The 72,089-nt window shown below is 41.0% G+C and overlaps 3 protein-coding genes across 4 annotated transcripts; 1 reads left to right on the top strand and 2 right to left on the bottom strand.

Annotated features, from left to right (window-relative positions):
• The first annotated feature begins 15,433 nt into the window (after nucleotides 1-15,433).
• LOC131229364 (calcium uniporter protein 2, mitochondrial-like) lies at nucleotides 15,434-17,391 on the top strand. Its single transcript, XM_058225303.1, has 2 exons — nucleotides 15,434-16,051; nucleotides 16,675-17,391. The coding sequence occupies exons 1-2, from the start codon at nucleotides 15,521-15,523 to the stop codon at nucleotides 17,146-17,148; spliced, it is 1,005 nt and encodes a 334-aa protein (XP_058081286.1). The 5' UTR covers nucleotides 15,434-15,520; the 3' UTR covers nucleotides 17,149-17,391.
• A 21,636-nt stretch (nucleotides 17,392-39,027) lies between these two features.
• Nucleotides 39,028-42,755, bottom strand: LOC131229649 (pathogenesis-related thaumatin-like protein 3.5). The gene is made up of 2 exons (XM_058225638.1): nucleotides 42,632-42,755; nucleotides 39,028-39,805 (listed from the first exon to the last, which is right to left on the bottom strand). The coding sequence occupies exons 1-2, from the start codon at nucleotides 42,738-42,740 to the stop codon at nucleotides 39,117-39,119; spliced, it is 798 nt and encodes a 265-aa protein (XP_058081621.1). The 5' UTR covers nucleotides 42,741-42,755; the 3' UTR covers nucleotides 39,028-39,116.
• A 7,649-nt stretch (nucleotides 42,756-50,404) lies between these two features.
• Nucleotides 50,405-58,895, bottom strand: LOC131228750 (probable 1-acyl-sn-glycerol-3-phosphate acyltransferase 5). Of its 2 annotated transcripts, none has more exons than XM_058224609.1 (4): nucleotides 58,769-58,895; nucleotides 53,252-54,110; nucleotides 52,346-52,476; nucleotides 50,405-50,917 (listed from the first exon to the last, which is right to left on the bottom strand). In XM_058224609.1, exons 2-4 carry the CDS (start codon nucleotides 53,875-53,877, stop codon nucleotides 50,475-50,477), a joined length of 1,200 nt encoding a protein of 399 aa, XP_058080592.1. In that variant the 5' UTR covers nucleotides 53,878-54,110; nucleotides 58,769-58,895; the 3' UTR covers nucleotides 50,405-50,474. The 2 variants fall into 2 exon arrangements, with proteins under 2 accessions (XP_058080592.1, XP_058080593.1); XM_058224610.1 differs by lacking the exon at nucleotides 58,769-58,895 and adding an exon at nucleotides 58,613-58,752.
• Nucleotides 58,896-72,089: the final 13,194 nt, after the last annotated feature.

The raw sequence follows: 72,089 nt of genomic DNA, 5'->3' as shown, positions 1-72,089 counted from the left end.
TTTGGTCTATTAGCTAAGATCCGGGCTTTATTTGACTCAGCTTCGGTTAGATCTTTAATTTGGTTATGATCGTCTTTATTAGTGAGCGATGGTCCGGTTAGATTTGGGTTCTATGTGATTAAATCATGGGGCTACACCTGATGTTCAAGTAATCGGGTGGATTCGTTGGCTTCCTACGGTTGATTAATAGAACTTATACAGTTCTTTACTGGTACTAACCTTGTATAAACTAACATTGAGTGTTAATGGTCATTAAGTGGTATTATAAGTTAATAAAAAAAATTCAAGGATTTTTGGAAATCCAAAACAGTGAAAATCCAGGATGTTACATTTTTTGAGCACGAAAATGAGTTTAAGCTGAGCTCAAGCTAGGCCTAACTCAACTCGACTCAGATCGAACCCAGCTCAAATCGAACTCGGATCGAACCAGTTCGGTGACTCGGTTACTTTGATATTGATGTTGCTCATCAAGTATTTGATGAAATGACTCAAAGAAGTGTGGCGGGTGGCAAGGAAGGTATGTATATGAAACCAACACCTTTTTTTTCTTGATTTTTATGTAGCTTAGAAGGTGTTTGATAAAATACATGTAAACCCATTGCTGTTGTCTCAAATACAGTGAGATTTTGAAGGTGCAGTTAAGGTGTTTGTGAAAATGCTGCAATGGCGAACTCGGCTCGATCTTGGCTCGAACTCGGATCGAACTGGCTTAAGCTGCTAACCGAACCGAGCTGAGCCGGCCAGTCAAGCTCGAGGACCAAGCCGAGCCGAGTTTGAGTTGAGGTCAACTAGTGGCAGAGCCGAGTCGAGCTGAGGCCAGCTCGACTCGGTTCGACTCGATGTACACCCATATTTGTAGTTATATATTTGAAGCCATCTTCTCCATTTAAAATTAAAATTTAGCCCACCCTTTGGATGATCTATTCCGTTCATTTTAATTGGATAGCCTTGAAACCACGAAAGGGTCTTTGTAGTTATATGTTTGAAACTCTTTGTTACCCATAATTATATTAATGTTGTGCATTAATTTTAAACTATTTTCTCATATTTAGTCCATATATGATGAGTTTTGCTCTCAGATTTGGGGTGATGACATGAAATTTAAACCTTATATATGTCAATAGGATGGATTTAGTTTTAGACAACATAGTGAGCTCCACATAAAATGTGAATAGGTTCAAAATATATAACTCTTCAAAAAATCATCCATTACAGTTAGGGGTGTACATTGGGCCGATCCAAGTCGAACTGGGCTCAACCCGGCCCGGCCCGGTCACTAGCCAAACCCAGCCCGGACCCGGCCCGGCCCGGTCATCGGGCCAACATGTCCAGCCCAAACTTGGCCCGGTCAGCAATCAAGTCGGGTCGTGCAGGGTCGGGCTCAACAATATGAATGCTCAACCTCTTTGATTGTTCTAAATGACCTCGAAATCCATGTTGAGAGTTTGGAGAAAGAACTCAAGAAACAGGCAGAAGCATTTGAAGCAGACCTTGCAGCGATGACACGTGCAAGAGTTGAGCAGGAGCAGCGGGCCATCCAAGCAGAGGAGGCATTGAGGAAGACAAGATGACATAATGCTAACATAGCTGAAAGGCTTCAGGAGGAATTCCAAAGACTTTCCATGCAAATGACTTCGACATTCGATGCGAATGAGAAGCTGGCCATGCAAGCATTAACAGAATCTAGTGAATTGCGATTGGGAAAGTGCCATCTAGAGGACTTGTTGGCGAAAGCTAATGAAGAGCTCCGATTGATGAATGATCAATATAAAGTAAAAATGGAAGAGCTTTCAAAAGAGATAGACTTGAAAGCAAAACAAATAGATCAGCTGATATTGGATCTTGCGGAGAAATCAAAGGAGATTGAGAATCAAAAGCAATATGGGGAGGAAAGTGAGAAGGCTTTCTCGAAGGAAACTTTAATGCTTCGGACTGAGATTGAAAAGCTGAAGGGAGAGAAAAATGACCTTTCTGAATAGGTAGAACTAAATGGAAAACTGAGAGCTGAGATTGAATGGATGAAAACATCAATTGATGAGATGGAGATGTTGTTGGAAAGAGGAAACGAGGAAAGAGAAATACTGGAGAGGAAAGTCAAAGAAGCAGAGAAATCGCTGAAAGAATTAAATGATGTGAGACATCTAAAGGATGAAAAGGAGATGGTGGTTGAAAGTCTATAATCGAGTTGGGCCAAGTCGGGCTAGGTCGAGTCGGGTTTCGGACCAAGTCGGGCCGAACTGGGACCTGTTCGAACTCGGCCCGAACTCAGTTTCGAGCTGAAGAAAATGGCCCATCTCGGACCGAACTCAATTCCGGGTCAGGCCAAGTTGAGCTTTTTTGGGCCGAGTCAAGCAAGTTAACCGGGCTAGCCCGGTTCGTATACAGCTCTAATTACAGTAGTTATTCATTCTAATATTCATCATATTCATCCATTACAAAATTTATGCTTTACAACATTCTTGTATTATAAAATTTATTCATTACAACATCTTTCCATTATAAAACATCATATATGATTCCACAACCTATTCTTTTTTTACAAACTCTTATCATTCATACAAATATTTTTTTTTTTTTTAAACAACTATAAAGAAAATAAGGAAGGAAGAAGGAAGAAGGAAGAGAGGTAAAAAAAAATAAATACTATTCTCTCCTTTTATAAAAAAGAAGAAGAAGAAGATGATGGTAATGTACAAATAACTCTTGTGCATGAAGGTCCCATGTTTTAAACCTATATGCATTTTACGTGGGATTTTAATTTCATATTATCAGGTCAAGTTTATGTTGTTGTCAGACGTCTTAAATTTGATTTTCACTGTTTGATGACATTGAGCAGGCTTCGATGTCATCGAAGTCACTCGATGCCATCGAGTATTTTCGGGGTTTTCAGCTCCGGTCATTGGATAGTTTTTTGTCATTCGTCGATAACATTGAAAGTTTACTCAAAATTTTTGTGAAAATGCAGATTCTGCGATTTTTCTTTCTGATATTGTTTAGGTTTCTTTCTAAACCTATATAAAAAGATGTATATGGGACTGAGAAGTTTTCTAAGGGGGCATTTGGTGCATGGGTTTAAATGGGTTTTAAGATCCGATGGATCATCCCAACATCTATTTGGGACTCACATAAGGTATGGGCTATGAAGCCCATTCTTAGAATCAGCACAGGGGTAAGGGTTTCTTTTAACGTCTTGGATTTTTACTGTTTTGGATTTCAAAAAATCCTAAATTTTTTTATGTAATTAACTTATATTATCACTTACTAACTATTAGTACTCAATGTTAGTTTATACATGGGTGGAACCAGTAAAGAATCGCATAAGTCCAATTAATCAACCGTAGGAAGCCAACGAATCCGCCCGATCACTTAAACATCAAGTTTAGCCCCATGATTTACTCACATAAGGCCTAAAATCTATCCAACTCATCGCTAACTAATTAAGACAATCGTAAATAAATTAAAGATCTAACCGAAGCCGAGTTAGATAAGGCCCGGATCTTGACTAATAGACCAAATCAATCCTATTACTCTTTTAGCTTAAAATCGATGGTCTAGAATAATCATGACCAAATCTCCACTTTCACTAGTTATAAATATGTCACACTATGAACATAGTTAATCCAAACACTAATCATTGCCCACGAGAAATCTCAATACCTAATTCATTCCAGAAATGTCCCAATTTTTCGAATAAGCTCTAGACCGCTCGTAGGTGGGCCACTAGTTCTAAAACTATAGAATAATGTCCGTCTTACTGGGCTCGACGTCCATCACGGGAGTCGGACCTAGGTAGTGTTCAGAACCGCTCAACTTGAGTCAAAAGACGAGTGCATGAGAAGTACAAATACTCTAAAGGAAGAAGCTGAAACTTAAGTGAACTGGGTCGTCCACTCTTATGTAAAGTTGAGGATTTTGGACGGTCGGTTTATGACCAAACTTCATATGGAGAGTAAGGATATTTTCCTACTCATATCCGTATAGCCGCGGCCCCGATCGACTACCAGTGACCGTTGAACAGACTTTTAATCATATTTATCGATCGATGCATCCAAATGGCGGACTGATCATATCCATACATAGATCATCATTAGGGCTAACTATCCTACGATGTATATCAATATGTACGCCCCATAGTGGGCCTTAGAAGTTAGAAAGACCCTCCCATAGGACTAGTATAGTAAAAACCTATCCCTTAGAGTCATTTACACCAAATCTGGCCCATTATAAGGGCTTCATTTGGGTACCCCTCTCCCCATACGAATTTACCGTAGAAGAAAGAAAGGAAAAAATGGATAAAAGAAAGAGGAGAAAGGAGGAGAAAGAGAGAGGGAGAGCTTGGAAGCATGAGGGTTTGTGCACCTTCACCCTCTCATCTCCTCTATAACAACATTGTCCTTTATTGGTGTCTATTCAGCGATGATTGAAGGTAAGTATGAAGTATGTTTGTAGGTTTAGGTCTTGCGTTAAATTCCTTCCAAGTCTTACAAGCTTGTATGCTTATTTAGGCATTTCAACGTTGATTTCCTAACCCCATAACCTTACGGGCGCCGTGAATCGAGCGGTTCGTCACAAGGTGCAGATTATTATCCTTAAGTAGCCTAACACCAATTTTACTATGAGTTTAATGATTATGAATGTTAGGATGAGATGCTCTTGTAATCTAGAGAGAACCTAGCAAAGACCCTACATGATAGGTCCCCCTAAATTTCATGAAATGAATGAGTATTATTTATTTATTCTTCAATATGATTGGGTTTGATTTTGGTGTGGCATGTTCATCCCATGTATGATTTTACTAAATTCTATTCCATGTATGTTCATCTTATATGCGATCCTAGTATAACCTTTCTTGTGGCATGTATGATTGCATAATACTTGTTGTATGAATGATGTGTAACTCTTGTTCTCTTCGTTAACCCCACACAACACACATACATATTTATTTCATATTTTTGTTAGTAGTTGCAATTGTAGAAAAATTTAAGTTTTTATGTTTGATGTGTGAATGCATGACTTCACTTGGGTTAAAAGACAAATCTTGAATTATTGGAATATTATTGAACATCGTCAAATCCTTGGGTTGGTCAGGAAACTAAGGTGGGAGAGGGTGGTCCCGTTGGTAAGACCATCCTGCAGCTAAACCAGTAGATTTGAGCGGATGTGAATGGGGGATAGTAGTTGGACTACATGGGTCACTTGTACTCGATGTCGTCCGTCACGTGCTCACCTGAACTTGTACGGTTTAGTTCGCATACTGACCAACCATATTTGTTAGCCATGTCTGCTTACGCCTATATGGAACCTGAGATACCCTTCAACCACTGAAGCCTATTGATAACCATTTGAAATTGATCTACTGACTCGAGAGCCGAGCATGGTGGAATGGGACACTGTGTCTGAGCTGTCGGCCTACGCTGGGGTGATGAGCCTCCCCGTAGTGACCCCGAGTGATCCCTCTTTTCAACACTTCTCATGTACTTGAAATCGGGGATGGGGAACCCGATGGGATTAAGGATCGCGGGATCCTGGCCTCGTACGTTGAAGGGTCTTGGCCTCGCAACTAGTTGAGGGCAATGATACGTGGGGTGTACAAGTGTTCCCAATTTGTTGGATGAACGGAATCAACTAAAGACTCAGCTAACATTATCCATGCATTGCATTAGCTAGGATTTGACGACTCGACAGTTGAGGTTGCAATGAGGGAATGTTGGTCATGCGTGATCGTTAGACGGAGTCGCTCAAGGGAGTGTTGTTGTGAGGTCATGCATCATATCATAATACATGCATATGTATTAACAAGACTATTTAGGGATGTGTGAATGTATGCCTTTCATTAAATTCATCATATAATTGATACTTGTTGTAACTTAAGGCTAATAGTAATCACTGAGTTAGCTACTCACTCCCACTTTGGGATGGTGTTTTAAAACACCAACCAGACTCTTTAGTAGTTGCAGGTGACGCTGAGTATGAGGAGCATTGCGGCGCGAGTTTTGATGAGGAGGACGGGCTGTCATATTTCCAGTTGATGGGCGGTTCGCCGTAGATTTCGTGAGCGGACTTGGATCGTTGAGTAGGGAACTCAGCGCATCATTCTTTTGAACATATCATTTTCGTATTTTTGTTAGACAATGCCTTGTGTGACCCCTTGTTATGTTTTTTGGACTTGTATACAATTAGCCATTTCCATTTCAGTAGGCTAGTTGTGATTGTGATTCATGTTTCATGTAATTCCATACTGCTCCTTAAACCGGATTAAATACAAAACAGTAAAATTGGTTATAAGTGATACCCGGGAACTTGAGAGTCGAGTGTATGTACGACCCCCAATTTTCAGGGCGTTATATTTCTGCAATCTTATTTTGGGTTTTGTGTAGCTAGTGGTCGGTGTTATGTGAACCCCACCATGATATATGCATTTTATCCATGCCGTTCATCCATTTTAAAATATAATTTTAGGGCTTGATTCCAAAAATGAGGTATATATAAATCTCAAGTGGACCACACCATGGGAAAACAGTAGTGATTGAATTATACTATTAAAAACCTCCCGGGGCCAATTGTGCGGTCCACTTAAGATTTGGATCAAATTCATTTTTGGGCTTCTACCATAAAATGACATGGAAGAATGGGTGGATGGTATGGATGAAACACATACATCATGGTGGGGCCCACAGAACACTGACCGGTAGTGGCAAGATGAGTAGCCAATCCGTTTCCCAAACATGAAGTGGGATGGCCTCCAAGCCATGGGATTAGACGACAATCCCTGACACGGTGTAATCATTACATTTTGGTAATTTCATCCCACTTAAACCCATCTCATCCCACGTTCTAAACACCCCCTAAGGTATTTTATGGGGATTTGAAGGTTTTAGAAACTATTCTTAGGGTTTCTAAAAGGGTTCTACGGTTTCAAAAGGGAGGAGCAAGGTGAGATTCGAGGATTATTCAAGTATGGTAAATTTTTTCTCTTTATAGGTTCTACTTTCTTAATGAAGATATATCACTTTGTGCTGTAGTTTTTTCCTGAAAGTGTTTTCCACGTTAAATCTTTGTGTTTTTTTGTATTTACTTGCTGCTCTTGGGTTGCTATCCTAAATTCATCTCTATGTGATTCTGCTGTCGAATCCCCAACAATTTAAGGATAAACTCATCACATATGACCTACTTAGGAAAAAATATTTTAGAATTAACCTACAATATTAATATAGTTGTGTAGCACAAATAGCTTCAAAGATAAAAATAAAAAGAATATTCTATAAATATACAGCTAAATGAAAGGATCAAATCCACCAATAGGTAGGCCAAATTTTAATTTTGGACAGAAAGAACATTTTAGTCCTCGGAATGGAGCAGTACGGACAGTTGTGACAGAAGGGTATTTCTGTCATATAAAAAATAAAAAAGTGGATTCAATTCTTACAATTCGGGAACGGATTGGCTGCTCCCCCTGACACCGGCCAATGGTGGGTGGTCGGTGCTCTATGGGCCCCTCCATGATGTATGTGTTTCATCCATGCTGTCTATCTATTTTTAAATATCATTTTACAACATTATACCAAAATGAGGTATATCCCAATATTAAATGGACCACATAACAGGAAACAGTATTGAATAAGCTTTAATCATTAAAAACATTTTGGTGGCCATAAAAGTTTTGGATCGGGATGATTTTTGTTTTTCTGCTTCATCTGGCCTGTATGACATAATAAACAGATTGGATGTCAAATAAACCGTACAGTGGGCCTTAGGAGGATTTTAATGATGGATATTCAATCACTATTGTTTTCATGTGGTGTGGTCCACCTGAGATTTAAATAACTCTCATTTTCGGAATAAATCCCTAAAATGATCTTTAAAAATGGATGAACCTCATGGATGAAATACATACATCATAGTGGGGCCCACAGAGCACCGACCATCAACCACGGGGCTGGTGTCAGGGGGAGTAGCCAATCCGTTTCCTTAGAATTCCTTGTTCTCATAACTAGGGCTCCTGCTAGACCAAAAACCGCAGGTTTCCTTTGCAATCTGAGCCGTTCATTAACATATACAACCTATGCTCTTATAGTCATATTGTTTCATTGATAGATCCTAGCCCTTGGCTCTTAGATTTGAATACGACTCATTAAAAGACACTCTTCGTTGTTTCAAATTCAAGCTCATAAACAATCATCTATTCAACAAATGTTTCTTACAGATAGTCATGTACGTTACAATCAAACAGATCGTAAGCTAAGATGCAATTCAACGGTGAAAATACCTCACCGTATGGTAGTGTGAAAGGTCCCAAATGAACTCACAACATGGCTGCCAGCCTGCCACGGCAAAAAACAACCGTCCATTGAGAAAGATGGCCGACACTATGATAATAACGCAGAATGAAAATCACGCAGGCCTTCTCATTGGGTGGGCCCACACCATCTCAAACAAACGGCTGTCCATCGACACTGACAATGTGTCCTGATGTACCAATGGATCGGTCTCATTTTCTAATGGTAGGCAATCAGCATTGTGGCCGACCTTTTGTACGGTTAGAATATTTGGATCGATCTCATTTTCTCAGAGCGGGTGATCAGCATTGTATGGCCGACCTTTTGTACGGGAATATTTTACACATGCCACGCCGAGGTACGAAAGTAATAGCTTGTATCATGGCTTGCTTTGCGGAAAAAGAGGCCTTTTTTTTTTTTTTTTTTTTTTTTTTTTAAAATCGTTTTTTAAACTTTAAGTTTGTTTGATTAATCGATTAATTAATTTTAGAAAAATAATTTTCTAAATTTAATTATTTCTTCGGCGTGTCATCATAGCATATAAGTCTAAGATCAAATCCATTTACTGGTTGTTCTAAGTATGTTTGAAAATTAATTTAGTCCACTCATAAGGTGGGCCCCAATGGGTTTGAAAATTTTAGCCGTTTATTTGTTTTGCAAACTATGGTTTATCTGATCATTGGATTAACCTAACTCTTGAGACAGGACTTTAATACAGTGGTCCTTTCTAATGGATGAATTGCATGGACCTGCATGCCATGATCCAAGGCTAGTTATGGATGCCACTTGTCTGTGACTCGGAGCCAGCCATTTGGGTGGGACCTTGACTGTGGGGTCCACCTGGATGTTTGTGTTTTATATGTATGCGTGTTCATCCTTTAGCAGCTCATTTTAGAGCATGGGCGAAAAATGAAGCAACTGAAAATCTCAGGTGGACCGTAGCATAGGAAACCATGATCATTGAACGCCCACCGTTAAAAACTTTATAGGGTTCACCGTATTTGCCATACAATCTGTTGATAAGGTCACAAGGACATGGATGAAGGGAAAACACAAATATCAGTTTGATCACAAACAGTTTTTAATGATCATTCATCACTGTTTCTTGTAGTGTGGTCCATCTGAGACTTGGGTGTGATTCATTTTTAGACCCATGTCATAAAATGATCTGCAAAAACGGATAAACGGCATAGATATAAAACGTACAATCGAGGTGGGCCTCACAGTCAGGATCTCACCCACATCACTGGATCCGGGGTCGCAGCCAAGTCGCGTCCTCTGGTCATATTATACCAGCAACGCCAAACAGGGCCTCATGATACAACCGATGCGTCGGATCATCTCTGTATAAAAGGTACGCGCAGCCCACGTGTGTAAAGTTCTACCCATCCACATGCAAGTACACGTGCCAAAGTCTTTCGGACTGCAGACTGCATAGCAAGTACGTGTGCTGATATCTTACAAACCTGTGGCTTTCTAGTTTCTCCATCAAGTGGGCCACACTGTTTAGATCCTGTGTAGTTCACGAAACAAAATTTTCTAGTCCACTTGTACCGTGCATTGTGGTCCACGTGAGAGGTGAGGGATGATGTCGTGAAAAATGTATGAAATACTGAAAATTTTAAAAAAAATAAAAAAAAATTATTTTTTTTGTTTCACTGTTCTTAAAGCCAATATACGGTGTAAGGTGGTGAAGGAACGACCTTTGCGACACGATGTCTATATACGCCCTCGCCCACATAGGCGCCTTCTTCGAAACTTCAAAAAAGAATATACACCCACATTCAAATATAAACCACAAATTTTAATTTTTTATTTTTGATGCGGGATAATCACAAAACCTGTACTTTTCTATTTAATTTTTCAAATCATTTTGACAGCCAAACAACAAAATTCAAAATTTTAATTTTTCATGAACTAAATTTCAACCGATTGATTGTCCCTAGTGGTAGACCAGAAGATCTAAACATCGTGCCCACCAGAGGAGTGGGGTGTCCTGATTGGTAGACTACGAGATCTAAACATCGTGGCCCGCCTGAGGGGTGAAGCGTAATGACTGGTAGACTAGGAGATCTAAACATCATGGCCCACCTAATAGAAAGGTTGGATCCAGTTCAATTCTATGGACCCGGGCTTTTTATAATCCAGTCCAACTGCAGGGTTTGTTTTTATAATTTAACTCAATGCGTGTTTTGTTTTTTGGTTTTTAATCCAATCCAAGCTCCTCTTCTAAAAATTTTCATTGAGAGTAATCTTGTTATTTTTTATCTTTTTTACCCTTCCAGGTTCCCAGAATGATATTGCTGTAATGTCTGTTCATATACTGTGATCCAAATGAATGGTCTAATCTTTTATGTTAAAAAAAATAAAACTTAAATATTTATTAACCAAGACTTTGCTTCCAGGATTCAGTTCTATGGTTCGATTCAATTCAACAAATTCCCGAATTGAAAACTGAACCGATCTAACTGATTTTGTTATTTTTGGAACCAAGATCAAACAGGTGCACTTCAGAAATAGACCAAACCATGCGGTCTGATCGGTTCTACCGTTCTGCATGCACCCCTACATAATAGCACACGTGCCGCGAATAGATAATTACGTGGAGGTGAGCAACTCATGAGAGAAGCTTATTCCATGGACACGAAGCCAGCAGGGTTATGGTCCACCTATCAGATAACTTCCAAACTTTCAAGCCAGTGAGACATCCAATCCGTCCAATAGGTTGGAACCCACCATCAATCATCAGAAAAATCCACTCATTCAGTGGACCACACTTATATTTCGCTATTTACCAATGGCTATACAACGTTTTCTATGGTTTGGCCCACCTGATAAATACATGGGACTGATTTTTGAATAGGTGATCCTTGTAGTGGGTCCAATTCTAATAATAGGTCTGGATCTTGCATTGATTTAACAGGTAAGGAGTTATCCACTGGAACTGAGAGACCTTCTCCTTCTTAAAAGTAGCAACGGTGGGTGACTTTATCAAAAGATTGGGTGGAAATAGAGAACCGGTCACATACAGGAAACGGGGCCACACGTTTCTGTGGTTTCCTGCCAAAACGCCACTTGCGTAGGATATAGGTACCGTGAAAAAACGGTAGGACCCACCATGAAAATCGCTTCTTGAACATAAGGCCGTTCCACTTACTAGGTGGGTCATACCTGTATGTTGAATCAGACCTTTGGTTTTCTACTACGGGACGCCAGTTGCCAACGTGGGGCCCACCGAGATGTTCTTAGAATTCCACAGTCTATCAGTTTCTCCAGCTCTATGTTAGGACAGGATCCCGGAAATGAACCACATACAGGAAATAGTAGGGATGGAAATGGCCACAATCGAAACCGTTCCAAGGCCCACTATGATGCTTACATACCATCTAAACCGTTCATATGGTTATTTTAACCAGGATGACTTGAAAAAAAAAATAAAAAAAAATACATATTAGCCTCATCCAAAACTTCTGTCCTCATGAAGGTTTTGACGGCGATCGTTCCATCCCCGCTGTTTCGTGTAGTGTGGTCAACTTGACTCTTTGAGATTATTACCTAACATGAGCTGGAGAAACTGATGAACGGAGTAGATTTCTCACACACATCTCGATGAGCCCCACGGAGCTTCTAATTGTGAACTGTTCCCGCTATCTGGGGCCAAAGAGTTGCTCGTAATAAATCCGCTCCGTCCATCAGTTTATGAAGACCACAGTAGAATATACATCAAAAAAATAAGCAGATTTAGAACTCAGTGGGCCACACCACACGAAACAGCTAGAAAGGAAACGTCTGCCCTTAAAACCTTCCTCGAGCAGAGCATGATGTTTATATGCCATCCAAACCTTTCATAGGGTTATTTCTACTCAGATAAACTCCAAGAAAAAAAAGTATCATCCGGATACAATAATTCTTTGAACCCCACTAAATTTCCAATGGTTGGCATTCAAACCCCACTGTTTCGTGGTGTGTGGTCCACCTTAGTTTTGGATCTTCCAGATTTTTCTACTTCTTTCCTATTGTCGTCTTTCGAAAGGGATGGACAGAGTGGATTTGTCACGGACATCTTTGCGTGTCCAACATACCTTCCCACTAAGTGCTTCCAAATCACCGTCACGACGGGCTACATTTTCACGGCGAGCGGATTAAGTGCCGCTCCGGCTTCACCCAGCACGGTGCGGCCGTGACGGTGTGGCTCATATTGCTATATATATATTATATCCACGCCGTCCATCCGTTTTTTCAGCGTACTATAGGATGTGAACCAACAAAATGAAGCAGATTTAAATATCAGATGGACCTCAATCAGGAGATAGTGGCGACTGAGCATTAAAAATTTTATGTATGCCATAAAAGTTTTGGATCAAGCTGATATTTGTTTTATCACTTCGTCCAGGTATGTGTGACCTTATCAACAGGTTGGATGGAAAATAAGCATTACAGTGCTCATTACGATGCCTTTGGAAGATTTTAATGGTGGGAGTCCAATCGCCACTTTTTCCTACGATATGGTCCACCTGAGATTTTAATATGCTTTATTTTTTGGATCCTACCTAAAATAATCTGAAAAAACAGATGGACGGTTTGGATATAAAAAAAATTCATTAAGATGGGCCCCGAGGTCAGGGCCGCACCGTGATGGGTTAGTCCGCGGGCCGCACCTAATCCGCTCCCGTTTTCACGGAACCGGTGTCACGTGTTAGCAAAGATGACACGCTTCCAAAGGTAGGTTTTGAAATTATACTGTGTCCACAGGATCACAACTACCGTATGGCGGTGGATTTTCACCACCGGATTGTATCTTAGACGATGATCTTAACCGTTAATATTGTGGATTCTTATAATAAATGGGCCATCGTTGAAAAATCGAGGATTCGTGTATGAAGATGAGTTTGAAAAGTTGAAATGTAAAATTTTAATTTCTCATAATCAAATGAGTAAACGGTCAGAATTGTCATTGAAGCATATGGTTATAAGATCGTAGCTTATCCAACCATTAAAGAGAACATGAACGGTTCAGATGATGTAATCTGAGAGAAAAGCCTTCCCCATGCGGTACTATACTAAGCGGCTCAGTATTCTGTCAGGAACCTCCCCCCTGTGGCACCTTGCCTTAATGCCTACCTATGAGCACTGAGCAGTACCCTTTCCCATGTGATTATAGAGTATTGTGATAGTTAACCACCATTTAAAAATGGCGGGAACAGCTTCTGCCTTGCAAGTAGCATAGTTATACGGTGATCCAGACCGTTCATATGGCTTTACAACTCCAGATTAAGATTAAGCATAATCCAAAAATACATTCACTGATTCACTTCTCGCAATCCATTTGATACCCATTAATCTAACGGCTAGAATTTCTTGCTTAATGTGATTTTGAAAATACTCTCCTTTCCTAACGTGCACTCGTTTTAGATGGTCTGCGTAGGAAAACGCTTGTACCTCGCCCGGGATTACTTTATGGTGGGAAGGACAAATCCCAGCCATCCATCGGCTACACCACCCTTGTTTGTCCTCTATCACAAAAATGAGGCAGATTTGCCACTCAGGTGGGCCACACCACAAACGTATACCAAAACCAAAAAATTCCGTAGTATGGCCCACCTGACTTTTTGTGTAGTTATTTCATCTTGATGAAGCACATTGAATGACTGGATTGCACGTCGTATAAACACCACGGTGGGCGCTATTTAAATCTAATGGTGGTCGTTCCATCCTAACTGTTTCCTCGGGTGTGGTCTACCTAAGAGTTTTATTGTTATTATTTAATATATTAATGGATAAAAATGGGTATATTACATGATGGACAGTGTGGATCTTATGAAAATCCTGACCACATGGCTCTCAGTTTGCGAAAGTTACCCCGGTAGGTATGGCGCGAGGTACACGAGCGCAGACCGTCTGGTTATCGTATATGGATGCCACGTCTGTGCAGCGAGTCCCCGAAACGTTACATCAATGCAGAGGAGGAGATATGGTGGAGACACAAGAACCGTAATATCGTAGAGCGATTTCTCTACATTACATTTGGAAATATTATTTGAAGATCAGGTCCGTTCATATGCAGGGTCCGAACATAGATGTTTTGTATCTCAAAAATTACTACTATTGAACTATTCTTTCATCCTGAATCACTGCCATTATATTGACGGTTGAAACAGGTAGATTTGAGGGTCGATTATACAGTGGGTTGCTGAAAAAAAAGTGGGCCATATTTGTAGAATGTAAGCCATCCGTTCTCTTGGCCGTAGGTGGACACGATGAATGTATCACCTTGCAACGTGTCATGTGGAGAGTGGACGCGAGTTTCCCGTAATCTCAGCGAGAGATTCCCTGTACGTGGTAGCTCTGTGGGGCCCACGATAACTTCCGTGCGACATCCAGTTGGTCCATCAGTTTCTCCAGCTCATCTTAGGGCATGAGCCCAAAACGGATGCAGATGAAAATCTCAAGTGGGCCACCCCTTAGGAGCCAGTAGCGATTAAACTCCTACCGTTGAAGCCGTGGTGGGGGCACGCGCGTTTTTGGATCGGAACGAAAACCGTGTTGGGGCCTACTTCAATGTATACGAGAAATCCATTCTGTCCATTCGTTTTGTGAGCTCATTTTAGTACATCTGACGAAAAATGAGTTGGATACAATACTCAAGTGGGTCACACGAGAGGGAAAATTGGGGAAAGAAATTAGTACCGTTGAAACCTTCCTGGGCTCCACATTGATGTTTATATGCTATCCAAACCGTTTACAAGGCCATTCCCAAAGTGAAAACCCTAAAAATATAGCCTGATACAAAACTTTTATTGCCATAAGAATGTTTCAACGGTGCTCACTAAATTCCCACTATATCCTCTTGTATGGCCTACGTGAGTGTTCGATACACCTAATTTTTGGTTGCACGCCCTAATATGATCTCGTAAAACGGATGAACGGACTGGATTTCTCAAAAACATAAATGTGGGCCCCACCCAGCATCCTTGCGCGAGAACTTCCTGCAAAAGGCTTTCGCAGGAAATCGGCGTCCCTCAACCATATAGTTTCCCTCTTATATCGTGATTCTATTTCTCAATTTCTCGCGATACGAACGAGATTTTGCAGGCCATACGTGTACGTATGACCCCCTCTTCTCTCTTGAAACCCTATAAAAGGTCCCCAACATCTCCTTTTTTCCTGTAATTCAAACGATTTTAGCCCTTTAATCTCGGAGCTCCCAAGGAAAAGCTCTCTCTCCACCTCTCTCTCTGAAATCAATGGCGTTCCGGAGAGCGCTGGCTCACCGTCTCTTCAACAAAACAAAGATCTCCACCACCCAAACCCTACCATCCCCAAACGCCTTCTTCCGCAAATTCCTCAACCCTCCCGACGATTCCGGATTCTTCCGTCGCCTTCTCCAGAATCGAGCCATCTTCCAATCAGCCGTCCCGCCCGAATGCCTCTCCCTCCCCGTCGGCGACAAGCTCATCGAACGCCTCCGGGGCCTCAACGGCGGTGACCGCCTCCGCCTCGAAGGTCTTATCCATCCGACCCCGGGACCCGATCCCGCGGACCCGATCTCCGTCGAGGACGCGCGAAAGTTGCTGAGGATTTCCCAGCTGGAGGCTCTGAAATCCTCGCTGAAGCAGATTCCGAAGAATTGCATATCCTACTCCGAGTTTATGCAGATATGCGCTGATCGACTACGTGGAACGAGTCCCGATCAGGTATCGGAGCTCGTTAAGATGCTCGATCAGTCCGGCGTCGTCATAGTTCTTGGAAACGTCGTGTTCCTGCATCCAGAGCAGGTGATTATTTTTACCGGATCGATCTTGATTTAAATTAAAAATCGAAAGTCTAATCAATTAGATCATAGATTACGGTCCACTTGAAATTCACCTACTATAAAATTCATTCCTAAAATACCCATGGAATGGGCCACGTCATGGAAACAATGTATGAACATTGGTAATTTTTAAAGTGTGTGAATGGTCTACTTGGTAAGCGGATATGGTTGAATTTTTAGTATGGTGGTTATTTTAGTGGTGGGGCCGGACTATTGGACGGGTCGGATGCCGCACATACATAACAGGTTGGAAGTTATCTGTAGCGATTGGACTTGAGACCTTCCCATTAAAATTAAAGGAGGTTTTTGAGAGGAGGATGATTTTGATCTATTACCATTAGATTAAGTTAAGGTTAACAATGTTTATTAATTAGTCTGTGTGATCTAATGTTTTTTCTTTTTTGTAAATGTTTAATCAATGGAAGATATTTTAATTTTTAAATGTGCTAAGTTGTATTAATTTTCTTTTAAAAGTTAATTCTCTCTCTCTCTCTCTCTCTCTCTCTCTCTCTCTCTCTCTCTAACTTTTTCTTCCAAGTGTTTGTTAAAATGTTCACGGGCTTACCTAATTTGTTCTTCTTTCAGGTTGTGAAGGCGATTGAAAGTGTTATCCCACTATCTATGGCCCACCCAAATGACCCCAGAAGGGAAGAGCTTGCAAAGATGGAGAAATTGAAGGTGGAGATCGATATGAAAGCAGAGAGTCTTGTTCGGAGGGAGCTATGGGGTGGCTTATGCTTCTTAGTCCTCCAGACGGCTGCCTTCATGAGGCTAACCTTCTGGGAACTTTCATGGGATGTCATGGAGCCCATTTGCTTCTACTTCACGTCGGTCTATTTCATGGCCGGCTACGCCTTCTTCCTCAGGACCTCCAAGGACCCATCTTTTGAAGGGTTATTCGAGAGCCGGTTTAGCACGAAGCAGAGGCGGCTCATGAAGCTCAAGAACTTCGACATTACGAGGTTTAACGAGCTTCGAAAGGCATTGGATCAACCTGAATTTTCTCCATTGCCATCTTGCAGTAGTCCCAGAAGAACACTGCTTGGAGCCATGCATTAGTGGAACTGGATAAACATTTTGGAGAGTTAGAGAGAGAGTGGGAGAGGGAGAGAGGTATACATGGAAAAGAAAATGTACGGTTATGGTTTTAGAGTGAGATGATGCATTTCACCGGGCCTGACACAGTAGCAGAGTAGGAAACACACTAAAATCAGGAAATACATGACAGAAATACACACCCAAATTACTAATACATGACAATATCCTTAATTAATTTAACTAGATTCCCTTGAGCTTGACATCTTCTAGGCATCGACACCATTAAAAGATGGGACCCCAATATCTTCTTTTTTATAGCCTAGCTCTAAAAATTGCAATTTATATCAAAAGCCACAGCTTCTCCTCTCTCAAACCCAAGTGACGCCCTTTGATTTTGACATGGAACTATAACAGCTGATCAATTAGCTCTCCTTGTGGAAAAAGAAAAAGAAAAAGAGGGGCGTATTGAAAATAGCAGTTTAGAAATGGAATCCACAAGTACATGCAAATTGTTGTATTTGGGCCCATTGAAATACTTGGAATCAGTTTCCTATTGTAATCCATTTTTAACTAAAAATACGTTTGGAAATTCCTTGTGAGGGGCTAGCTTGCAAATTCCAGGTACTGAATGAATTCCCAGCCAAAGGTCATATTTTTAATCTATTTCCAGGAGAGTTTATTTCCTATTAGAAACAAATCCTTTGAGCCTTTTAAATTCCTCCCATCCAAACAAACAACCCTTGAGAAGAAACCCCGAGAAAATTTCCACTATCAAATAGGGTTGGGCATCGAGCCGAGTCGAGTCGAGGTGGGCTCGGCTTGTCCATGCTGTACTTGAGTTCAAGCTTGAGCTCAACATTGAAGCTTGGCTTGTTTGCCAAAGCTGTCGAGTCGAGCTAGTCGTTTGAATCGAGTCGAGTTTACCTCGAGTCGAGCTCGAGCTTGTTGGGAGAGAGAGTAATAGATTCTGTTCTTGATCCTCCTCCATTGATTCGGAAGAGAAGCTAAATAAAAAAATGTTAAAGATGCATTTTACATGATGCTCCACTAAGCGAAATTCATTTTTGGTTTGGCTGGGCAACTAAAACAGGGTGTAGTCCATCTTTCAGCAGTCCAGAAAATCCATCTGTGTAGGCCTTATGATAGAAAAACCATGGGCCAAAAGCATCCTCAATTGTATGTTCTAAATTACCCATCATCAAGGCCATACTTTCCAATGGATAGGATTTTGAACAGAAAAGTGAGACCTACCTGTATTGTTGCTGCTCAGACAAAAGCGCAGTTTCCGTTACCTTACAGATAATTTAACGACTTGTAGCTCACAACATATGTAGGAAGGTTATGTCTATTCATGTGGGTGCTGTATGCAATATACCATTTTGGATTCAAGAGATCGTCAACACCAATTCGCTATTGGGATGAAAGCAAAGAGATCTCACTTCAACTTTTTCCGTGTTCCCCACAACTTTAATGTATTTATTAATCGAGCCGAGTCGAGCTCGAGTTCGAACTAAGTCAAGTTGAAATGCCCCCTGGTCGAACTCGGCTCGAACTCAACTTGAGCTTCAAATAATTAGCTTCACTCGGCCCAAATCGGCCATTCAAGCCAAGTCAATCTGAGCTGACTCGAACCGAGTCGAGCGAGTTTTTCGAGCTAGCTTGACTCGTGAACAGCCCTACTATCAATTGAATGATTCTTGCACTCGTAAGATCATTGACAAAAATAGTTGGTCTTTCACCAAATAGTTCAAATTTCTAAAGAAACTAGCCTTTCATTTGACATAAGTGGGACTTGAAGTGTGCCCCCAAAAGCTGGGTTGAGTATCGTCACCAACGGGTCCACCCAGATAATGAAAAAGAACATAAATAATCTTAAATTTTTTGTTGTTTTTTTCTTAGCCTTGATTGATTTCTGTGAATGAACCTTTTCCAACTAGGATTGGCCCTCCCATCCAAAAAAAAAGAAGAGAGACTGTTTGAGATCTTTTGATGAAAATGACTTGAGTGGTATTTGTTAATATGCAAATAAACTCTGGTGTTTGAATGACCCCATGGTTGCCCTCGTATAAGTGGGTCCATGGTGACCACCCAAATTCCACCTTAGATAAATTTTTAATTGGATATGCTGACCCATTGGCAATGATGGGGTTCACCTTGACTTGGAATTGCTTCATCTCACCAGCAATCATAATCTCTAATATATAATCACAATTAATTAAAATGAGAAGGGACTTATTTTTAAGTGGCATCTAAATAGTGCCAAATTTATGTGAGTGGTGGATGGACTCACAAGCGGGGGGCTCCTCAAAATGTCACCACATATAGATATTTATAGTCCATTTGGATGAAGGGTGAATCCTACTTGTTCTATCTAGAGGTGTACACGAGTCGAACCGAGTCGAGCTTGGCACAGCTCGGCTCGGCCACTAGCTAACCCCAGCTTGAACTTGGCTCAGCTCGATCCAGGAGCCTGATTGGCTAGCTTGGGCTAGTTCGAGCCGAGTTTGAGCCAAGTTCGAGCTGAGTTCGAGCCAAGATCGAGCCGAGTAATGTTGCACAAATGCATGGACTGCACCTTGTAGGCAACATCAAAATCAAGAAAAAAAAAAGGGTATTTATTTCATATACATACCTTCCTTGCCACCAGCCGACACTTCATGAAGTCATTTCATCAACTACTTTGTGAGCAACATCAATATCAAAGTAACTGAGTCACTGAACTGGTTCGATCCGAGTTCGATTCGAGTTGGGATTCGATCCAAGTAGAGTCGAGCTCGGGCAAGCTTGAATGTGGTTCGAAATTTTTTCAAGCTAAAAAAAAAACTTGACTCGGCTTGAACTCAATTTCGAATCGAGCCTTTTCAAGTCGAGTCGAGTGAGCAAACCGCGCTAACTCGGTTCATGTACAGCGCAAGTTCTATCTAGAACATCCCCCGTTGAAGCAGAACAACATAGAAGCACCGATCATTTTTCAATGTGTTTCGTTTAGTGTCCAACCTGAATTTTTTTATTTTTATTTTTTGATTGCCCATGATTACCCAAATGCGAATTAGTCATTGACACGAGATAGGGACCCCAGATTTACCTTCTTTATAGTTCCTCATGCTAGAACTGCCTTTCTCTTGGTATAGAACTCCTAAAATTTAAGAAAACTTTGAAAGTAGAGAAGCACATACATATTCCTCTCTCCTACCCATGACCAAGAACAGAGCAAGTGGCCTTTTTTTTTAAATTTCTTTTTGTAAGAGAGGCCCTGAGATCACAAAGACACAGCAATGCTCGCTTCGTCGGCCTTCCTACTATTGTGCGTCTAAGTTGGATCCTTGAGGAAAAAGATCCTAAAATCAAAATGGGGAGATCGTGTGCTTAGGGCCTGTTTGGACACACCCTTAGGAAGGGCGTTTGAGGCCTAAATGCTCCAAACATCAGTTGATATCGTGTTTGGATGCACTTTTCAAACCTACTTCCCATCTCCTACCAGAAACCCACCTCATTTCCTGTTTGATTTTGGAGTATAATTTTTCATGAAAATGTTAAATGGTAACATTCGGCTAGAGCTCTCTCTTATCCCTTGAAATCGATATCTGACATATCTTTTTGAAATAAATTGATGTCCACATTTTTAAGTAAAACCTTGGAAATGGAATTGAATCCCACAACTAATTTTTACACAAACAGTGGCAAACACAAGTCCCATGGAAATCAAATTCCTTTCGGAATATTCTACCACTCTAAACTTTCGTGGAAAAAGCACCTTTTGCAAATTGGATTTTGACCAAAATGGCAACGTGGTATGGCCAAACGTACCAAAAGGAAGCCATTTTAAAATAATCTTTGCATAGCCCTGAATACCTTTTTTAATTTTTAAAGGGACGAAACTTCTCCTGCGTAAGGAGTGTGGCGCCCTTTAGACCATTCAAACGATAGGGAAGCGGCTTGTGCATACCTAGTAAACTCGAGGGGACCACTATGGTGTTTGTGAGAAATTCACTCTATCTACATGTTTTGGTATATCATTTTATGGCATGAGCCCAAAAATGAAGTAAATCCAAAGCTCAAGTGGGCCGCACTATAGAAAATAATGAATATTGTATGCCCACGGTTGAAATATTCATGGCAATGACCTTATGAACATTTGGGCCACTTTATGATCAGTTTAAATTGTATATAAAAATCTGGGTGAATCCGAAAAATGTTCGAATGGTAGGAAACTTGTGTTTCGAATTTGCCTGATTTTTTGTCTTATGACTTAACATGATTTGACAAAACAGGTGAACAAAGTGGATTCCTCGTAAACATCACAGTGGGCCCAACATAGCTTACAGAAACTTCCTACGAAAGGCATTTGCCCGTGTTCATGTGATGAGACATGGTGCAGCTTTGATACCACCCCAGCAAGACGTGTCAAGTACTCTTTAAGGGCGTGTTTGGCCGGGCGCTAGATGTGGGCTATCCTAGGATTAGGAGGGTTATCCTACTAGATCTCATCCCATCCCCCGTTTGGGATGGCGGGATATACCTCGCCTCATAAACACCGCCCTTTAGCAAACATGGATAACATGGATTTTGTCAATCCCAGGATGTGATTTTTCACCTCTATGTGGGGCCCACCAAGATATCAATGAGATATCCACTCCGTCCATCATTTTCACGGGCCTACATTTAGCAATAAATCTGTTTTAAGGCAATATAAAACAGTGAGTGGGGCACACCACAAGAAATAGTGTAGATGCAAACCCATCCATTTGGGATGGTCCAAACAGGCTACTGTATATCCCATGGGCTATCCCAAACCCATGGGATCAAGGGACAAACACTGACACCACCATCATTACCTTAAAATTCATTCCATCCCACCTAATCCCATGGAATTAGTCCAGCCAAACAGGCCCTAAGGTCCATTATAGTGTGTGTGTGTGAAGGTCCGTTATGGTGTGTGTGTGTGTGTGTGTGTGTGTGTGTACCACTGTGATGTGTATCGAACATCGACACCTTGCATTTGATGGGTACCCTTTAGGTTATGGGTTATTCCAAAAATCAGTCATATATAGAACTCAAGTGGGCCATATCATCTAAAACCACGTGAAGACATGCCTAAAACATATAAAAGCACTTGGTGGGGTCCTCCTTAGTTTTGAATGTGGCTGAAACTTGGTTTGACCCCTCATCCAAATGGGACACACAATGAATGGGCTGGATTTGTGAACAACATCTCGATAGGCCCAATAAATGATTATGAATGTTTTAATCGGAAGGTAACCCCTCTCAACTGTTGTATGTGGTGTGGCCCAAGTCATGGATTGACTTGATTTTTAAGCTAGTGTTTTACCATGGAATGTTGCATTTGATCGATGGGGTAGATGTTTGACACACATCACGGTGGGGGCCACAAAGCTCGACCTCATGGGAGCCTCATACTACCATTACCCTACCACACCCCACACACATGGGATTGCTCAGCTACGCAATAGTTCTTACGGTTCCCGTGATAATGCTTTGAGAATTCATTTACGGTGATATGAGCTCAAAATATGAATTGTATACCTAACGGAGCACCCATGAAATCCTTGAGGCTCAACTTTTACCTTGATCTAAAATTTTGGTGGGAAGGAGGCAAATTAATGGAGGAAACTATTTCCTTTTAATTACCACGTTCCACTAGAATTTTGAATCAGGGTAAAAGTTGGGCCCTAAGGGTTTTATGGGGTGCTACATCAAGTTGATGGTTCAGATTTTGAGCTCATATTACCATAAATGAGCTCAAAATCCACGTTGTGCAAACATTTTGAAAGATCATTTTAGGACGTGAGCTAAAAAATGAGGTATATTAAAGGCTTAAGTGGACCACGCCATAGAAAGCGAAATTAAAAACCTACCATTGAAAAAATTTTAAGGGCCACGAAATTTTTTTTTGGATGTAACTCATTATTTGGCCCATGACATTAAATTAAAATCTAAATCCAATATATGAAGTAGATTCGACATATTTCGTACAATGGGCCTCATAACCCTTAACACATGACAACCATAACTAGTACCCTTAAAACATTACAACCTCGACTTGTGACATATAATCCATGATGGTCCCCCGCATACAACATCCTTGTAGTGTTAATGGTCAAGGTTGACAACGGTGTACATTGTTAGGGTTGAGGTTGTCATGTGTTAAGGATTGAGGTTGTCATATATTAAGAGTTGAGGTTGTTAGGTATTAAGGGTCTAGGTCAAGGTTGTCTAGGTTAAGGTTATCATTATTAAGGGTTGTGGGGTTTGGACACCATCTGTGGGGCCTATCATGGGGTATGTGTCAAATCCACTTTATCTATTCTCGTTGAAACTTTATAAAAGGCCATGATCTAAAGATCGAGATACATCCGCCGATCATTGGACCACACCACAAGGAAATAGTTGATAGTAAATGGTTACCATTATTTTTTGTCAAGTTTTGGGTCTTGGATACATCTAATTTTTTATCTCATGTCCTAAAATGAGCTTTCAAAATGGATGAACAGATTAGATTTCTCACAAACATCGCAATAGGCCCCACCTAGTTTCCCCATGAAGTTCCTGCGGAAAGCTTTCCCTCAACAATTGCATACGCAGGAGGGAAGGGGAGGGGATTAGGTGAAACCTCAGCCTCATCCAAGACTGTGCGGCCCTTACCATGGGCCCCACCTTGATGTGTATTATATATCCATGTTGTCCATCCGTTTTTCCATATCAATTTAGGGCATTATGTAAAAAAAAAAATGAAGCAGGTCCAATTATCAAGTAGACCATACCATAGGAAACAATGGTAATTGACCATTAATGGGCCACGAAAGTTTTGGATCAAAGCTTATATTTATTTCTTCCCTTCATCCCAGCTTATGTGACCTTATCAATTGATTGGATGACAAATAAACACTTTCAAAACATTAAGGTGCTCCCTAAGATGTTTTTAATTGTAGGGCGTTCCATAACCACCGTTGCTTATGGTATGGTTCACCTAATTATTGGATCTGATTCGTTTTTGGGATACTGCCTTAAAATGATATGTAAAAACGGATGGATATAGAATACATATATCAAGATGGGCCCCACGGTAAGGGCCGCACCGTCTTGGGTGAGGCCAGCCTCACCTAATCTGCTCCCCTTCCCTCCTGCTGACGAAGAGGATTGTGTCCTATCCCCGCCCCACTGTCAACTTAGGTAGGGCGCACGGTGATGTTTGTGAGAAAACCACCCGGTACATCCCCTTTTGTAAAGCTCATTTTATGATAAGAGATAGAAAATGAGACGGATCCAAGAGTTAAGTGGGCCCACTTCGTTTTCCCAGTTTCAATAGTAGTCATTTCTTTTCCTAGTTTTCCTCTCCTATGTCCCCACTTGGGTATCACATCTCCTAAAATGAGGAAAACATATAGATAGGGTGGACTTCTCACACACTCTGATCCATAGCTCAAGTGACAGACTGAGTGAAAATACCTCGTTTCAACACTGAGGTCTTGGTATCGATTCCCTTGTGGGGGTGGCTAACACTGAAGTGTGAACCGACAGTGGGGTGTACTGGCAAGCGAACATGAAAGAAAAGGAAAAAAAAAAAGGGTGGATTTCTCACAAATATCAGTATGCGCCCCACTTAGGTCACCAGGGCAGGAACCTTGTGCCAAGGAATCCACATCCCCTGCCTCACTTATTACGTTACTGGCGTGGTCCTCAAGGCAGGAACAGTTTCATTCCAATTTTATCTAAAACATTTGTTTAAACCTTTTCATTTTTAGAGCGTTTAGCAATACCACAAGGCTACTTTGATCAAAATTCTAAATTTTATTCCAACTTGACGAGCTTTGACTCCTGGGCGCAGATTAGTCAGAACATAACATCCTTAGAGAATGGATCTATCAGCTCCCCGGTCAGGAAAACGAAGGGCACTTGATAATAAAAACAGAGTACTAAAGAGACAAATCTTCTATAAATTCCACATTTTTCTGGGGTCCATGACATTGGACACTCAACGTATGTGTCATGATCCAATGGACCCATACCCCTTAGTTTCCGCCGGCATCCAGCTTCAACCCATGACTTTTCTTCCACTCTTTAAAATAGCTTCTTCTTGGATGTCGCTCCTGCAGTTTCTCCTTCTGTTCCTTCCCATTTGGGTTTTGTTTGTGGACCACCATCAACAGTAAAAAGTCAAGACCCTGCTGTATGATTGGGATGGCAATGGTCTGGGTCTAGGTCGGTTTGCATTCTCATTTATTACGTCACATCTATATCAATAAATCCAACTTGCTTGACGTGGCCATTATTTGAAAGTGATTGGGTCTAATACCAGACGTTGTACATGGACAATGCGTGTCTAAGCATGTTTATGTGCATTTAAATGCTTACAACGGCAATCACCCTTACCGTTACGGTACGGGCCATAATGGCACCTATATTGGCCGCTAAAGTTTTAAGTATATGAAAGGTGTTTCATATGAAATTCAGTTTCCTAAGCAAGGTGTTCCGTAACAGTAACTGTGGTCATAACGGCACCTATATTGGTCGCTAAAGTTTTTTTTTTTATTTTTAATTTTTAATTTTTATTTTTAAAAATCTGTTATAGATTGGTTATTTAAACTGTTACAGACCATTATAGAATCATTACTATTACAGGACAATTACGACCTGTTTTCTACAACGGCCATTACAGTCATTTCGGCCTCATAAAGCATAACAGTTATGACTTTTACCGATATAGAATAGCTGTCATGCAACTGATTTAGAATACCATGCATCTAAGTGCATTTGTAAGTGTGTTTAATTTCATCTAAGTTCAATATATTTCTAGGCACTTAGATACAGTTAGATGCACTTAAATGCACATAGACACACTTAGTGGCACATTGTTTGTCTACAAAGCTATGTATTAGTCAGTCCTTTGAAACAGAATTGTTGAAGATTGGAGCTTGTTTGGATAGACGCTCCGCCCCAAGTGCATCATTGGCATACACCCAATTCATTTATGAGTTATGACAGAATCGCGAGCCAAACGGCCGTTTTTATGTGTTTGGCCACTCTCTTTCATAAATCCAATTCAATTACTAATATTTCCCAATCTAAACTCAGCAAAGCGCGACACTAGATGCAGATGCACCTGTGCATTTACAATTAGTACTCATCGCCAGGACTACAATGCCCCTTTTACAACGCAGATCAAACAGCTAGAACAATTCCTTTTTGTTGGACCCCTTCTCATCTAGGCATGGATCAAAGAGCTGCATCAATCATCAAGATATACGGTCTTCATCCTGCCATGCGGTCCATGCATAGTTTAAAAACTCAAGAACTTGACTCAATTTGATGTCGAGCCGGGCGAGTCTACACTTCACTCAACTCCATACTTAATACAAGAAAATTTGGATATTTAAAATAGATAATATCATCATCTAAATAAAATGAAATCACGAAAACATAAATAATGAAGTCCTGGTCCACCGGTAGAGCCTCTTGGCTGCTAGACTCAGGCCGTGTCACTACGAGTCATGTGAGTTGGGTCTGAGTCAATCCAAAGAGTAAGTTTCACATAGACTCAGCTCGAAATCCTGCGGAATTAACTCAGCTGCATTTTGAGTGGAGTAAGAAAGTTTAGAAATATGGTTCCATGTTAATACGTCATTCGTATTCCCCACACTCCATCAATCTTCTGAGGAACGAATTGCTTGAACGGCTCGTTTCGACGACCATATTCCACATAAATCACAACTTTGGTAGGATCGAATCGGTTGCACGGTATACATCCAAGCCTATCGTTCATGCAACATGTTTGCATGTGCCCTCTATCATTTGGGTCATTGTAAAAATTCCATCTATGAGTAGGAATCAGATTCCAGGATTTGGAAAGCTAGCAGCTATCTCATCTTTTCTAGCTTAGGATTTTCTTGTACACTGCAATCTTGCGTTTGGGGATGTGTATTCGTCCTGTATTCTTCACAACCACATGTATTATAGGGGTTGGGTTGTTTGATATCAAGCATCAATTCATTGAGACATGAGAGCACTACTCTGTTTACTTGCAAAGGTGGGCCACACATGAAGGAAGATGTAAACCGTCCAGGGAACAATGTCCTTTTTATTTTTTATTTTTGGCATGAAAATGGAATAAAACGAGACATGTGACCGTCCATCGTACTGAAAATATTGGGGGGGTACAAAGGGATCAATGATCATATCCATGACATGGCCCACATGGCTTTGTATCCCTTTTTGTCGCCTTTGTTTTGTAGTGGGCCGAGTGTATGGGAACCTTAGGATGCACATGGTTGTTGCATTTGGTTTTGCTTGACATCCACATCACCTATCTGGACCGTCCACTATGCTTGGTCCACTGTTCATCCGTTGCCTTAAAATATCATACTCCTTAGATGATCCAAACCGTCCATTCAGTGGCATGCAAAAATGGATTTACAAGATTTTTGATAGACGATAGGTTCAGTCATGGGTGTCTAGGTCCTTTCAATTGCTGGATTTTTATATAATAGCAAAGAAGAGGAAACCGAATTTGATGGACGGTTCAGATATGTCATATGATTGTCATGAAGTACAAATGCAATTATGTACATAGTAAGATATCCCTACATTTATACATTTACATTTAAGATATCCCATTCCTCTTTTTGATAATTCTGAAACGGGGGAGGTGCTACCATTTAAAATGGTGATGACTCATCTTCCACACATGTGGTACCGATTTACAGCTATCCAGACCATTCAAAACGTGAATCCCATCGTGGATGGGCCTATAGCTAAGATAGAAGTGTCCGAGTAATCCTAACTATGGCCGTTAAATTAGAGACAAGGCTACACATGTTAACAAACTACTTGTATTTATTTAATATGTGCGATTAAGATAGTGTTAGAATCTTACTCAACTCAAGTTCGATTGAACACTTATGATCCCCGGCACTAAATAAGTTATAGGATCGAGCCTATGAAGGCTGACCTAATTGTCTAACAACTAACATTGCAGCGACCAGATGAATTGGAAGGAGAGGGTTAGTCCTTTAATGTGATCTTTTGGCCTTAGATTGAGGATTTTCCTTCCAACGGTGATTGTAGTTATTGAAAATTTCAATAATGCAATGATGGATGAATAAAATTAAAAATAAAGACTAATTAACAATTTTATCAATTTATAACATGTAATTACAATTGATAATAATATAAAGCAGATAAAATGAAAAAAATTATCTACGACCATCTATGTGCACAAACAATCAAGGCATGTGGCCTGCAGGATGTCATATAGACTAAGTTGATCAAGCGGTCCTTGCTCTTGCTCGGGTGGTAGACTCTTAGGAGTTTCAACACCGGGTCAAGGGTTCGAGAACCCATGTGGTGAAATTCCACTAAGGCGTGAGTGTGTGGGGGTGTGTGTGCGTGCGTTAAAAAAAAAAAAAAAAAAAGACTTAGTTGATCAAAGATCCAACAATGGTGGTCATAAATAATTACACTACTCTTAAAGGCGTACAACATTGATGGCGTTAGACAACAATAGACCAAGCTATGTTAAACTACAAATATACTAAAGACAAACTAAAATTAGAAGTAAGACAGCATTATGTTGCTCAAAGAGGTCGTATGTGTGTTGGCGATGGCCTATGTTCTTTGTCATGCATGTGTTGTTTATATAGACTTGGAGAAGGTGATGATCGAGTCAATATTTCCTCTTTTATTCTTGAAGGTTATGTGGCCGTATCTAACCGGATTCAAATTCTTCGTCATGATCTCCATCTAATTCTATAAGAACTCAGTTGTTAAAGCACTAATCGTTTATAAAAAAAATTCTTTTCGCCATAATTGTGTGGGACGGACTTACTGTGCGTATACTGGATTGTGAGAGATTTGACATCAGCAAAGCTTTATCGGTATGTTGTTGGATCATACATGTCACTCGTGGGATGACCATATGTCTTTCTTGCAGTGTTTCTCTTTTCTTGACCGCAAACCTACATATGGCTCTTAACGGTTTCGATTTTGGCAAGTCACGTGTCACAAAAGGAAATGACCTGAAAAATATCTTCAGGGCGTGAGCAAAATTTTATTTGTCAGTTATACAAAGTACTGTTACATGGCGGTATTTAATTGAGCAACTTGGACCCCACCAATAATTGTAAACACCAATCACCTAATTAATGAAATTTAAATAGATAGTTGAATGTAAAATAGTGAGTGGTCTAAGTTAAAAATGAAAGACAATAGGGCTAAACTTAGCCGCTGGGTTCTTTTTTTTTCATACTCCATTCGCAGTTGGGTCAACAATTTGAATAGCCTGGATTTCTTTACAGCTATGCCATATGTAGGACTGAAGAGTCGTCATTATTTTTCAAATGGTGCAAAGTTAAAATGAGAGTTTTCTGTTTCATGGGCTCACATTCCAAGATTCCTCTCTGAGAAGATCTAGGCCGTCCATCACATGGGCTCACATTCTAAGATGACGTGACCCAAACTCGGCCTGTCGGCTCATCAACTGTCACACAATGTCATGGGTGTTCCAGTGCGTCCATAGTTCACGGACTAGGTAGGTAAATATTATAATAGTCCACATCTTTCATATAAACCACAGTTTTTTCTTTTCTCTTTTTCATGTGGGACTATTCCTAAAAACCCACAGAAAAGTGTTTTTCAAAACAACTTTTTATATTATATATTATTTTATTATTAAAATATATTTTATTAAAATCAATATTTTTTGCAACATTGGATCCTAATGATTTGTGTTGTGGCCCATTAAGAGTGGGTTGGACATAATAGACGGTCCAGATGGATTGATTGGACTGTTCATAGCGTCCATTTGCAACCATAAGCACTACAACTTGCTCCACAAGCTGGCAACGGATCATTTCTCACTAATATCGTATAATAGGAAGTTTCATACGGAAATTCTGAAAGCGGATTGCCTGCGACCTGAAAGCTAGGTGGGGCTCACAGTGATGTTTTAAGGAATTCATTCTGTCCATCCATTTTTTTCAGTTCATATTATGTCATGAGCCCAAAAACGAAGCAGATCCGAGACGAAAGTGGGCCACACGGCAGGAAAAAGTGGATAGGGAAATGCCTGATCCAAAAAATCGATGCCCCCTCAACGGTAGGCAACTCCCTCCCTACTTTTCCTTTGGTGTGGCCCATTTGGGTTTCGTATCATCCTCATTTTTGAGGTTTTTGCCTTAATATGAGCTAAAAAAACGGATAGACGAGATGGATTTCTCAAAAAATCATGGTGGGCCTTCCTGCGGTCGGGGTCGCGTATAGAATTTCTGCATTGCCACGTATCCAAGTTTGGATGCCTTCCCCACTACCTATCTCGAAAGAAAGAAAGAAATCTCTTGGTTTTATTTATGAATTTAAAGAGAGAGAGAGAGAGAGAGAGAGAGAGAGAGAGAGATGGGATCAACGGATAACATTCGGTGGGTAAAATGTCTATGAAATGATTGAATGGTAAAACAAAGTTGACCAACGGATAACATTCAATATACACACGTGTGGTCCACACGAAGACTGCAGCGGCCCGATTTCCAGGTCACGTTCTATACCAAATGGGACCCACCTGATGAATGACGTGGATCTCACATTTTCAAGGACCGAAATGGTCTGCGCAAAACACCCAAGCTCTGTAGGACTCAACATGTTGTGTAGATTATCCATTCCGTCCAACAGGTGGGAACCTCTATTTAAACCGTACATAATAAATATAATCCTGATAGAAAACTTCGATGGGCCATAACATTGGTAAAAATCTAAAATCGCACCTAAAACGTCTAAGCTCACGCGTTGGGGCATGCCTGAGCTTGCATCAATCTGATTTTAGCTTATTCACTTCATCCAGATGATTTAAACCCGATTAACGGGTTTGATGAAAGATAGACACACCATGGTGACCCCACATGCAACCTTATGGTTGCTGTCCTATTCTCATTTTAATGTGGCCCTCCTGAATTTCGAATCTGACCATTTTTATCCCCAGAACCTAGAATCGAGGATAGAACTTGATAGATGGAGTGGATTTTAAAAAATACAGCTGGTGTGCCTGACAGAGCTTGGGTGTTTTAAAAGCTACATATACCCGTGCGTATTGGGTACTGCCACCACCTAGCTAGTGGTATTGACGTCAGCAAGTTCTGTGGGTCTGATCATGAGGCGTGTGTTATATTCAAACCGTCCATCCATTTGGCGAGCTCGTATTAAAGCTTGAGACTAAAAATAAGACAGATATAACTATCAATGGACCACACTGAAAAAAGCAGCGGGGGATTGAACGTGTACCATTGAAACCCTTTTTGGGTTCGCAGAAGTTTTGGATAAATATAAAATTTGTTTTTCCTCTTCATTCAGGTCTTTGTGACCTTATGTACAGATTGGATGGAAAATAAACATTATGGTGGGTCTACGAATGTTTTAGCGGTGGAAATCATTATCCCGCTGCTATTTGTGGTATGGTCCATATGATCTTTGGATGTAATTCATTTTTTAAATAATTCTTTAAAATTATCCCTAAAAATAGATGAACGGTGTAGATATAATAAATACATCACTGTGGGCCCATGTAACTTCGATCTCCTTTGAACCGTTCGTACAATTCGGAGCTCGAGGAGCGTCAGTGCTCGTCTTCGCACGACACGTACCAACAGAAGCTATATAGCTGGTGTGTGGTACACCAGCCAATCCGCTTCTCTAGCTAGAGAGGGACAGTCATGTCTGGGGCTCCGTAGGGCCACCGTGAATAATATATTTTATTCATACCGACCATCTATTTTAACGTATCATTTCAGGCCATGAGAGTAAAAGGAAGGCAGATGGAAAGCCCACCGTTGAAATTTTCTTGAGGGCCATATAATTTTTGGGTATATGTGACCTTATGAACAGTTCGGAAAATAAACATCATGGTGGGCCATAGGAGGTTTTCAACAGTAACAGAGCCTTCGATCCGCCTCCATTTTCAGTTCATGCCATAAAATGATCCGTCAAAATAAATGGACGGCTTAGATAAAATATATTGATCACAGTAGGCCCCACAGAGCCCCTGATATGAGCGTCCGTCTCTAACTAGGCAGTAGTACCCAATCCGCGCCCGAGGATTCCGGTCTCATTTTCAAAACCTAGGTGGGCCACATATGAAGAAAGTTGTAAACCGTCCAGGGAACAATTTCCTTTTTATTTTTTATTTTTGGCATGAAAATGGAATAAAACGAGACATGTGACCGTCCATCGTACTGAAAATATTGGCGGGTACAAAGGGATCAATGATCATATCCATGACATGGCCCACATAGCTTTGTACCCCTTTTTGTTGCCTTTGTTTTGTAGTGGGCTGAGTGTATGGGAACCTTAGGATGCACATGGTTGTTGCATTTGGTTTTGCTTGACATCCACATCACCTATCTGGACCGTCCACTATGCTTAGTCCACTGTTCATCCGTTGCCTTAAAATATCATACTCATTAGATGATCCAAACCATCCATTCAGTGGCATGCAAAAATGGATTTACAAGATTTTTGATAGACGATAGGTTTAGTCATGGGTGTCTAGGTCCTTCCAATTGCTGGATTTTTACATAATAGCAAAGAAGAGGGAACCGAAGTTGATGGACGGTTCAGATATGTCATATGATTGTCATGAAGTACAAATGCAATTATGTACATAGTAAGATATCCCTACATTTGTACATTTACATTTAAGATATCCCATTCCTCTTTTTGATAATTCTGAAACGGGGGAGGTGCTACCATTTAAAATGGTGATGACTCATCTTCCACACATGTGGTACCGATTTACAGCTATCCAGACCATTCAAAACGTGAATCCCATCGTGGATGGGCCTATAGCTAAGATAGAAGTGTCCGAGTAATCCTAACTATGGCCGTTAAATTAGAGACAAGGCTACACATGTTAACAAACTACTTGTATTCATTTAATATGTGCGATTAAGATAGTGTTAGAATCTTACTCAACCCGAGTTCGATTGAACACTTGTGATCCCCGGCACTAAATAAGTTATAGGATCGAGCCTATGAAGGCTGACCTAATTGTCTAACAACTAACATTGCAGCGACCAGATGAATTGGAAGGAGAGGGTTAGTCCTTTAATGTGATATTTTTGCCTTAGATTGGGGATTTTTCTTCCAACGGTGATTGTAGTTATTGAAAATTTCAATAATGCAATGATGGATGAATAAAATTAAAAATAAAGACTAATTAACAATTTTATCAATTTATAACATGTAATTACAATTGATAATAATATAAAGCAGATAAAATGAAAAAAATTATCTACGACCATCCATGTGCACAAACAATCAATGCATGTGGCCTGCAGGATGTCATATAGACTAAGTTGATCAAGGGGTCCTTGCTCTTGCTCGGGTGGTAGACTCTCAGGAGTTTCAACACCGGGTCAAGGGTTCGAGAACCCATGTGGTGAAATTCCACTAAGGCGTGAGTGTGTGGGGGTGTGTGTGCGTGCGTTAAAAAAAAAAAAAAAAAGACTTAGTTGATCAAAGATCCAACAATGGTGGTCATAAATAATTACACTACTCTTAAAGGCGTACAACATTGATGGCGTTAGACAACAATAGACCAAGCTATGTTAAACTACAAATATACTGCAGACAAACTAAAATTAGAAGTAAGACAGCATTATGTTGCTCAAAGAGGTCGTATGTGTGTTGGCGATGGCCTATGTTCTTTGTCATGCATGTGTTGTTTACATAGACTTGGAGAAGGTGACGATCGAGTCAATGTTTCCTCTTTTATTCTTGAAGGTTATGTGGCCGTATCTAACCGGATTCAAATTCTTCGTCATGATCTCCATCTAATTCTATAAGAACTCAGTTGTTAAAGCATTAATCGTTTATAAAAAAATTTCTTTTCACCATAATTGTGTGGGACGGACTTACTGTGCGTATACTAGATTGTGAGAGATTTGACATCAGCAAAGCTTTATCGGTATGTTGCTGGATCATACATGTCACTCGTGGGATGACCATATGTCTTTCTTGCAGTGTTTCTCTTTTCTTGACAGCAAACCTACATATGGCTCTTAACCGTTTCGATTTTGGCAAGTTACGTGTCACAAAAGGAAATGACCTGAAAAATATCTTCAGGGCATGAGCAAAATTTTATTTGTCAGTTATACATAGTACCGTTACATGGCGGTATTTAATTGAGCAACTTGGACCGCACCAATAATTGTAAACACCAATCACCTAATTAATGAAATTTAAATAGATAGTTGAATGTAAAATAGTGAGTGGTCTAAGTTAAAATTGAAAGACAATAGGGCTAAACTTAGCCGCTGGGTTCTTTTTTTTTCATACTCCATTCGCAGTTGGGTCAACAATTTGAATAACCTGGATTTCTTTACAGCTATGCCATATGTAGGACTGAAGAGTCGTCATTATTTTTCAAATGGTGCAAAGTTAAAATGAGAGTTTTCTGTTTCATGGGCTCACATTCCAAGATTCCTCTCTGAGAAGATCTAGGCCGTCCATCACATGGGCTCACATTCTAAGATGACGTGACCCAAACTCGGCCTGTCGGCTCATCAGGTGCAAAGTTAAAATGAGAGTTTTCTGTTTCATGGGCTCACATTCCAAGATTCCTCTCTGAGAAGATCTAGGCCGTCCATCACATGGGCTCACATTCTAAGATGACGTGACCCAAACTCGGCCTGTCGGCTCATCAACTGTCACACAATGTCATGGAAAATAAACAGCTTAGAAAAATCATGACTGAGACCACTACTTTTGAACCAAAACAAATTTTGACTTCTTAAGTAGAATGATCACGCATTCAAACTGCATGCTGTGTGGGGCCCACTTGTGATTTGCATGTTGGAGTCCAACCCAACTATCAGGTAAGTGGGGCCCAACTACCATATATAGTGACAAATCTTATTAGCCGTAAATTTCGGGAGAGACTTTTATAAGATGGATATTAATATTGGCGAAAGAGGTATGATACCCCCAACATTTGTCTCTTATGCAAGAAAGATGAGTAATTGGTGGCGCATCTTTTCCTTAACCGTCCTTACTCGTTAGCCTCATGATGGGACTTCCTCGTGGCTGCCTTCAAGCTGCCCCGCACAATGACCAGTTCCATGAAGGACTTATTTATTTATTTATTTATATTTCTTTTGGTCGGATTATAATACAGCTAGGAAAACCTTTTACTTGATTAGGCAGTGGGATTTGTAATTTCTTGAGGTTTCTCTTCTTATTTTTATTTATCTGTTTCTCTTATTTTAGACTTTAGCTACTGCAATAAAATTCTCAATTCAAAAAAATAAAATAAAATTTGAGAATGTTTTTTTTCAGATATTATTGGAAAATATTGCTGAAATTATAATCATTTAATTTTTTTATTAAATAAATAAATTTAAGATTTATTTGTATAAAAAAATTAATTAGACATTATTTAGTTAAAGTTTTGCCGTAAACACTTTATACCTAAAAATAGTTTTAGATATAAGCTGTTTATATGCTACTTGATGTAGAGCTGGTCGCAAACACTTTCATGATAAAGATGGATAAGAGAAGGCTCAATTGGAAGCAAAAATGATCCGGACCTTCACAACCTTAAAAATAATCGTATCTTGCAAATTGGGATGAGTTTTTCAACTTATCATAAATGATTTTGGCAGGAGAAGTTACTTTAGCCAACCAACCTTGTCATGCCAAGTTGCCCACACTGGATTTGAGAGATTCCATCATATCGACGGTTAAAAGTTTTTTTTATTTTCGTTCGATGATAACTTTTGATCCTTTGAGTTGTAGGAGTCGTTCCCGACATGAAAAGACCTTAGAAAAATTAGGAGAATAATATCGTTTGGCCAAATTAGACACTTATTATTTTTTAGCCGAAAACTATGAAGTCTAGTAGGAATGGAGACTATCCGTAAATAGTAAGTTTACTATTTATAGTAAGTCACATTTTTAGTGAGTTTAAGTGTAAAACCGCGTCTTAGGTTTGAGCTCATTATTTAAAATATTATAATTTCATTTTTTATTATCAATGAATTTATTTTGAATTTATTAGAAACTATTTTAAATTTTACCCCTCCTGAATACAAGCTCTTGAGGAGTTTAGAGAATTTTGTGGATTCAGAGCAATTATTCCTTGAGGAAGACAATGATCGACCTCATCATGTCCTTTCCTGCGTAACTATTCTTTGAGGTTTTTAGTCGTAATTATAAACAAATTATGTAAAGTGTTTGCAATGTATAAAGTAAATATTAACGCCTTATAGAACTTGGGACTGTAACTAAATTCCACCATAACTAGCAAATCAAATCATATAAAAAGGACTTGATTTTAAATGGATTGGATGTCTTTCACTCATCACAGCGAGCCCCGGATGCAATTTGGAAGTTTTTAATTATATCTGAGTGTCCCTCTCTTTTCTCTAGTGGGGTCCATTTGATGACCGATGAAGTTTCTTTTTTTTCTTTTTCTTTTTAGCCGAGCCATAAGAGAGCATCAAGGAAAACACGTGATAGATAGATTAAACACGTTACAGTGGGCCCCACACATCACGAGTGTATTTCACCCATTGTGTTTTATTATTTTTAATGTCTTTTTTAACTGCAAAAACTCTACCTATAATTTAAAACATAGACAGCTAAAATTTATAATATATCCCTTGCCATTCAATTACCTGTGACCCCTTTATAATTAAGGAAATATATAAGCATCCAAACGACCCATTAATATTTTTAATATCTGCCAACAAGGAGAACAATGGGAGACATTAGGGACAGGTGATGCCTACCATAGAAACTTTCAAATAAAATGTTAGGTTGACCATGACGTTTATATGCCATTCAATCCATTCATGCGGCAAGCCCCACCAGGTTGAAGGAAATCATAAGAAAACTCAGGCCATTCCGAACTTGGGTGGGCCAGACCATGTGAATTATATAGGTTCTATGCATGACTGTAGATTGGGCAGTGTAGTCTATCTCACCTAAGTTTGTATCAGTGGTGAACTGCATCACCTAACTAATACAAGTAGGGGCGCCATTGGGTTGGGTCAGGTTGGGCGCAACCAGCTTCTGAGTCTGAATGGGGCCATGCTAAATGGGTAGTGGGTCGAACCCGGTTTAGAAAAGGTGGTCTGTTTAAGTAAATGGGTTGGGGCTCCGGTTGAACCCTACCCAACTCGATCCACCCATATACCTTATCACACTGGGTTGGCCCAGATTATCTAACCCGACCTAGCCTAAAAAATGGCAAGAAATTAATAGATGATTAGTGTAGAAGGACACACCTAATATGGATCCAATACGCGCCTGAAGCTAGCATACCTTTAGACACATATTCCATATTTATAACCAAGTGTAGTCCTACTTGACCAGGGTCGGGTGGGTCCTGACCTGATTACAATTAAATGGGCGGGTCGGTCAGGCTTGGGCTTGATGAATGTTATGTGGGTCAGGTTGGACCACAGGGTAATGTGTCGTGGATCGGTTTCAAGCTGGATTTCTTGACTGCTGTAGTTATCGAATTGGGGCTTGTTTGACCCCAACCTGACCCATTGCCACCTTTAAATCCAAGGGCTCTCAATCAATCAGGCTAGTCCAGTTCGCAGGCTCTTGGGAGAAGCAAGCCTTGGGCTGGCTTGGGTTTATTTATACAAAAATGACCCAGCTTTCATTTAAGGAAACAGTCCATTCAAGGCGCCATCTGAACCCAAATCTAGGATCCTTTACAAGAAGAATGGCAATGGGCTGCAACTGGGTGGGTCCAGGGTTAGTCCTCGTCTCCTATGCCCTGGCTACTAGCAAGATAGGGCCGTCATTGGAAGGAAAAGAGCTAAATGATCAAATGTTTGAAATAGTTCAATCTAAGAATTTTCATATAAACAGTTAGGAAGATTGAAACACAACCCCACATCCAACAAATGAGTAAGCTAAATGGACTTGGCTCACTTGGTATCTTTAAACCGTCCATTCTTTTTAGATAACAGAGGCCCAGACCCACTTTGTAATTAGATAGGTTAACAAGATGGGCTGGGCCATTCATCATTGGCCAGGAATCGGCCTTCGGGCCAGTTTAGGAGCTCAGGTTTTGACCCTATAGGGTCGAGCTACCGGGCCCATTTCCACCCTTCACATCGCCATGGGCCAGGGTGGGCCAACTTTCACACCTGCACCACAGAGCTGGCCCTAGTTCTGCCCAATATTTCAATGGCCTGGGAGCAGGCCCGTTGATAGCCATAGACAGGCACTTTTGCACGTGTAATCAGATACAAGTGTTTGAGAATTAGACCATTCATCTAGTGGACTTGTTGTGGATGAGTGGCACCCAGAAATCATACTAATTATCCTACACCATCATATTGGAGTACCTTAGGCCATCATGGCTGACAAGATGAATGGTCAGGATTTCGTAGGTTTGTGTAGTTAGATCTCTCTTCCTGTTTCAAAGGATGGGAAACGATGATGATGAGAGTGGTCTGATAGAGCCATCTTCCACCATCCACGTCGAAGAGTAGACGGCCACCAATCGAGTGTGACTTCTAACCCATGGGCCATCCATGGTAATGGTCCACTACATGTACAGTCACAAACAACACCCGCACGAGGTTTTCTAATCCCACTCGTGTGTCCAGCACATGTACCGGGCTGCAATCATGTGAGATATCTGGGCCGTCCGTCTCTGCTCCAAAAATCAAACTGCCCCCTTATGAGGTGGGTCTAAGTAAAAAAACAAATGGACAACTAAATGAAATCGTTTCAACCGTCCATTTTGTTTCTTGCATTGTGGCCCATATGGGTATCAAACCAGCCTAATTTTTGCATTGTAATGCCCACTTGATGGACAGCTCCCATATACCACGCATGTTCCACCTTAACATGTGTGGTGGCCTACAGATGGACTGTGCCATACACACGTGTGAGATTAGCAAACATCACACTCACATTCCCACCAAAAAAACAAAAAGGGAAAATGCATCAAAGGTCGAGAATCACTGTCCAGTGGGGCAGAAGGTGATCAGATAATCCGATCCGGCACACGTGCACGTGCTCGACGCATCATCATATGCATAGCTGTAAGCCGTCGGACATGAATTCTTGAAGAGCTCCGAGTATCGGGTGGGCCCGCAGGTGGACGGTGACGAATGTGCGCCCGTGCAGCAGTACTCGGGCGTGCCAAACGCTGCACACGCACTTTTACACGCGACCACTGAGCCTGACTCGACTATCTGTAGTTCCGCGGGGCAGCTGCCGTTCAGGTCGGCGTGGCAACCGGCATACTGGCAGTCGCCGGTCCCGCCACCGGACGGTTTCACTCCAACACCAATGTTGAAGCCGTCAACGAGGCTGACATCGTAGAAGTCCTTTGCACTGGAACTGCCGCCGAGGGTGAATTCGGCGAGGGTGACGGGAGGTACGCCGCCACCGGTGCATTTTAGCATGCCGCCACAGTTGCCGGTGGTGCAGTTACCATGGCCGGATGCATCGAAGGTGCAGCCCGTGCGGGCCCAGAAACGGCCAGACCAGTTGGGTGGGGCTGGGAAGGACGTCGATGCGCCAGCTGGCAGAGAGAAGCCGCCGCCACCGAGGACGGTGGCACCGTTGCCGGTGAGTGTGCCCGGCCAGATGGTGTAGTTGCAGTGATTTTGGAGCGTGAAGATGGTGGCCCAAGCTGGGCTACCTGCGGTTGAAATAACGGCTTGGGTTAGTTTTGCCGGGAAAATAACGAACTAACGGTACTTTGAAATTTGACCAAAATGTCCTTGAAAATGGTAACGTTGCTTCCCTCGAGCTACGGGTAGTATGGGCCCGTCAGTGGGTTGACCCGACCCGTGACCAACCCCACATTGCGTTGGGCTCTGGCAGGATGTATCGGGTCGATTTTGGGCTTGGAGTGTACAAATAACAACATGATAAAACTTGGGTCGGACTCGGGTTGAAGTCTAGGGTTGTTCAACCCAACTCAAACCCGATCCATATATAAGTAATAAATTATAATTGAATGCGTATAGCTTGCGTTGAAGGCACAGTGAATTCTAGTGCCATCGGGACTCATTGGTCGCATTATTTTCAATGACTCAAGCTAATAACATACACCGGAGTTCTCTCTCTTGGATGGATTGCGCTACATAACATGACTTTTAAAGGATTAATTAATTGTATTATATTTTATTTCCTTTGTTTAGAAAAAAATGAAGTTCTGTAAGATCAATAACTACATATATAATTAATAAAAACATAGATACAAAATAAGATGTGTATTGAAATAATAAACTAATATAATAACAAAAATATTAACATGTATCCACCCAACAAACCCGATCAAGCCTGCTTGAGTTGAGAATTCCCGAATTGAGGTTGGGTTGGGGTTGGAGTACAGAAACCTTGGGTTGGGCCAGGGTTGAGCACCAACCCGACCCAACCTATCTGACTTTCAGCCCTAGTAACATGTCCCAACCTGACGTCTGGTTCCATTTGCTGGACCCGTTCATTAATCGGGTTTGATTCGGGTGTCATCTTTTGGACCCGTTAAATTCTGGTCTACTTGGTGAAGATCGGGTCCCGGATCTGAAAGGACCCAGAACCAGCGAGACCTAAACTGGGTTAGGCCATGTATGGATACTATTCCATACAGGACCCGACCCAAAGCCGTCCATGAGGTGCACTACGGAAGGTTTTCTGTACCACCAAACTAACTGAGATATCATGGGACTCACGTGATGTGTTGGTCAGATCCACCCTGGCACAGTTGGTGGAGGCTCCTCACCAATAAAACCTTCTGGAATGTTTGTGGGCCCATCTTGTTGTATATACTCCGTACAATTAATTCGTCAGATACGACCCAATATGAATAAAGGAACACAGAAAAATTCGGCTATTCCAAAACTCAGGTGGGCCACACCATGTGAATTGAAAAGTTTTAGGCAAGACCTGACATTGTTCCATTGTGTGGCCCACTTGAGTTTTGGATTAGCCTAATTTTTGGATCTATGCTGTGAAATGTGATGGCTAACACGATGGACGGATTGGATCTGATGCAAACATGATGTACAACCATAATAGGTAGGTAGCATGTGAGAGCACCTTACGGTTCATTACCATACAAGAGAGGTACAAGCAGACGCGTCTGTACTGAATATTCCATGCAACCCTCTTTGATGTCATGCAGAGTTGTTGGAAGTGTCAGTTTGGAAAGGTGGGACCCATGATTCAGTGATCCGAACAGTTGATATTTCGGGCCCTACTGTGGATTGACCAACCGTGCACCAAAATAATCCCCAAATGGAAAAATCCTAACCATTCGTTAAGTTGGTCAGTAAAAGGACCGGCTCTTGGCGAAGAAAGAAAATACATCAAAAATGTCATTTGACCAAAATAAAACGAATATTCTACAGGTATGATTGTCCAATTTAGGGTTTTTCTTTTCTGGCTAAGGTGCATCATATCAACGGTTTGGATCACTAAACCGTGGGCCTTAGTCCTTTAAAAAAAAAAAAAAAAAAAAGAAAAAAGAAAAAAAGGAAAGGGTACCGCACCGTATACGTTTACTTCTGACAAGTAGGGCCCATAGTTCCCCAATCTAGTTTGGGTCCCACCGTGGATGGACGATGCTCCAGAAACCTTTAGATTGAAAGATCCTAGTGGCCAATCCTGGAAATTTCCTCACAAGGACGTTGCTTTTTTCTTTTTTATTTTACCGTCTAGCTGTAAGCCACGAATTGAAAGGCTGGGATTGTCCCATCAACGAGATTGTACGGACACATCGAGGCGCAACAGACCAATGATCTGGATTACCTGACCCTAGACCCCAATTGTCAGAACCGAACGTCAGTTATCAAAAGACGCGAGCAGCCTATCACATGATTCCTCATCTACGGTATCATGGGCCCACAAAAGAAAAGGAGTCGAAGTTCTGACAAGGGTTGTCGTAGGGCCCAAATTCGACGTCTTTGTAACATCAGGTCCGTCCATCAGTTACGTCGGGTCATGTTAGGTTGTTGACCAAGTAATCAGGCAGACCCAAAACTCAAGTGGGCCATAGCACAAGAAAGAGTGGGATGGAACGTCCCCCGTTGAAACCTTCCTGAACAGACCGTGATGTTTATATGCCATCCAACCCGTTCAGAAGGTGATTGCCTATAGTAACAATGAAAAAACAAATGCTTCATGATCAAAAACTTCTGTGGACCCCAACAAGTTTCAATCATGTGTCCCATCCCCACTGTTTCCTGTGGTGTAGCCCACTTGAGTTTTGGGTCTTCGTTATTTTTGGGCTCACGTCCTAACATGATGTGGTGAAACTGATGGACGGAGTGGATGCCGCGAAGACTCCATAGTGGGCCCAGAGAGCCTTTTGTTACCCGGATTCTCTCTGGGAGGAAATTCGCGTCGCCAAAAAAAAATAATAATTTTTTAAAAAGTTGGGTGTGTCATATTTTCCGGCTAGAGAGCGGTCGCAGAGAGGAAGTGTGTCAGATTGGCGGGAAAAAAGAGGGACATGACTTACCAACAAGGAGGAGAGTTAGAAGGAGAGACAGCCTTTTCAGAATCGCCATTACGATTGTAGACAGACGGGGTGCACAGAAGCTTTGTATTTTTATATTGCGGTTCTTCATTTTTCAGAGGTATTTTGGTAAATTTAAAATCTTACTAAGTGGCTAGTCATAGTTTGATACTCTGGCAGAGTGTGATGGATGATACGCATGTAGTTAGAAAGTGCTTACGTGGAATAAAAATAATATTCAAATTAAACAGTCCAAATTATTTGTACCAATTTAGATGTATCATGAACCAAAAATTAATCTTATTTGTTAGTCGAACTATTGGATTTATACACATTTATTGGACGGTTGATATTGAATAATATCCAATGGTCTTATTTTAAAAACAAGTGTCCACAAATCAGAGGTTAGCATCCTTAAAACAATCTAATTTTTATACTTGGACTCAAAGACATTGGCTTACACAATTTAGTCGGTTTAATTTGTGTTAGTCTATTCCACATATACCATTTCTAAGTGACTGCGTATCAAGCTTCATGCGCAGCCGGAGTATCAATTTTCCCAAAAATACGATGTGCGTCTTTACGGCTATCTAAATTATAGCAACTCATCCACCGTACACGTGGATTAAATGGACCTCAATCTGGACCCTTCAGATCATGTGAATGTGGACTGATCTTTAGCATGATATAACTTATTGTGATTATTCTTACTGTTTAATTTATGAGGCTTCAAATACATTTTTTAGAAGAAAAAGTTCGTGGTCCAAATTCAGTGACAAGATTAAGACGGTTTTGATATTCCAATCTCTATCAATGAATCCCATGATCTGAACGGTTCAGATTGGAATACGTATGCGTCACCTGAACGTTGGATGAGTTGCCACAATTTAGTGACTTGTCCCAACCGCATATTATAGTAGAGCGTCCCATTAATCAGGTGGATCGCGTCTTCCTCAAAACTGCCACGTTAAGAGCCTTGGTCCCAACTCTCGCACGTTGAAGACGGTTGAGGCCACCTCTCAACCTCTCTCATTCGCGTGTTATCGTCCGCACGTGAACTTATCATGCAGCGTCTTTTTTCCAGCCAACATGGCACATGTGTGGGGAATTCCATCCATGCAAAATGGGGGAACGTCCATGAAGATCAGCTGGGGCGAAAATCGGGCTAATTCACTCATCAGTTGGGCCACATAGACAAAATCAATGGGTGGATTGTGTGGCCTGTATGAAGAGTGGATTGACTTTATTCTTCTGCTACGTGATTTTCGTGGTGAGGTCCACCATTTAAAGGGCTCAGATGTCCTGCTAGGTGATCTACGAACGTGAATTTGCACACAGCCCTTCTCTTTCCCACCAACGTGTCACGATTAGGATATCCGAGCCGTTCAAATTGTGGCCACACCATGTTGATCAATGGTGGTATTCTCGGGCCGATCTACTCGTCAGATGGGACACGATGTCAAAATCAATCTCAATCTACAGTTACGGTCCACTAAATGAGTGGAGTAACATGATTTTCATATTGATAACCACCTTTTTCAAGGGCGCGACTTCAATGAATCCCTGACTTTGGGGCCCACCGTGATGTATCTGCCTTTCATCCCCGCCGTCCATCCGTTTTGACATCTCATTTTAGGGCATGATCCCAAAAATGAATCAGATCCAAATCTCAAGTGGACGACACATTCATCAAGGTGGGCGCACACATTAAGGGTAACACACACTAAGGTGGGCCCAACGGTCAGGACGGATGTTAAAGTTCATGTGGAGGAGCGTAGATTGTTCCTAGAAAGGTTTCAACGGTGGGTGTCATTATCACCGATGCTTCCTGTGGTGTGGTCCAATTGAGCCTTGGATCTGCCTCATTTTTTGGCTCATACCCTAAAACAATCTGGAAAATTGGATGGACAGCATGGATAAAACTCACGGGCCCCACAGAGAGAGGAGGCAATACGCTTCGTGAGGGGCTTGATGGAATCCTTAATAGCAGGAAAACCGGTTTTGCAACTGAAGGTCGAGGCAGGTGGTAAGCGGTTGGTTTGAGAAGGGATGTTATGAAGTTGGTGAGAAGGTAGTTGACCCATCAAAGCCAATAACCGTTGATATAAACAAAAGCAGCAATCACACAAGCATTTGTACACGTAACTCTCCTCCTCTCCATCCCTCTTACGCCTTTCTATTTTCATACTCTTTCACACCAAACGCGTTGATTTCCTGGATAGACCCCACAACCCTATCGGTCGGCCGGCCTCATGTCTGTCCATCCCTGGTCCACCTACTGAATCCTAACTCCAAGCCTGGCCCATGATGATTATGGCTGTTACAAAACAAGTTTTCTTTAAATACAATAATAATAATAATAAATAACAATATAGCTAGCATTGTTACAATATCGGTGGTAGTCATTATGGCTACAGTTACTGTTATAGAATACCTTGTTGGTGAGCATTGATGGTGACGCAGGGGATGACGTGAGGTCGAGCACATCTTCCTCAAGAGGATAACTATTCTGAATCCGCGGAACTTCTCTAGACCCCTCACATAGACTTCTCGAATCCACGAGGAAAGAAAGCAAGAAAATATAAATAAATTTTAATAAATTCGTAAATTGATTGATAATTGAAATAAACGAGTTCACAACCCTTAAAATAGGAATACCAAGCTAAAACTCCTAGAATTTGCAATTTACTATAAATGGTAAAGACGGTCACGATGTCTACTAGTGCGTAAGGTTTTCGGCCAAAAAGAGTAAGTATCTTATTTGGCTTCACCAAGTTGTTCTCCTAATTATTGTAAATAAGCACTTTTCACGTTGGGCACAACTCTTAAAGCATAAAGAGTTATAATCAAAGTAAAACTTACTATCTATAGTAAAAACAGAATTAAAATAGGGTAACTATAGTCGATCTAGAAGTATTTCGCAAATCTAGCTTGCGCAACCTGGCGTAGCAGGTTGGGTAGCTAAAGCAACTCATTCCACCCCAAAATTATATATTTTATGTCCGATGACTCATTTTAGATTGTGAGATAGGCCTGATTAAGGTCAGGCAGTCCGGATCACTTTTGTCGTTGATCAGGCCTTTTCTGATCTATCTTGGCCATGAAACTGTCCGCGACCCTCTCTACATCAGATGGGATAAACATGCCTTAGTTTCAGACAAAATAGTTGAAATCCCCTACAGAATGGAATGAATCTTTTTAATAAACATTTTTGTATACATCTCCTTCGCATATGATTTTTTGAAGGGTGTATTATGTTAGGCCCTTTCATATCGTTGGGGACAAAAATGGATAACGATCGAATGATGCTTGAGTCATTTAGATGCTTATAACTTTTAAGGCTTGTTTGGATTGCAAATTACCAGAGTAAAATAATGTAATGTAAAAGTAAAATGACTCGTTGATAGCATTGTATTTAACCGGCAATTCATGTGTTTGGTTTAGCCATGATAAAATTAGAATAAAGACACTTTTACATTACATAAATAAATTGCAATCCAAACAAGCCTTTAAATTGTAAACGAGTTACACCTGATGTGGGTTACAGGTATACATTAGCAACTGAAATTTCCTGGCCAAATGCCACTTGTAAGTGAACGAGCCATAATAAATCCTTTATAACCGATAAAACTTACAGGCTCCCAATGATCCAACGGTCGTTTTGGTTTTGGATGAGGCTCCAAAGATTGGACCCCACAAACCTACCAAACCCTAATAAAGTTTGTAACAATTCGGATGTCATGTGTTTCCATTGTACTTAAGTTGGTCCGGCATTCTATGTTTCTATGTTTTTTTTCTTTCATTAGGTTGAGTTAGGTTTGACCTAAGAGGGAGATCCCATGAAATCTGTTTGTTTGGTCATCCAAAAAACGGTGGAGAGAATAAAATCAAAACACAAATCATCCATATGACACAATGTTGGAGACAATGAAATCAAAACAAGACCATTGATGCGTGTTATGAGTATACACGTGAGAAACGATTCGTGAAAATGTTTCATGTGGGACCCACCATGATGGATCTATGACATGCGAACTATCCCTGGCTGGTTTGGCAAGGGACCCAAAAAAATCAATCAAAACTCAAGTGGGCTGCATTCGACATCCGACCCATTCAATTGATGTGGCTAAGATGAAGTGATCCTGCTGCCATTAGGCCTTTTTTGACATTCAGGTGTACCCCATTTGAAATCAATGAGGTGAGCCCCCTTTTCACTGTTCTTCCCTGTCATGTAGCCCACCTAGCTCACGGATGCCTTGATTTTTTAGACAATGCCCCCAAACATGGGACAATACATATGATGGTTGGGGTGAATGCTATCAATACATCAGAATGGAGCCCACCTCTCTCTCTCTCTCTCTCTCTCTGGGCTAACCAGTTACAGATCTTGTTGGGTTCAGGTCTTGTTCTTGAAGACCCAGATGCAGATTTGATTGCATTCAGGTATCCATACGGTCTTTAGATCTACACAGCATCAATCGCTCAAGTGGTAGACTGAGTGAAGATAACCTTGTATAAACAATGAGGTCTTGGTATCGATTCCCAAGTGGGGTGTGCGTATTAACATGCTAACCAATAATAATAATAATAATAATAATAAAAGGTCAAATTGGAGCATTTACATAGAAGGGCACACTCGATGGATAGCCTTAGATCACATGGCATGGTGTAAACGGGCTCCCTTGCATGCCTGTGACTTCCGAAGCATTATTCCATTGCTAGAATAAACAATTTACAACAGCACATGCTTTAGGCCCCAATTAAATAGAAAATTTATCATGTATATTTCTTTTTGCAAATTTTTTATTACCAAATATATAAATGTGTATTGTAGCATCTCCTGAAGTTCCACTGAAAAATTCCACCTTTTTCCCCTTGTTCCCCTAAGTTTCCCTCAGTCAACAATACATTTCCTAGTATCTGTGGTATTGATACATGTTTCTATATCCTGGTCAGTGATACAAGTAAAGATACTAATACTAAGAATAGTGATTGCACATAGAATTCAGGTTGGGTAGAGGAAATGGAGATTTACCTTCGGAGTCCTATGTGATTTGTTGTGTAGCACTCAAACTAAAAGGCAAATTTTAGGATTACTATAAGACCAGCCATGCTTTAATGGGCAGAATGTTGGGTAGTTAAGGAACGAACATATTCATAAGATGAGTGTTAGCTGAAATGAGGAGCTGAGATGGATGACTGGCAAGATGAGAATAGATAGAATGAGAACCAAATACATAAAAGGGAACTTCGGAGTAACACCAATTGGTAATAAGATGAGGAAAAGTAGACTTTGATGGTTAGTTCATGTGCAACGGAGACCAAGAACTGCACTTCTTAGGAGTGAACCGATACAAGTTGAAGGCTCTAAAAGGGCAAGGGAAAGAGCTAAAAAGACGTGGATAAAGGTAACAAGAAAAGACATGATGACATGTGGTCTAAATGTAGGTTTGGACTAGATAACAGAGTGGAATGGCAAAACATGATTCATCTAGGTGAACCCAAATATTTGGGGTAAGGCTTGGATGATAATGATGATGATTATGGTTGGTCCCACAAAGGATAGGTGTTTTATGCACTACAACAAGTGTTGAAGATCATTTGGGTCCAATGATTTCAGTCTTTGATGGAGGAACAAGGGAGTAACTTTCCCTTTTCTTTTTGTCTTACCAGTTTTATCAACTGCTAGAATCAGTTGATCTGAAATGACTTAATCAATGCCTCTTAATTGGTGACTGAAGCATGAGTTTAAGTGGTGACTGAGGTGAGACTTCCCTCAATGGTTTAAAGAACGACTCCAAATGTTCTGGTCGAAAGACAAAAATGAGGGGCAAACATGATAGTTTCTCATGGAATTTCAAAATCTTTCATAATTGATGAAGACATGGGTGTTTGGCTATCTATATAGGATGTTTCTTTCATGTAAAATACAATAAGATATTACCTTTTTAAGAGCATTTCCACCATGATTAGTTTTTTCTTTAGAAAGGCCAAAAGCATTGTTTAAGGAAGAGGGGGAAGAAATACACGTACTTCCAAGAACTCAATTCCACTGTACTGAACTCCTGACATTTCATTTGAATATGCTGGTGGGATGACTTCATCTTCAATTTGCCATGAATTTGGGAGTGGCAGCAGAAAACAAAACCCAAATGGTCATATTATCAGTTTTCCCCATTTCCAATTTCCACCATGAAATTACAAAATTCCAGACATTGCGAAACCCTGGGTTTTTTTTTCTTTGAAAGATACTAGAAACCCTGGTTAGAAAACTCCGAACCTAAGAAACTGTTCAATGGGATTTTTTTTTCCCTCTCAGGTTAGTCAAAAGGTAAATGGAGTGGCTTCTGTAGATGATGACCAGATATAAAAAAATAATTTAAATAGAAAAATAAGAAGGATATGATATGAAGTATTTATGATAAAATTTAAAGAAATGCTCCTGTAGTTGCATTGGGACACACACAGTCTAATGCATTGGTCTAGACTGTCCAGAAAGTTCAATGCACATTTCATGGGCTATGATCCAAGCATCAAACCAATGTGACAAGTATTAACCATTTCAGCAATGACCTTTAATATTAACGGTTAAGATCATTTACACAAAAATAGTCCAATCAACATTCTGATCCATCTATTTGTTTGGATCCAACATGGATTGCTTATAATTCTAAATAATCACTTTTGTTAGGAAACTGCAAGTATCCCATCCATGGCTTGGAAAAAGAATGGATATAGAAACTAAGGCCAAATTAAGGATGGATTGGATTGGAACATTCGATGAGTGTTAAGTTTTGCATGCCAGCCCATTCAATGTGCTCTGATTTCTGAATTTAATGGACAGTTCAGATTGATCGATTATACTCTCCAGTGAACTGATGCAACTAGGAGCACTATACCACACAGCTCTGAAAGCACTGAAACCTCTTTCAAATTTAAATATCTTACATAAAAATTTAATTACGTAAACATTAATTAATTATAAATTAAAAGGGTTTGCAAAAACGTTTGTTTGTATACAAATTTGTCAATGCTTTGAGCAATCTGTTTTAAAGAATTAAGATTCCACATTGCTAATATAACTTATAATTTTCGCGGAGCTTCATTATACATTTGTTTCATCTCTATTGTACGTGTTGAGCATGATACAAGGATCTGAACCTCTGATCTCGTAACCGACCAAATGGATGAGCTATAGCCCAAAAATCATGGCGGCCAGATTATCTTAGCTATTTTATCAGTCTAACAAATGGATGGATAACAGATTGGGCAAAACTATGTGTATTGAGTAAATACTCATGCTCTATGGACAAAAATCACACCCATTGGATGGTTAGGATCACTTGACAGTTTAAGGGATGGGGATCAGAACAATGACACGCTGTGTTTGTTTTGTAGGTGGACAAAAATTAATTAATTCATTCATTATGTGTGTGTGAGCATGCGAGCGTGTGTATTACAAGATGATCTATCAACAGTACACAATCATAAATGCAATAGTGGCTCAACTTTCTTTTCTAAAGAATATTGCATTACCTCTAGCCTTTATAGGTTTTACTCCCAAAGTATCTTTTGGGACTAGACAGATCCACTGACTCAATAGAAAACTGGGGCAATTCTTGTATGGATCGATCCTTACTAGAAATAGGCCAGGTTTGGGACTTATCCAAGTTGACGGGGCCAATACACTAGTTGTCGACTTACTGAATTTGCCAACAATGCTTTAAACAACCAAAATTTCAATTTGCAGAAAAGATATGCAACAACTAAGCAATCTAGCACCTGAGCAAGAATAATCCGTGCTTAAATTGGGGAAATTTTGATAGCGTGTTACACGATCTAACCACTAATTGAATTTCTTGCCGCAAAACAAGGATTTCACTGAGCCTAGAATAGGAGATGGACGAAGATTGAAGTAGGTTGCAGTTGCAAGATAGACACAGCTCAAAGCTACATATATTTTGAACCAGACGGATGAGAAAATTGTGACATAAGTGCATATGCTGGTTAATGCAATAACCACCACAACATTTACCAGGCATTTCAATGTAGAAAGATCTCCTTCTGTTCCTTGATCAGGGAAATGGCCTTTGGTGGTAAAATTGGAGAGCAGCTGATCCTTGAGCCGGAACGCCTCCATCAACCAAGCGGCAGCCTCATTTTCGGATGTAGGGATGTCTTTGAGCGGGATACGCCGAATGTGGAGGTGAACTTCAGAAGGATCCACGCCAAAGACATTGTCCATGAAATGTGGGCAGCGGTGCTTGTATCCAATAGTAACATCATAAACTGCAGTAATTTCATGACAAAGAGGCATGTCAGAAATACATGGAATGTTCAAAGGGTGAAGTGAAGAAAACTAAAAAGGGATGTCGTTCTATGGTAATATTAACAATATACATGGATCCCTTTCATTCACAATAGTAGATGTGACTCAGTCAAACGGCATGCATGATATGATCATTGTTACAAGCAGGCATGCTTTTATGGGGTACACCACTTCTAACTAGATAACATGTTCATTCGACAGTTGTAATCCTAATATCTTGAAGTTATCTTAGATTGTTTTGTATTCATTCATTCTTCTTCTTCTTCTTCTTCTTAAATTTCTTTCCTGTCTTTTGTTATGCAAGTCAAGCAAGAACCATAATCAACATCCAAGAGATGATGTTCTAGAATTCCCTTCAATAATCAATTTACAAGTGCAGAATCAAGAGAAAACCCTCAGTTCTCTCAAAGAGCTCTCACTTCTGCTTCCTTGGAGTCCCTTCACCAAGTTTGAGCAAATCGATTCGTGAAATATTAAGAACGAAGCCCTTTATCAGCTGATATTCAAAGAAGATCACAACCATTGAGATTTTTTTTCCTTCATTAGACAAACTGCATCACTGGAAACTTTGCTGTAAGCACAGTTACAAGCTTACAAACTGTTTAGCACAGATTTCATGTCCTTATCTAGTGGCACCCTTTAGAGCAACGAGAAATTTCTATAAATTTCCATGACCTCCTAGAGGATTAATAAGAAAATATTAAAAATACTTATCATAACAGTCCAATTAAACCACTCATATTAACTTTTTCTTAAATGATATTCATATAATTTTTTTATTGAGTTTTGTAGGATAGCTATAAGACCAGCCATGCTTTATGAGACAGAATGTTGGGCAGTTAAGGAACAACATACTCATAGGTTGAGCACAGCTGAAGGATGTTTGGATGGATGAGTGGCAAGATAAGGAATGATAGAAATAGAAATGAATGCATTTGAGGGAACTTGCGAGTAACACCAATAGGTAATAAGATGAGGGAAAGTAGACTCGGATGGTTTGGCCATGTGCAACAAAGACCAAGAACTACACAGGTTAGGAGTGAGTTCGTTCAAGTTGAAGGCTCTAAAAGGGAAAGGGGAAGGCCAAAAAGATGTGGGTGCAGGTCATAAGAAACAACTTGATGATCCATAGCCCAACTGAGGATATGGTCAGTGATAGAGTGGAATGGCATAACAGGGTTCCTGTAGCTGATCCCAATTAGTTGGAATCAGGCTTAACCTTTTAATATCCATAGTTACCATCTGCTACTTCCAAGCATAATTTTGGGTTTTAGGAGACGCCGAGGAGGCACCCCAAAAAGGTGGGTACATTACCAACCAAATGCGACAATTCATTAGCAATGAAGACAAGCATATCCTAAACACAAAGAAAGGTCGAAAAAGATGACCTGCATCTAAGGAGTTCCTAAGAGCTTCCACACAGGCATGGAAACCTTTCGTCTTCGGACAAAGCACATTCTTTAGGATGGGCAAGCCATTCTCAGCTTGAAACTTTTGACTACGAATGCACTTCTCTTCGCTGCCAATAAAAGGAAACAGAAGCTGAAATTAGTATTAAATGACTATGAAATGTGAAATAAAGAGCATGTGTTTACATACAGGTCAATTGAGAGATAACCAACATAGTACAGACTACAGACCGTGCATTTTCTCTCTTGTCAATCAATAAGGGATGACTCCACTCTGCACAGCATATAATGGGGGTGCACCTAAATTTATTTATTTTTTAAATGATAACTTGAATTTTGTTAGAGAAAGGAAAGAAACATATCAGGAGAGACCAAGTAGCCTATTTTGCGGTGACCCTGACCCTCTCATCATTTTCCTCTTTCGCAAGAGAATTAGTCACCTGGTTTGCATCCCTAAGAACATTGCTAAAATCTGCCAATTCAGTAAAGATCTAATCTCAGAAATACAGAAAGCACCACACATCTCTCACCATTTAATGATGGTAGACAAGAATCTAGAAATCATTTCGTAGTGCCAATTTTCAAAAACCCATTTTGAAACCATGTTAAAGATTCCCGCCTAACATAATTGCATGGTGGGAGATGTGTGCACATGGACCCTCAGTGCACACTGTTTGCACACACAAACTTCTCTCCAAACAAAATTGTCAAAAAGAGACAGAAAAGTGGTAAAAGAAAAGTCTTCTAAGGTCGCCTGAGAACGAAATAAATTATGGACGCTTTATTATTAAAACCATTCTTAAAAGAAAGTAAACATAGAGAGAGAGAAGATCGAATCTGCATGTGCGAAGTGCCAAAGAAGATAAAGAGAATAAGAGTAATTACGTAAAGTCGGTGCCTTCGGGGAAAACAGCAAGCCAAAGGGGATCTCGAGGATCCACAAAAGTCGAAAGCATCCGATGCATCATTGGCTCATCGATTTTCCACTTCCTCTCCACTGATATGAACTCGAGAATGTGAAAGCCCCAACCAAAGATGGGTAATTTCATCAGGCTGCTCTTAAGGATGTACTTAATATACCCCAAACGACCTTTTCGCAGTGCAAGGTCCCACAAATACATCCAGTCAACCTCAGTTCTATGGTTCGCAAGAAGCAAGACTCGTTCCCTCTCAGGAACAGTTTCTCCAGCAAAAACCACTTTTGTCTGGTTTATCTTCTCAAATAGAAAGGGCCACAAAGCTAACCATGTGCCAAACAGGATGGATGTTGCTCTCCTGCTATAACGAATACTGAAAAGCCGCAACATGACAGCTGTCATGGGAGCCCAGTAGACTAAAGTCATAAATGCTGTTGAAAGTAGTACTACAAGACATAACACACCCCGTAAAACCCTTAACGGAGTTAAAGGGCGGTGTCGTGGCCCGTCACTTGAATTGGGAAGGTTGCAAACTTCCGTTGGATTCCTATATTTGTTTGAACCATCACCCTCACTAGCAGCTGAACCATTCATGATGGTAAATGTTCTTTGGAGTGAACTAAGATGTTTCAAGCAAGGAATGTTGTTCCCGAGCGTTTGCTGATTTTTCTTGCATTGCTATGAAGCATATACAAACATTATTGATCGAATTATATGGACCACATCAATGAGGTCAATGAGAAAGCAGGTGACGGTACCAAGTTTCTGATAAAACTTGGCTGGAGTAAACAGCTCCTGCAGAACCAACAGTATCTGGATAGCTTGCCCTGCATGCAGTGAGTGAAAAGGGGACTCAATAACACAATAACATCATGACATATAGATCATATAAACAAGGTTCCTTCAAATCAGTAGAGGAACAAAGAGCAACTAAACTAATGCATACACTACAGAGGAATCAAATTGTAGCACAACTCAAGGCTGTAAGAGATAAACATGAGTACCCAATCAATGTTGTGTGTGTGTGCATGCGTGTGTGCCCAGTCAATGTGTGTGTGTGTGTGCCTCTGTGTGTGTGTGTATGTCTATAAGAGATAAACATGAGTACCCAATCAATGTGTGCGTGCATGCGTGCCTGTCAAAACTAGAACTTCTCCTAACAGTGTGGTAATTTCAGTTCAATCCTAGCAATTTAAAGTTGACTTGGAGTGAGATCAATTACTTAGATTGATGACAATGTGATTGACTCACTTAACTTGATGTGCACATTAAATGCGTGTGCAAACACATGTAAGAAGAGAAGAAAAGGATAATGGAGGAGGAGGAGGAGGAGAGAGAGAGAGAGAGAGAGAGTTGCGTTCAACAGTGTTAGTTGACCCTCTAGTCAACTAAGCCTATTTTTGCTAACAAAGGCAATGACTAAAATACCCTCATGTAAAATAAAGCAAAGATATCCCCAAGTATGTGCAACCCATATATTTCAAGTTTAACACTACCCCTCAAGTTGGAGCACAGATATTGAGCAGCCCAACTTGGAATTAATAATGTGTTCAGATACGACTGAGGGACTTCAGGAACAAATATGCAAATTGGTCACTATTCCAAACATACCGAATTGCAATCTCTTTATTTTCCACCTTGTGCAAAAAATGACAATCAACTTCGATATATTTTGTGCCTACATGAAAAACAGTGTTGATGCCAATGTGATTGGTAGCGTGATTATCACAAAAAAACTTGCAATGGCTCAATAGAGAAAAACGAATTTCCTGTAATAATATCCTACGCCAAATAAGCTCACGAAATGAATGAGCCACTAGCCCGATACCCTGCTTCCGAGCTAGATCCTATGACAATAGATTGCTTCTTGCTCTTCCACGTTACAAGATTTCCTCTAACAAATGCACAATAACCTGTAGTTGAACAGAAGCAATGGGAAACTTGGCCCAATCAGCATCTAAAAAGGCCCACAGACGTAGATGGACCTATGTTCAAGTACTGAAGAATATGAAACATTGCATCAAGATGTGATGTATGGGGAGCTTGCAAAATCTCGGCCAACCAACCCCAACAACATAGGTTAGATCGTGTCGAGTGATTGTGAAATTGACAAGTCATCCCGCTACTCGTCAGTAAATAGCCAACATCAACTTATAGCTTCTTGTTGGGATCAATAGGTGAATCAACCAGTTTACAACCCAACATCCCACTCTCCTTTAACAGATCCAAAATATACTTTCCCTGTGAAAGGAGCACGCTCACTTCAGAATGGAGCAAGTTCAATGCCCAAGAAGTATAAACCCATAGAATCATCTCCAGAAAGGACGATATCATCCACATATACAATTAGAAGAATCATTTTGTCTTTTCTTTAACAAGGAATGGTCAGCACTCTTCCAAACAAAACCAAACTCCAATAAGGCTCTACTAAACTTGTTGAACCAAGCATGATGAGACTATTAGAGATCATATATGGATTTCTTTAGCCTTTATACAATTCCATGCTTTCCTTGAAGAAGAAACCCATGAGGAGGCTGCATCTGTGCTTTTTTGGCCAAATCTCCATGCAAGAAAGCATTTTTGCATCTAACTAGAATAGGGGTCACCACAAATACACAGCAAGAGAAGCAGTCACTCTCACTAAGTTAGCAACTAGAGTGAAGGTTTCAACATAATCAACAGCAAAGTTTGAGTATATAATTTTGCAACCAAACATGCCTTTCACTGCTGAATATCATTTGATCTTAAGTAGCATTAAATGCATCTATTTATCATGTGGTTGATAATTGAAGAGGTATGTACTCTATGTATCCAACTAAGTTCAATTTCTTCTAGTTTGCTGCATTAGGAACCTTCCAGCCAGCTGCCACTTCGGCTTTGAACTCGCGTTCTTGCTTATGCTTCCTACCCTTCTATACTTGCTAACAATTTGGACAGATGCTTCCCCACTCCCGCAACAAAATATGATTCTGCTTCCTTGCATGCTTCTTGCAACTATGGAAAAAGGTTGGAAGATAAAGGCGTATGGTGCATTTTCACAGATGCTGATCAAAAGAATGGATAGCAAAGCATCGATCCAATGTCAGCCTTGCATACTTTGTGCACGAATAGACAGTGCTGGAGATGAAAGCAGTCTAGTCACAAGTTGTGATGATCAAAAGAATTTAAGGCAGTGTGCTGATCCAATCTTAAACCTTGCCTATGAAGAATCTTTGTGGTGATCAAAAGATAACGCTTTATTGTTGAACTCCACAAATGTTAGGGATGGATTGCAAATAGAGCTCAAAAGAATCGACGAGGTAGGAAGGGGCCAAGATGTAATCAGAGTCAACAGGCTCTGAACTAGATATTTCTCCAAGCCACAGAGTCTCCTACTTCACCAGATTTGACAATATGACAAGAAACACGTACTCAATCGCTGTGGCAAACAGAAGTTTATTATGACATTCCAAGTCATAAAAGCCCATTACAGTTTAAGATGCTCAATGAGAAGCATGAGGATTGAGGTTCATGGACCTCAGTTGAGGAAGTGATCCTAATGACAAAGGAAAACCAATCCCAAGTACATGGATGGTGTGTTTGCTAAAGTTGTGACAATATCACACTGTGACATTTCATAGCTATAGATTGCAACTTCTATCCCTCTTCTTATTTCGTTTCTTTTTTCCTATCTCACTGTAAGGAATAATATCCCACAACTCACATCCTTCTAAACAGGGCTATATATGCAATTTCCACTTATCATAGTTTCCCGTGTAAAAGTTATAGATTCTAAAGGATGACTGGATTCCATCATCACTGTGGAACGTGGTTGTGATGAACTTTCTTCTATAGCATCGATCTTGCTGCATTGTTTTCTCCTTAACAAAATCGACTAGGCCCCGACACTACTATTCTTTACATAGGATATCTAGTTATCTCTTCACTGCCAACTAAAACACCTCATGATGCTCTCTCAGTAACTCCAAACCTATTAAAAGTTTCCACAAGATACCTAGTACCACTACCAACACACTACACAAGAGAGACACATATAACTCGTGGTTACACCCATACCATGCATCTAAGTACCCCAGTAGATCTCCATCACCTCGTGGCAACCTAAAATTCTTATCCAACTCCCACATGAAAATCCATCTAATACATTTCCCAATGCAATCTCCAAGATACCTAAGCACTCCTACAGTGAATTCTCTACGACCCAAACATCTAGCCATAATCCAATCTACAGATCATATAGGGCTAATGTATAGCTAAATGCAGAAAGTGTTGAAATTTTGTGCTAACATTGAGTGGTATTTTTTTTTTCTCTTTTACTCATGGGTATTTTAGTATTTTTTAGAGAGATGTATTTTAGTTTTTTGTCACAAAGGCATTTTTTTAATTTCGCAGCAGTTTAGGAAGCAGCAAAATTGCCATTTTCTAATATTTGGAATTGTCTAGAGAAAGAAATGTGTATTCACATGCCCAAGAAGACCTCTACGAAAGTCCATAGTAATAAGTTGTAATGTAAATGCTCTTAGAACATGCATAAAAAGTTCCCTAAGGCCTATATATGGTAAAGGGTGTTGTTTGCATTGCGTCTAAGAAAAATTGTACCCATAAGCTTGAATTGTGTAGCTTTCTGTTGTAAGTGAATAAAATCCGTCCTTTTCATTTCTCTAAATTGTTCTTCTTGCAAAGTCGGTGTGGCTTCTGTTGTTCTTCTATGGTCTTGGGCATGTAGTTCTACTGTTCTAGTGCATCTAGCTACAGTTTGGGAGTTGAACAACTCTCATCAAAAGCTTGCCAACCAAGAACCCATCTCGGGACGGAACTAAAAACCATGAATTAGCCATGTAGATAAACAAATTCCATACTCCCAATTCCATGTACCACAACAGATACCGAAAGAGTGATTGGGACCATTGATTCAGAGCACCATCATAAGGACGGGTGGTAAGACCATCATATCATCCAATTCAAAAATGGCCTGAGAATTGGATGGTTAGCTCAAAAGATAAGTAACATGGCCCACATTCACCAGGCAAGGACCACTACAATGGGAGGGGCAGAGCTGACCAGTCACCGCGATTTTCCTCTACCGCTCATCCACGTAGGTGTGGCCCACAATCAACAGTCCTAATCACCATACCAAAACTCTAAATAGCTTGAAACTAAAGCATTTTTTCTACGGTAAGATCGAGAAGCTAATTCTGAAAATACATTAAAAAAATCACGCCATTGAAATGAAACATTCCCAAAACAGATATCAGTATCAGATTGGAAACTACTGATAGTGATAGATAAACATGGAAAAAAAAATGCTACGAATTTAACGGATTTTCACCGACGGAAGCGAAGTCGATCAAGAAACAGATCCAGATTGGTTAACGAAGAGGAAGAAATCGTATCCGTCGGATTCAGTTTAGGTCTGTTTTCATCCTCTTCGTACAGCAGAGATTTGATGAAATCAAGGGAGGATAATTGGAAGAAGCTTTCATACCTTGATCGAATCGAGAAATGGACGTTCGGGATTGGAATGCCTGAAATGTGGAAAATCAGGAATAGTTTTGGTGGCTGCTAAGCGGGGAGAGATGAGTTAGGAGTGTCGGAGCAGGAACGAATAAGGGGGTAAATAGGGGAAACGGATTGGCTACTCCCCCTTACACCAGCCTCGTGGGGTCGGTGCTCTGTGGGCCCCACCATGATGTATTTCTTTCATCCATTCCGTTCATCAATTTTTAAAGATAATTTTACGATTTTATCCAAAACATTAGAGAGATATAACTCTCAGGTGGACCACAAACAGGAAAATAAATGATTGGATATCCATCATTTAAATCCTCCTAAGGCCCACTGTACTGTTTATTTGACATCCAATATGTTGATTAGTTCATAAAGATCCAGATTAAGGGAAAAACCAGAGATCAGATTGATCCAATACTTTTATGGCCCCCAAATTTTTTTTAATGGTCATAGTTCATTCAATACTGTTTCCTATAATGTGGTCCACTTGAGACTGGGATATACTTCATTTTTTTCGTAATACCATGGAATGATCTAGAAAAATATATGGACAGCATGGATGAAACACATAAATCATGTTGGGTTCCACAGAGCACCGACCACCAGCCAATGGCGGATATCCAATTATTATTGTTTTCCTATGGTGTGGTTCACATAAGATATATATCCATATATTTTCTTTGCATGGATATCTAAAATGATATTTAAAAATGTATTAACGGAATGGATGAAACACATACATCATCGTAGGGCCCACAGAGCACCGACCATCAGCCACGGGGCTGGTGTCAGGGGTAGTAGCCAATCCGTCTCCGTAAATTGGAGGGCAGAAATTACGATTGTACCCCCAGAGGGGACATTACATGCCGTTTTTCCCTCTGTCGAGACTAACGATCCGGCCGCCCACTAGGGCACACATGCTTAGATTTCCAATACTCGGAACCGTACATGTTATGGAATCTATCGTTAATGGATGAATTTTATCTCTCATTTTATTGTATATGAATTATAACAATGAAAGGAAAATTTTCTATGGTTTACATTCAACTATGAAAAATTAAAGGTTAGCATAATTAATGCAGCTTGACTATGCGATAATGAATTTTATATGGTATTGGATGAAATATGTACCGCTCAAATTATCAGGTCATCATAGGATGTGGGACCGGGTGAATGGCGACACACGCTGGTGTCTAAGTCGTGAGATGGACAAAACGAACTCTTTTAAGGTGCGAAGAGTGTCGGAGGAGTAACGAATAAGGGGTTAATTGGGAAGGTAGGAAATTACAATTGTATCCCCGGAAAGAAATAACATTCAATTTTTCGAAGAGTTCATTTTCCCACTGTAGAGACTCAGCGTCCAGCCGCCCACTAGGGCCCACATGCTTAGCTTTCCAATCATCGGAACCGTCCATGTTGTGGAATCTATTCTATAACAAACATAAGAATAAAATAATACTTAAAGAATATTTTTGTCCATCATTATCTGTAGTTGAATTTATAACAATGGAAAGAAAATTTCAATGGCTTGCATTCAAGTTTGAAAAATGAAAGGTTAGGATAATTAATGAAGCGTGACCATGCGATAATGATTTTATATGGTATTAGGTAAAATGTGGACGGTTCAAATTATAAGACTACCCTAGAATTTGGGCCCGGGTGGATAGCAACACAAGGTGGATGAAAGCGGCCATCCTAAAGGGAGTGGATTACGTGAGGCCCGGGTAACATCATAGTGGGTCACGCCCTGACCGAGGGGCTATATTGATATATTTTTAGTAAATCCAAGCCGTCCATCTTAGTTTGGATCATGATACAAAAAATGAAGCAGATTCAAATCTCAAGTGGAACACACAGTAGAGATTAAATACCCACCATTAAAAACTTCTGGCGGCCACAAAAGTTTTGGATCAAGTTGATGTTTTTGTTTTACTTTCATCCTGATCTATGTGATCTTATCAACAGGTTGGATAGCAAATAAACATTACGATGGACACTAGGAAGTTTTTAATGGTTGGCATTCAATCACCACTATTTCCCATGGTGTGGTCCAGTGATATTATATCTTGCTTCATTTTTAGTAAAATCTACTAAGATTTTTTGGAAAAACTGATGGACGGAGTGGATGTACTATACGTACATCAAGGTTGCCCCACGGTCAGGTCCTAACCCACTAAAGCAGATATCCGGCCTCACCTATTCCGCTCCTTTTTGCTAAAGAAGAGTGGTCCTCTGGTCCTCGGACTACTACAGTAAACTCATAGATATCGACCCCGACTTCCTGCAAAAGACTTTCGCACGGAGTTACTACTCCATAAACCGGTGGGGTCCACCGTGATGTTTGTGAGAAATATATGCCGTTCATGCGTTTTATGAGCTCATTTTATTACATAGGACCAAAAGTGAGCGGGATCCATGATTCAAGTAGTCCATACTAAAAGAAAATGTGGTTATAAAAATTTTCACCGTTGAAGCCTCTTTAGGATCGAAAGTGTTGTTTTTATGACATTTATGCCGTTTATAACGGCATTCCTACTTAGATGAATTGAAACCACAAATATTAGCATGATTCAAAACTTTTTTGGCTTCATGAATATTTCAATTGTGGGAGTGTAATCCTTACCTTTTCGACCCACTTGAGTATTGGATTGATTATTTTTTACTTCACGTCCTAAAATGAGTTCAAAAAACGGATGGATAGAGTGACTTTTCACAAACATCACGATGGGCCTTACCTAGGCTCTCAGAGACAGGAAGTTCCTGCCAAATGCTTTTGCAGGATCCGTGATGCAAGTGGTTCAAATGATGGGTCCTACAGCGAATAAGTCCATGGACAAGGCCTGAGTCGCCAGAAAGATCCTCTATATTTGATATATGAATTAATAAAAGCACTGTAAAATGGCAATGGTTTACATTCGAGGGCGCAGATTGGGTAGTACTACCCGACCAGGACTTATCTAGAGATGGACGGTCCAGTAAGGGGTTCTGTGATGTCTAATATGATATATTTTTTTATATCAAAGCCGTCCATTCATTTTGAAAGATCATTTTAGATTATGAGGTCTAAAAGGAGGCAGATCCAAGGCTCCAGCGGACCATTCCACAGGAAACATGTGGATTGAACTCCTACTGCCCAAAATCTCTTGGGCCACAGAAGTTTTGGATCAATCTTAAATTTACGTTTTCCCTTCATCCAGGTATACTTGACCTTATGAACAGGTTGGATGGAAAATAAACATCACAGTAGGCCCTTGGAAGGTTTCAAGGGTGGGGTTATTCCCACCACTGCTTCCCGTGGTGTGGTCCAATCGAGCCTCCAATCTGGCTCCTTTTTACCGTCATGCTCTAAAATGATCTGTCAAATTGAAGGGTCGGATTGGATAAAATACATATTTCACCGTGGGTGTCATGGAGCACATTATAGGACCGTCCCTCTCTAGGTCCTGGTGGGTGGGGGTACTTCCCGATCCGCGCCCTACATTCGAGTCCATATTTCTAAGGGTGGGGATCATCTTTACAGAAAAAAGGACCGCACATTGCCCGTATCTGGTGGGGCCTACCTTCCGAAGTCGATCTTACGTTGATCCGCATGGTCCAACAAAAGGGAAGAATATTGCCTGCAGCACCAGCACCAGAGAAATCCCTATGGCACGATGTTGGCCAAGTTATGTGGGGCCCACCATGATGTATGTATTATATCCATGCCGTTCATTAATTTTTCCAGCTCATATAAAATGCATGAGCCAAAAATTGAGGCAGATCCAAAGGTCTAGTGGACCACGTCACAGGAAATAGTGGGGATTGAAAACTTTTTGGACCACAGAAGTTCTTCTAGCTCATGTATTTTATACATGCCGTCCATTCATTTTTCCAGCTCATACAAAAGGCATGAGCCCAAAATTGAGGCAGATGCAAACGTCTAGTAGACCACGCAATAGGATACAGTGGGATCCAAAACTTTTGGACCACGGAAGTTTCGATCAAGCTGATATTTGTAATTTCCTTTCCATTGGTTTATTTATTTATTTATTACCTTAGGAACAGATGTTCCCATTTTTTCCTGTGGTGTGGTCCACCTGAGTTTTGGATCTTCATCATTTTTTGAGTCATTCCGTAAAACGACAGGGAAATACCAATGGATAGCTTGGATAAAACAAATATATCATGGTGGCCCCACAGAGCTTGGGCCACATCATGCCACGAGGGATGCCGAGTACTGCGGTCAATCCGCCACCAGCCGGAGTTCGTCCTCACTTGAGTGGTGATTGAATGCCTACTATTAAAAACTTCTTAGGATCCACTGTAATGTTTGTTTGCCATCCAACCAGTTGATAATGTCAAACAGAGCTGGATGCAGGGAAAAGGAATATCAGCCTGATCAAAAAGTTTTGTGGCCCATAAAAATTTTTTAATGGTCAGTCACCGTTATTTCCTGAGGTGTGGTCCACCTGAGATTTATATCTGCTTCATTTTTTGGACCTACGTCCTTAAATTAGCTGAAAAAAACGGATGGACCCATGGATATAAAACACATGCATCAAAATGGGCCCCACGGTCATGCGCATCACATGTGAGATGGGAGCCGCTGGTCGGGCCATAATCAGAAGGCAGATGCACGTCTCAAAAATCAGGCTGATATGACTTTAGGTGGCCAGACGTGCACAAAGTAAATGTACACTCAGGAATTGGGCCATTTTCTACATACACTTGTGGCCCACCTGAAGATCAGATGAACCTGAGTTTTTTTACATATGTCATGTACACCTTGGAGGATTGCCTGATGAACGGCTCCAATATTGCACACGGTTTCGGCGTTTGTGTTTGTCAAGGTGAGTGGACGGTCCACATTCCATATGCGATCACCTTTGAAGTGAAAACATCAGCACCACCGATGTGCCTGTTGCACCCGCAGCACTACTTTATAGCCCTTGCATTCAATTTTCAAATTGAAACTTGAAACTTGTGATGGAATGTTAGTGAGGACTAAAATGTAGGAATTGATTGGGCTGTTATGATCATTAGCTCAAAGTTTTCCTGAGCTATACCCATTTCAAGAGGTGTCCCATCTATTGAACGGTCTAGATGAATGGTACATGCACCCAATATGTCCAGGGAATGTTATGACCGTCCACTATGGTTTCTTTGAGAAGGGTGTTATCCCACCGTCTATCAGGCTTGACCAGCGGTCCATAGAGCTGCATCCCATGGGGGTCGCGGATTTCCTGCCAAAGCCTTCCACGAGAAGTTCTTACGCTGCAAGCAAAAGTGGGGGAACCATTATATTTGTTAGAAATCCACCTTGTCTATCCGTTCTATGAGCACATTTCAGGGTGTGTTTGGGCATTTGCTTTAGGTGGAATATGAGGCGTATGATTATAAAATCTACTCCGATTCCTGTTGTTAGAAGCCTTCAATCTTATTTTTTTAGGGTTGCTCAACTGATCGAGGGTCAGGCTCGACCAGTTGAGAGAACTGCTCGACATGCTCAACTCAAAGTCCAGCGAGCACATGTTTTTAGTGTCCGGGCCGCTTGACCAGTCGAGGGATGACTCAACCGGTCGAGGGACCCCCTCGACCAGTCGAGGCCTCGGCTCGACCAATCGATGTTACGCAGATCTTGCGCGGACTACGTAAATTTGAGGCGATTTCCGGACTTTTCTGGACTAGGTGTCACGCCCCGAACTCGGAAACCGGGCTCACAAAATTCCCGATCGCCGAATCCGGCGCCGACAGCCTCCGTAGAACCCCATTTTCGGATCCCGGCACCTATTCACCAGGTTCCGATCCTGGAATACTACAAGGAGGATTTCAAGTCATCAGTCTGATTCATAATGAGCATAACAAAAGCATAACCCACAAACAATAACCACAAGAACACCACCACAAAATCCACTAAGATCAAAAACTTTTGAGTACATTGCGATAGAAAAGGAAAATACAATGTGATAAAAGAAATAAAACTCCAGAAGCTCGTCTGCACGGTCCAACTACGGCGAGACTAAGGCTGCGACTGCGTCCTGGCGTCACCTGCACGCATCAATCGTGCATAAGCTTATGGAAAGCTTAGAGGGTGGTGTAAGTGTGTGCGCAATATAAACGTGCTCAAAATGCAAGGTCAGAGTGATGCGGAATCATGGTGATGAGCACATGAATGCAATCAGCCGTACCAAGGCTATGCGGTGCAAGATATGAATGCTATCGGCCATAACACGGCCATGCGATGCAAGATGCAACTCAAGCATGCCAATCCTCAACATGTATCAGTACAGTTCTCATTCTGGATAATCACCGGGGTTCAATACACTCCAAATGGCACTGTCGCTCTCCTAGCCGCACAGTCCAAGTAAGCGTAAGAAACCTCACTATCCGCCTGATCAATAGTCTGCCAATACCTATCCGGCACGTCGATAGCGGACCCATTCACGAGCTGGTCAAACTCAGCCTAGTATTGCCCCCTACCCTCGGGCGAGTAAGGCCACACTCCTTTCCAACCGACCACGACACAGTGGGAGACGCGGCCTCCTGGTATTCGGCCCTCATGCGCTCGTATATCCACTCGGTCTCGACGTTGGAGTCATCCTCTGGTACCATCGGGTTTAGGAATTTTCACCCAGGGACGTCTATGGCGCCCGTATGCTAGAACCAAACATTTCCGGCATCCAACCCAGCCATCCATGATGTGTCTATGGAGGCTATGGCCCTGATGTCACTAGGGCATTCAGTAACTATAATCACACAAATGCAAGTGCATGAGTCACATTATCAGTCATGCAACAATCTCGTATGTACCATGCACTTATATCAGGGAGCCCATAAACAGTCTGCCCAAGGCATATGCTATGATTGGTCACTCCTCACATCAGGCATGCATATAATGCGAATGATCATGAATTATGGACCTATACTATCATGTTATGAGGTGGTGGACTCTGATTAAAATGAAGATGGGCCTGGGCGGCCTATATACTACAGGTATGGGCCTATTAATGGGCCTTAGGGAGATTCATAATGCGGACATTTAACCGACATTATCCTCACAATGTGGACATAAAACCAACATTGTTCCCAAAGGATGGCCTTCCACGAATCACACATTTCAATGGGTATTTTGCACATCTTATTGGGCCTCGACCCATGGGCCTCTAAAACATCAAATGGCCTCATACATGGGTCTTTCATATACATATCAAGGTGGGCCTCAATGACGGGCCAAAATTGCATCAACATGGGCCTAGTCACACGGGCCTTGCATACATTACAGAGGGCTTATGCAATTTAAGGTGGGCCTCAATAATGGGCCTAAAAAAATAATTTTCAAGGTGATTGAATGATTGGATGAAACACACCTATCATGGTGGGGCCCACACTAAAGGAGGGTGTGGATTATCATACATATATAAGTGGGTCCCGTGTGGGGCCTACCATAATGTTTATTTCCCATCCAACCCATTGATAAGGTCACTCAAACTCGGGGCCACAATAATGTTTCTTTTCCACCCCAATCTGGCCCACTGAAATGTTTATTTTCTAACCAACCTGGGCCCATTGTAATGTTTATTTGCCATCCAATTCCTCATAAGGTCATTTAGGCCAGGTAAGGCCCACTGTAATATTTATTTTCTACTCGATCTTTTGATAAGGTCACACGTGACCTGGGCCCACATTAATGCATATTTACCACCCAACCCGTTGGTCACGTGCACCTGGGGTACGGCACACTTGAATGGGCCCACTGAAATGTTTATTTTCCGTACAACCTGCTCACACAGGCCACGTGGTGAAGGGCCCACCGCAATGTTCATTTCTCATCTAACCTGTTGAAAAGGATACACGGGCAGGGAGCCCACTGTAATGTATATTTGACGTCCAACCTGTTGGTAAGGTCATTAGACCTTTGGGCAGATGTGGGGCCCACCGAAATGTGGTTCACAAATCCAGCCCATCCATTATGTGGGTCCCATCTAAATGATGGTACAGACCAAGTTTAAGCAACATCCAAAACTCAGGTGGGCCCTGCCAAATGATTTTATATGTTTTAGTATGTCTTCACATGATTTTCAATGATGTGGCCCACCGGAGTTCCATATACAGTTGAATTTTGGGGTGGACGGCTGAAATATGGGGACCCATCAAATGCACGGTGTTGATGGCCGAGATGCACCAATACGTGAGCCCAGGCCGTCCGTCCGTCAGACGGTCTGGCGCAGCCGCAGGCAGCGCGCCTGCGCCTTCTGACAGCGGCAGCAGCGCTGCTGCTTCTTTCTTTTCTTTTTTTTTTTTTGAAAAAGAGTTTTTTCACGGTTTTTCCTAGGTGGGGCCCGCTTCAGTACGATCCACTCCATCCATTGGTCTCTGTGGCTTGATACCAACCCATAGAGTCCAATATTGAGCTTTTTTAGATGTACAGGAGCATCAGGGAGCAAATCAAAGGTACGGACACTGTTTCCTATGGTACGGCCCGCCAGAAAATGAGATCAACTTCATTTTTCGGCTCAACGCCTAAAATGAGTTGAGGAACAACATGGACGGCTCGGATCTTACATATACATCAAGGTGGGGCCTGCATGAGTGGCCCACCACTCTTTTCTTCTCTTTTTTTTTTTTTTTAACAGTCCATTGTTGCAACGTCCAGCGTCCAGGGACGCTGGACGGTTGTATATATTCACAAAAAATGTGGTGGGTCCCACGTGAATGTGGCCCACCAATATATATATATATATACATATACATTTAATGTTTACCTTATATTGTATATATATATAAGTACATATTATATTATATATTATATACATAAGTATATAAAATATAACATACATATATATATATATACCTATAAAAAGATGCATTGGACCCATCCCAACAGTAGAGGGTGCGGATCATCACCTATAATAGAGTGGGCCACACCGTCTGATGTAGATGAACGGAGGAGATGTAACACCTATCGGTGGGATCCACACCATTACAAAGAAAGAATGAGAGAGAGATACACGGTGAGATAGAGGAACCCCGCCACTATGGGCCCTCTTGATTAAATCACATACATCCAAATGGGTCCCACCAATAAGTGGGCCCTAAAATTTAAATTAATGGAAAAACACACACCTTATCTTCCTTCTCCTAGCTCCCTTGGACTCCTTAGCTCCTTACCTTCACTTTTAATGGAGATTGATGAAGGATGAATGGTTGAGATTGGAGATGAGAGGGTGGGCCACACTTGAAGTTGAGAGGGAGTGTTGAATGAGTGAAATTTCTCATGGGATTTGGAAAATTTGCTAGAGAATGAGAGGAAGAGATAGAAATAATGGGTGGAGGGATGGGTGGAGTGATGGTTGTAAGAAAGAAGTGATGAGGGGTATGGTTTAGTTTGAAATTGATGGAGAAGAGGGATGGTTGAGGTTGAAAATGAGAAAAAGAGGAATGGTGAGGTGGAAAGATGGTGGACTTTTGGAAAAAGAGGGAATGGGTGAAGTACTTTGAGGTATGGTTGCATTTATGGTTAATTAGTGGGACTAATTGTGTAGAGATTCCCTCGAAATCCGCAACGCGCGGTGTTTCTTCGGAATAAACGCTAATCGGCATCTTCTTACCTGGGTATCGGTTCGGTGCGCAAGTCACGGCGTTGGAACCGCGGCGACGACGCGATCGCCAAGACATAAGTTTCGGATCGAGCCGACGTCGGTGCGCGGGACCTGGCTTAGGATCGTGCGCAAACACCGAATTCGGTGCGAAGGTTGCTGAAATTTGACCGGAAGGACCGCGGAAGCTAACAGAATGGTACGGATTAGGACACGGGTCTTACACTAGGTGCGTAAGTGGAGTTTCTTAAACTATAAATAGGGGTCCCTAGGGCTATTCTAATGTATTCTAAAGCTTTCTAAAAGTTTTCCAAGGGTTCCTAAAGGGTTCTAGGGTTATCAAAGGGTGTAGCAAGGGTGAAATTCGAGGTTGTTCGAATCAGGTAAGTCCTCTCTCTTTTAATTTCTATTTCATAGTGGATTTTTGTCGCTTTATGCTGTAGTTTTTCCCGCAAGGGTTTTCCACGTTAAATCTTTGTGTTCTCTTGTTATTGCTTGACGTTATTGGATTGTTATCCTAGATCTAGATCTGTGTGATTCCGCAACTCAAATCCCCAATAAATGGCATCAGAGCAATCGTTGGGGCACAGATTTGAATCTGCAGGATTAGTAATAATGGGAAACGACAAGTTTGATTTGAGAAGTACTCAGGCAAAAATAATTTTGAGTTATGGAAGGTTAAGATGATTAGTCTGTCAACCAAGTAAGGCGAGATTAAGGCTCTTGAGGAGTGAAAATCTACCATGAAAGATGATGAATATGAAAACCCTGATAGTAATGTTTTAGCCTCTATCCGTTTATGTCTCACGGATGAGGTTCTTTATAATGTTTTGTGGCTGGTTTGTTGGCGAAGTTAGAGAACATCTATGTAAAGAAGTCCTCTGAAAATCGCCTACACTTGAAGCTACAATGTTATACCTTCAAGATGGCAGAGGGTGGAGATCTGGAAGCTCATATCAGCAACTTTGATAAATTGATGTGCAAATTGCTGGATATGGAGGAAGTGGTCAAAGATGAGGAACAAGCATGTATATTGTTGAATTCTCTTCCCGCATCATATGAGTCTTTCAGGGACACGTATGCACCGCAAATAAAACCCTAAGTGTTGACACCGTTATCTCAGTCCTTCAAGGAAAAGCTATGAGAAAGCTAAATGACGACATAGGGGCATCTTCCGATGCACTGATTACGAGGTGTAGAGATTCTGAGCGAGGTACAGGATCCTCAAGACCTAGGTCCAAATCCAAGGGCAAGGGCAAAGGAAAATTAAAGTGTTGGAATTGTGAGTTGTCTAGATACATGAAGAAGGAATGTAGAAATCCTAAAATGAAAAAAGAAAATTCAGCGGCTTCTTCCAAGGAAGCCAATGTGGTCACATCTGATGAAGAATCAAGTGGTGGTGATGTTCTGTCTGTTTCCATGATTGGTCACTTACACGACAATCATAAAGACGAGTGGATACTTAACACAGGAGCATTTTATCACACGACTTTTCATCGGAGTTGGTTTACCAGTTATAAGGAATGCGATGGTGGACATGTTTTTACGGACAATGACAATGCCTATAATGTTGTGGTTATTGGTACGGTGAGCATCAAAATGTTTGATGGAATGGAGCGTACCTTGACTGACGTCAGGCATGTTCCTGATATAAAGAAAAATCTGATTTCTCTCGGTGCACTCGAGGCTATAGGGTGCAAGTTCACCGGTATTGATAGTGTCCTTAAAGTTTCAAAAGGGGCACTCATGGTTATGAGAGTACATAGGCACGAAAACCTTTACAGGTTTATTGGGAGCACTTCGGCAGGTGGAGCGGCAACAACTATTGCAGACTCCACGTCTCTACGTATGTGGCATGCTTGTCTGGGCCACATGAGCAAGCAAGGCATGAAGGTATTTTCTGATCGATATTTGATTTCAGCTTTTAAAAATTCTGATTTAGATATATGCGAGCATTGTATATATGGTAAACAATCTAAACTGTCTTTTAAATCTGGAAAACATGTTTATAAGGGAGTGTTTGATTGTATGCACTCTGACGTATGGGGGCCATCGCCAGAAGTTTTCATTGGAGGGCCGTCATGGTTTGTTTCATTCATTGACGACTACTCCAGGAAAGTTTGGGTTTACTTCATGAAATGTAAATCCGAAGTTTTCATCATATTCAAGTAATGGAAGGCAATGGTGGAAAAACAGTCAGGGTAAAAAATAAAGATTTTAAGGACTGACAATGGTGGAGAATTTACTTTCACTGAGTTTAATAATTATTATAAGGATGAAGAGATCTTCAGGCACAACACAGTGCGCCACACGCCTGAGCAAAACGGTGTGACTGAGCGAATGAATCGGACTCTCCTAGAGAGGGTCAGATGCATGTTAAGTAATGCTGCGTTGGGCAAAGACCTATGGACTGAAGCCGTTAACATGGCTTGTTATTTGGTGAACCGGTCTCCTTCAACGGCAATTGAATGTAAAATCGAAGAGGAAGTATGGAGTGGTCAGAAAATCGACTATTCAAATTTACGCATATTTGGTTGTGAGGCTTACTCTCATGTACCGTCAGTTGAGAGAAATAAGCTAGACCATAGGGCTAAAAAGTATATCTTTGTTGGCTATAGCATTGATGTGAAAGGTTACAGGTTATTTGACAAGGTCACACGCAAGGTCATCACTAGTTGTGACGTCAGATTCGATTAAAGCTCCTTATTTCGTAAGAATGATCAAAAGGAGCAAGAGGAACAGAAAGGGTGATCGTAGACGTCCAGATTGACACAGATAATACTCAGGTAGAGACAGATGCGAAGACAGAAGTACAGGATCAGGTGGAGCAGCCACCTGTGAGAAGGAATCCACCTCATGATCGCAAGTTACCGGCAAGATACAGGGACGACTCTAATATTGCATATGCCATCATTACAGATGAGGGGGACTCGTCCACTATTCAGGAGGCTTTTGATGAGCCTGATGCAAAAAAAGTGGAAGACGACTATGGACGATGAAATGGACTCGTTGCATAAAATCACACATAGGAGCCAGTGGAGCTTCCCGTAAGCCGAAAAGCGATCAGATGCAAGTGGTTATTCAAAAGGAAATAGGATACATACAAAGCAAGGTTGGTAGCGAAGGGTTATGTTCAGAAAGAAGGAATCGACTTCACAGAGATATTCGCACTGGTGGTTAAGCAGGTATCTATCAGATTCGTGTTGGCGCTGGTTGCCCAATACGATCTTGAGCTGGAACAGATGGATGTAAAGACTGCATTCCTGCATGGGGAATTGGAAGAGCAGATCTACATGACGCAACCAGAGGGCTACGAAGTTAAAGGGACAGAGAAAAAGGTTTGCAGGTTAATGAGGTCATTGTACAGCCTGAAACAGTCGTATAGGTAGTGGTATAAAAAATTTAATTCTTTCATGGTGAGTCAGAAATTTACTCGGAGTGAATATGATCATTGTGTCTATTACAAGACACTGAGTGATGAAAAATTCATTATTCTAATATTATATGTTGATGATATGTTAATCGCCAGTTATGATGTGTCTGAAATCAACGTACTGAAGACTCAGTTATCAGGGACATTCGAGATGAAAGATCCGGGGGCTGCAAAGAGGGTTCTCGGCATAGATATTCATAGAGACAGGAAGAGGAGTAGGCTTTGGTTATCATATGTAGAATACCTTGAAAAGGTATTGATCGAGTATGAGATGGATCAAGCAAAGCTGG

This window comes from Magnolia sinica, chromosome 16 (assembly GCF_029962835.1).
Source record: "Magnolia sinica isolate HGM2019 chromosome 16, MsV1, whole genome shotgun sequence".
Lineage (NCBI taxonomy): Eukaryota > Viridiplantae > Streptophyta > Magnoliopsida > Magnoliales > Magnoliaceae > Magnolia > Magnolia sinica.
The sequence above is the reverse complement of the archived record's forward strand: the minus strand, read 5'-3'. Positions and strand labels throughout refer to the sequence as shown.

What these genes read in the sequence shown, in the direction of transcription:
- LOC131229364 (XM_058225303.1), top strand. Translation starts at nt 15,521, where the DNA reads ATGGCGTTCCGGAGAGCGCTGGCTCACCGTCTCTTCAACAAAACAAAG. An exon ending in TGTTCCTGCATCCAGAGCAG is followed by an intron (nt 16,052 to 16,674) that starts GTGATTATTTTT and finishes TTCTTCTTTCAG; the next exon opens with GTTGTGAAGGCGATTGAAAG.
- LOC131229649 (XM_058225638.1), bottom strand. Translation starts at nt 42,740, where the DNA reads ATGAAGAACCGCAATATAAAAATACAAAGCTTCTGTGCACCCCGTCTG. An exon ending in TCTAACTCTCCTCCTTGTTG is followed by an intron (nt 39,806 to 42,631) that starts GTAAGTCATGTC and finishes TTTCAACCGCAG; the next exon opens with GTAGCCCAGCTTGGGCCACC.
- LOC131228750 (XM_058224609.1), bottom strand. Translation starts at nt 53,877, where the DNA reads ATGAATGGTTCAGCTGCTAGTGAGGGTGATGGTTCAAACAAATATAGG. An exon ending in CCCGAAGGCACCGACTTTAC is followed by an intron (nt 52,477 to 53,251) that starts GTAATTACTCTT and finishes TTTTATTGGCAG; the next exon opens with CGAAGAGAAGTGCATTCGTA. An exon ending in TAGGAACTCCTTAGATGCAG is followed by an intron (nt 50,918 to 52,345) that starts GTCATCTTTTTC and finishes AAATTACTGCAG; the next exon opens with TTTATGATGTTACTATTGGA.